A 60,948-nucleotide genomic window follows, 5' to 3' on the forward strand; every position below is an offset into this window, starting at 1 on the left:
CTTTGGATGCAGGTTGAAGCTTCACTCGTGGATTCTGCAGGACATTTACAGATTATTATGTTATTATTATATTATTATGTGACAGAAACCAGTGTTTTGGTCTGAACCGGCTGAACTCCATGTGGATGTTAGAAACGTGTTCGGACTGAACTTTGCCGTCTGGCAGTAAAAATGTTAATCTTTAACTTTTCTAAATTGCTCTCAATTTCAACAGATCAATCTGTGGCGCAGTTGGAGCAGCTGGTGAGTAAAACCTCCCTGATTAATTGCACGAACAAGTATTTTGTTAGAAGTTGTTTAAGAACCAATTAATGAAACGTTTTAAAGTCTGTTCTGTCATCAAAACGTCTTGGTTTAGTTTTGGAAAGCGTTTCCTCTTTCCTGGAAACACCAAAGTAACGAGAGAAACATTAGATGACAGAATAAGAAGGTTTGTGGGAATAATGTCATGATGATGATTCTGGGTGTGCAGACGTCTGGTACCAGTACCAGTACCAGTGCCGGTACCAGTACCAGTACCGGTACCAGTACCAGTACCAGTACCAGTACCAGTACCAGTACCAGTATGCGGTACCGACACCGTTTAATCTCCCTCATCAGGTACCGGGACCCGGCTCTCCCTGATAGTCTGAATCCTCCCCGACCTCTCCACACTCCACATCTCGTTTTGTTCAAATATAGTTCAGTAGTTCTGGTTCAATTATGATTTTGAGCTGTTTTTATTTCACATCTTTATTTTTTCTGTGATATTTTCCATCTTAACACCATAAATGTTCAAGTTAATAAACGTGGCTCCGTGACGCGTTCAAGCAGCCCTGGTTTAAAGATTAATCCATTTATGAGCGACACCATAAACTTCTGCAGGGACTTTATTAAACTTTGAACTTTTCCTCTGATTGATTTAGAAAATGTTTAACTTGAAATAAATCCTGCAGCAGGGAGGAGCTGCAGAAGTCGTTTAAAGAAATGTTCAGGTTGATTTTAAGGTTTATGTATTCCAGTTACATCACATGTCCATCCGTCTGGAAAACACAGATTTATCATAAACAGACCAATGAACTTAATGTGGAGACTTTTAGTCAGATGTAAATGAAAGAATTAAGAATGAGGTTTAAGAAATAAAACCAAACATATTTGAAATGTATAAACACAGATTAATGTTTATTCTGACTGAACTGAACTTGTTTAAGATACTTTTGACTCGTCGTTACCTCAGAGTTACCGTTAACTTTGACTCGGGCAGTTTTTGAGTTGGATCGTAGTAAAACAACTTTCATCAATCTGATATGGATCAGAATTGAATAATTTAGGACCTTTGTCGTATTCTTTAAAGGTAGTAATGAGTGATTCTTCAGTGAAGCCGGTCCTCCCATCCTGACTCCTCATCCACACACATCTGTACAGATGTTGATGGCTGCACACATGGATGATGTTTTCCTCAGGTTTCCTCTCATTACAGTTAGTTTCTGAAGTTTTCCACCTCAGCTGCTCCAACCCTTCAACTCACCACTAGTCTTGTTTTTAGCAGACGTTTCAATTCTAGTTTTAGTCTAGTCTTTGGATCCAGCTATTATTTTAGTTTTTATTAGTTTTAGTCACGTTCATTCTCCTTTTAGTCGTGTCCAGTTTCAGTCGACTAAAAGTCCGAGCATTTTAGTCTGATTTTAGTCAGAATTGTCCATTTTAATGTAGTTTTAGTCAAAGATTGTATTTAGCCAAAGGGAAACACGAATCTAAACGTTGTAATGTAAAACAAGTCAGGAAAACTGTTTTTGACACCATAATTTTATCAAGATTGAGCTCATGAGAATAAAATCTTTATTTTTCATGTTAATAAAGCTTTTTTTATATAAACTACTTTATATCTTGTGTTAATTTTCATGAATAATTTTTAACATGTTTTTAAACCTGAACCCTCCACACAGAGTTCACATATTTATCATTCCGTCTCCTAAAATGTCTCTTTCTGTGTCACATTACGGTTTTTCAGAACAAAAGTTACTTATATTCTACTTTTATTCTGGAGAATATACATTCACTGGTTCTTAATTCAAACAAATTATATTGATCAATGATAAATACATCAACATTAAAGCATGTTGGGTTTATTGTATTGTTACGTAAATCTTATTCTTGATTGTTTGTAAACCACAAATAATTTAAATCCACAAACGTGAAACTTTGGATTCAGGTTGAAGCTTCACTCGTGGATTCTGCAGGACATTTACAGATTATTATGTTATTATTATATTATTATGTGACAGAAACCAGTGTTTTGGTCTGAACCGGCTGAACTCCATGTGGATGTTAGAAACGTGTTTGGACTGAACTTTGCCGTCTGACAGTAAAACTGTTAAACTTTATCTTTTCTAAATTGCTCTCAATTTCAGCAGATCAATCTGTGGTTCAGTTGGAGCAGCTGGTGAGTAAAACCTCCCTGATTAATTGCACGAACAAGTATTTTGTTAGAAGTTGTTTAAGAACCAATTAATGAAACGTTTTAAAGTTTGTTCCGTCATCAAAACGTCTTGGTTTAGTTTTGGAAAGTATTTCCTCTTTCCTGGAAACACCAAAGTAACGAGGGAAACATTAGATGACAGAATAAGAAGGTTTGAGGGAATAATGTCATGATGATGATTCTGGGTGTGCAGACGTCTGGTACCAGTACCGGTACCAGTACCGGTACCAGTACCAGTACCAGTACCAGTGCTGGTACCAGTACCAGTACCGGTACCGGTACCAGTACCAGTACCAGTACCGGTACCGGTACCAGTACCGGTACCGGTACTGGTACCGGTACCGGTACCGGTACCAGTACCAGCACCAGTACCAGTACCAGTACCAGTACCAGTACCAGTACATGGTACCGACACCGTTTAATCCCCCTCATCAGGTACCGGGACCCGGCTCTCCCTGATAGTCTGAATCCTCCCCGACCTCTCCACACTCCACATCTCGTTTTGTTCAAATATAATTCAGTATTTCTGGTTCAATTATGATTTTGAGCTGTTTTTATTTCACATCTTTATTTTTTCTGTGATATTTTCCATCTTAACACCATAAATGTTCAAGTTAATAAACGTGGCTCAGTGATGCATTCAAGCAGCCCTGGTTTAAAGATTAATCCATTTATGAGCGACACCATAAACTTCTGCAGGGACTTTATTAAACTTTGAACTTTTCCTCTGATTGATTTAGAAAATGTTTAACTTGAAATAAATCCTGCAGCAGGGAGGAGCTGCAGAAGTCGTTTAAAGAAATATTCAGGCTGATTTTAAGGTTTATGTATTCCAGTTACATCACACGTCCATCCGTCTGGAAAACAGATTTATCATTAACAGACCAATGAACTTAATGTGGAGACTTTTAGTCAGATGTAAATGAAAGAATTAAGAATGAGGTTTAAGAAATAAAACCAAACATATTTTAAATGTATAAACACAGATTTATGTTTATTCTGACTGAACTGAATTTGTTTAAGATACTTTTGACTCGTCGTTACCTCAGAGTTGCCGTTAACTTTGACTCGGGCAGTTTTTGAGTTGGATCGTAGTAAAACAACTTTCATCAATCTGATATGGATCAGAATTGAATAATTTAGGACCTTTGTCGTATTCTTTAAAGGTAGTAATGAGTGATTCTTCAGTGAAGCCGGTCCTCCCATCCTGACTCCTCATCCACACACATCTGTACAGATGTTGATGGCTGCACACATGGATGATGTTTTCCTCAGGTTTCCTCTCATTACAGTTAGTTTCTGAAGTTTTCCACCTCAGCTGCTCCAACCCTTCAACTCACCACTAGTCTTGTTTTTAGCAGACGGTTTAGATTCTAGTTTTAGTCTAGTCTTTGGGTCCAGCTATCATTTTAGTTTTTATTAGTTTTTGTTACGTTCATTCTCCTTTTAGTCGTGTCAAGTTTCAGTCGACTAAAAGTCTGAGCATTTTAGTCTGATTTTAGTCAGAATTGTCCATTTTAATGTAGTTTTAGTCAAAGATTGTATTTAGCCAAAAGGAAACACGAATCTAAACGTTGTAATGTAAAACAAGTCAGGAAAACTGTTTTTGACACCATAATTTTATCAAGATTGAGCTCATGAGAATAAAATCTTTATTTTTCATGTTAATAAAGCTTTTTTTATATAAACTACTTTATATCTTGTGTTAATTTTCATGAATAATTTTTAACATGTTTTTAAACCTGAACCCTCCACACAGAGTTCACATATTTATCATTCCGTCTCCTAAAATGTCTCTTTCTGTGTCATATTAAAGTTTTTCAGAACAGAAGTTACTTATATTCTACTTTTATTCTGGAGAATATACATTCACTGGTTCTTAATTCAAACAAATTATATTGATCAATGATAAATACATCAACATTAAAGCATGTTGGGTTTATTGTATTGTTACGTAAATCTTATTCTTGATTGTTTGTAAACCACAAATAATTTAAATCCACAAACGTGAAACGTTGGATGCAGGTTGAAGCTTCACTCGTGGATTCTGCAGGACATTTACAGATTATTATGTTATTATTATATTATTATGTGACAGAAACCAGTGTTTTGGTCTGAACCGGCTGAACTCCATGTGGATGTTAGAAACATGTTCGGACTGAACTTTGCCGTCTGACAGTAAAAATGTTAAACTTTAACTTTTCTAAATTGCTCTCAATTTCAGCAGATCAATCTGTGGTTCAGTTGGAGCAGCTGGTGAGTAAAACCTCCCTGATTAATTGCACGAACAAGTATTTTGTTAGAAGTTGTTTAAGAACCAATTAATGAAACGTTTTAAAGTCTGTTCCGTCATCAAAACGTCTTAGTTTAGTTTTGGAAAGTATTTCCTCTTTCCTGGAAACACCAAAGTAACAAGAGAAACATTAGATGACAGAATAAGAAGGTTTGTGGGAATAATGTCATGATGATGATTCTGGGTGTGCAGACGTCTGGTACCAGCACCAGTACCAGTGCTGGTACCAGTACCAGTACCAGTACCGGTATCAGTACCAGTACCGGTACCGGTACCGGTACCGGTACCGGTACCAGTACCAGTACCGGTACCGGTACCAGTACCAGTACCAGTACCAGTACCGGTACCGGTACCAGTACCAGTACCAGTACCAGTACCAGTACCAGTACCAGTACCAGTACCAGTACCAGTACCAGTACCAGTACCAGTACCAGTACCTGTACCAGTACCAGTACCAGTACGCGGTACCGACACCGTTTAATCCCCCTCATCAGGTACCGGGACCCGGCTCTCCCTGATAGTCTGAATCCTCCCAGACCTCTCCACACTCCACATCTCCTTTTGTTCAAATATAGTTCAGTAGTTCTGGTTCAATTATGATTTTGAGCTGTTTTTATTTCACATCTTTATTTTTTCTGTGATATTTTCCATCTTAACACCATAAATGTTCAAGTTAATAAACGTGGCTCAGTGATGCGTTCAAGCAGCCCTGGTTTAAAGATTAATCCATTTATGAGCGACACCATAAACTTCTGCAGGGACTTTATTAAACTTTGAACTTTTCCTCTGATTGATTTAGAAAATGTTTAACTTGAAATAAATCCTGCAGCAGGGAGGAGCTGCAGAAGTCGTTTAAAGAAATGTTCAGGTTGATTTTAAGGTTTATGTATTCCAGTTACATCACATGTCCATCCGTCTGGAAAACACAGATTTATCATAAACAGAACAATGAACTTAATGTGGAGACTTTTAGTCAGATGTAAATGAAAGAATTAAGAATGAGGTTTAAGAAATAAAACCAAACATATTTTAAATGTATAAACACAGATTTATGTTTATTCTGACTGAACTGAATTTGTTTAAGACACTTTTGACTCGCCGTTACCTCAGAGTTACCGTTAACTTTGACTCGGGCAGTTTTTGAGTTGGATCGTAGTAAAACAACTTTGTGGTGCTTCATCAATCTGATTTGGGATCAGAATTGAATAATTTGGGAGCTTTGTCGTATTCTTTAAAGGTAGTAATGAGTGAAGCTTCAGTGAAGCCGGTCCTCCCATCCTGACTCCTCATCCACACACATCTGTACAGATGTTGATGGCTGCACACATGGATGATGTTTTCCTCAGGTTTCCTCTCATTACAGTTAGTTTCTGAAGTTTTCCACCTCAGCTGCTCCAACCCTTCAACTCACCACTAGTCTTGTTTTTAGCAGACGTTTCAATTCTATTTTAGTCTAGTCTTTGGGTCCAGCTATCATTTTAGTTTTTATTAGTTTTAGTCACGTTCATTCTCCTTTTAGTCGTGTCAAGTTTCAGTCGACTAAAAGTCTGAGCATTTTAGTCTGATTTTAGTCAGAATTGTCCATTTTAATGTAGTTTTAGTCAAAGATTGTATTTAGCCAAAGGGAAACACGAATCTAAACGTTGTAATGTAAAACAAGTCAGGAAAACTGTTTTTGACACCATAATTTTATCAAGATTGAGCTCATGAGAATAAAATCTTTATTTTTCATGTTAATAAAGCTTTTTTTATATAAACTACTTTATATCTTGTGTTAATTTTCATGAATAATTTTTAACATGTTTTTAAACCTGAACCCTCCACACAGAGTTCACATATTTATCATTCCGTCTCCTAAAATGTCTCTTTCTGTGTCACATTACGGTTTTTCAGAACAAAAGTTACTTATATTCTAGTTTTATTCTGGAGAATATACATTCACTGGTTCTTAATTCAAACACATTATATTGATCAATTATAAATACATCAACATTAAAGCATGTTGGGTTTATTGTATTGTTACGTAAATCTTATTCTTGATTGTTTGTAAACCACAAATAATTTAAAGCCACAAACGTGAAACTTTGGATGCAGGTTGAAGCTTCACTCGTGGATTCTGCAGGACATTTACAGATTATTATGTTATTATTATATTATTATGTGACAGAAACCAGTGTTTTGGTCTGAACCGGCTGAACTCCATGTGGATGTTAGAAACATGTTCGGACTGAACTTTGCCGTCTGACAGTAAAAATGTTAAACTTTAACTTTTCTAAATTGCTCTCAATTTCAGCAGATCAATCTGTGGCGCAGTTGGAGCAGCTGGTGAGTAAAACCTCCCTGATTAATTGCACGAACAAGTATTTTGTTAGAAGTTGTTTAAGAACCACTTAATGAAACGTTTTAAAGTTTGTTCCGTCATCAAAACGTCTTGGTTTAGTTTTGGAAAGTATTTCCTCTTTCCTGGAAACACCAAAGTAACGACAGAAACATTAGATGACAGAATAAGAAGGTTTGTGGGAATAATATCATGATGATGATTCTGGGTGTGCAGACGTCTGGTACCAGTACCAGTACCAGTACCAGTACCAGTACCAGTACCAGTACCAGTACCAGTACCAGTACCGGTACCGGTACCAGTACCAGTACCAGTACCAGTACCAGTATGCGGTACCGACACCGTTTAATCCCCCTCATCAGGTACCGGGACCCGGCTCTCCCTGATAGTCTGAATCCTCCCCGACCTCTCCACACTCCACATCTCCTTTTGTTCAAATATAATTCAGTATTTCTGGTTCAATTATGATTTTGAGCTGTTTTTATTTCACATCTTTATTTTTTCTGTGATATTTTCCATCTTAACACCATAAATGTTCAAGTTAATAAACGTGGCTCCGTGACGCGTTCAAGCAGCCCTGGTTTAAAGATTAATCCATTTATGAGCGACACCATAAACTTCTGCAGGGACTTTATTAAACTTTGAACTTTTCCTCTGATTGATTTAGAAAATGTTTAACTTGAAATAAATCCTGCAGCAGGGAGGAGCTGCAGAAGTCGTTTAAAGAAATGTTCAGGTTGATTTTAAGGTTTATGTATTCCAGTTACATCACACGTCCATCCGTCTGGAAAACAGATTTATCATAAACAGACCAATGAACTTAATGTGGAGACTTTTAGTCAGATGTAAATGAAAGAATTAAGAATGAGGTTTAAGAAATAAAACCAAACATATTTGAAATGTATAAACACAGATTAATGTTTATTCTGACTAAACTGAACTTGTTTAAGATACTTTTGACTCGTCGTTACCTCAGAGTTACCGTTAACTTTGACTCGGGCAGTTTTTGAGTTGGATCGTAGTAAAACAACTTTCATCAATCTGATATGGATCAGAATTGAATAATTTAGGACCTTTGTCGTATTCTTTAAAGGTAGTAATGAGTGAAGCTTCAGTGAAGCCGGTCCTCCCATCCTGACTCCTCATCCACACACATCTGTACAGATGTTGATGGCTGCACACATGGATGATGTTTTCCTCAGGTTTCCTCTCATTACAGTTAGTTTCTGAAGTTTTCCACCTCAGCTGCTCCAACCCTTCAACTCACCACTAGTCTTGTTTTTAGCAGACGTTTCAATTCTAGTTTTAGTCTAGTCTTTGGATCCAGCTATTATTTTAGTTTTTATTAGTTTTAGTCACGTTCATTCTCCTTTTAGTCGTGTCAAGTTTCAGTCGACTAAAAGTCCGAGCATTTTAGTCTGATTTTAGTCAGAATTGTCCATTTTAATGTAGTTTTAGTCAAAGATTGTATTTAGCCAAAGGGAAACACGAATCTAAACGTTGTAATGTAAAACAAGTCAGGAAAACTGTTTTTGACACTATAATTTTATCAAGATTGAGCTCATGAGAATAAAATCTTTATTTTTCATGTTAATAAAGCTTTTTTTATATAAACTACTTTATATCTTGTGTTAATTTTCATGAATAATTTTTAACATGTTTTTAAACCTGAACCCTCCACACAGAGTTCACATATGTATCACTCCGTCTCCTAAAATGTCTCTTTCTGTGTCACATTACGGTTTTTCAGAACAAAAGTTACTTATATTCTAGTTTTATTCTGGAGAATATACATTCACTGGTTCTTAATTCAAACAAATTATATTGATCAATTATAAATACATCAACATTAAAGCATGTTGGGTTTATTGTATTGTTACGTAAATCTTATTCTTGATTGTTTGTAAACCACAAATAATTTAAATCCACAAACGTGAAACTTTGGATTCAGGTTGAAGCTTCACTCGTGGATTCTGCAGGACATTTACAGATTATTATGTTATTATTATATTATTATGTGACAGAAACCAGTGTTTTGGTCTGAACCGGCTGAACTCCATGTGGATGTTAGAAACGTGTTCGGACTGAACTTTGCCGTCTGACAGTAAAACTGTTAAACTTTAACTTTTCTAAATTGCTCTCAATTTCAACAGATCAATCTGTGGTTCAGTTGGAGCAGCTGGTGAGTAAAACCTCCCTGATTAATTGCACGAACAACTATTTTGTTAGAAGTTGTTTAAGAACCAATTAATGAAACGTTTTAAAGTTTGTTCTGTCATCAAAACGTCTTAGTTTAGTTTTGGAAAGTATTTCCTCTTTCCTGGAAACACCAAAGTAACGAGAGAAACATTAGATGACACAATAAGAAGGTTTGTGGGAATAATGTTATGATGATGATTCTGGGTGTGCAGACGTCTGGTACCAGTACCAGTACCAGTACCAGTACCAGTACCAGTACCAGTACCGGTACCAGTACCAGTACCAGTACCGGTACCAGTACCAGTACCAGCACCAGTACCAGCACCAGTACCAGTACCAGTGCTGGTACCAGTACCAGTACCAGTACCAGTACCAGTACCAGTACCAGTACCAGTACCAGTATGCGGTACCAACACCGTTAATCCATCATCAGGTACCGGGACCCGGCTCTCCCTGATAGTCTGAATCATCCCAGACCTCTCCACACTCCACATCTCCTTTTGTTCAAATATAGTTCAGTAGTTCTGGTTCAATTATGATTTTGAGCTGTTTTTATTTCATATCTTTATTTTTCCTGTGGTATTTTCCATCTTAACACCATAAATGTTCAAGTTAATAAACGTGGCTCCGTGACGCGTTCAGGCAGCCCTGGTTTAAAGATTAATCCATTTATGAGCGACACCATAAACTTCTGCAGGGACTTTATTAAACTTTGAACTTTTCCTCTGATTGATTTAGAAAATGTTTAACTTGAAATAAATCCTGCAGCAGGGAGGAGCTGCAGAAGTCGTTTACAGAAATGTTCAGGCTGATTTTAAGGTTTATTTATTCCAGTTACATCACATGTCCATCCGTCTGGAAAACACAGATTTATCATAAACAGAACAATGAACTTAATGTGGAGACTTTTAGTCAGATGTAAATGAAAGAATTAAGAATGAGATTTAAGAAATAATAACAAACATATTTGAAATGTATAAACATAGATTTATGTTTATTCTGACTGAACTGAACTTGTTTAAGATACTTTTGACTCGTCGTTACCTCAGAGTTGCCGTTAACTTTGACTCGGGCAGTTTTTGAGTTGGATCGTAGTAAAACAACTTTGTGGTGCTTCATCAATCTGATTTGGATCAGAATTGAATAATTTGGGAGCTTTGACGTATTCTTTAAAGGTAGTAATGAGTGAAGCTTCAGTGAAGCCGGTCCTCCCATCCTGACTCCTCATCCACACACATCTGTACAGATTTTGATGGCTGCACATAGGGCTGGGCGATATATCGAGTATAGTCGATGTATCTCGGCTTCTACCTTGTGCGATGTACAAAATGACTCTATCGTGAATATTCGAATATACATTTGCTTTAGCCTCGGGCGTTAAATTACAGGCTTTTCTCACTCTCTCGTCTCGTCTCTCCTTCTCTGAGACATAAAACAAGCGCACCCTGTTAGATACGTCAGTCACGTGCTGTTGTTTGTGCATTATCATAGGCCCCCGACCAGCTGCTGGTGTCGGCGCTGCCGTCCGGGACCGCCGGTCACTTCCACCCCGCTTTAGCTTTCCCAAACTTGCCTGTTTGCACCGTGAGTTCATCTGCGCGGTTGCTACGCGCGACGGACTCTTTTCAAAGCAAACCGGTTTAGTAAAGACGGGAGGGGATGTGTTCTCCTCGCACGACGCGCACGGCTCTCCGGAGAGCCGAGGAGCCGCTCAGCGCGACACGAGCAGCCGAGCCTTTAGGCTGATTTATGGTTCCGCGTTACACCAACGCAGAGCCTACGGCGAAAGTGCGCGTCGCCGCGTACCCTACGCCGTAGCCTACAGCGTAGGTTCTGCGTCGATTTAACGCGGAACCATAATTCAGGCCTTTCTCTTCCAGAGCTGAGAAACGTCACCTAGTGTTGCTTAAATGTGGCCACATGAAATCATTCACTATCATCAAAACAAAGTCAAACAAGACTATATGACGTCATATTTCTAAAAGTAAGTGAAAGTGATGCAAAGTAAAGGAGGAGAGGATGAAACATTGCAGTCCCTACACCTACATTAGTCTGAATATAAAGGTACTGTAAAGGCCCTGCTGCTCAGAGCAGCTCATCCTGGTGAAACCAGGTAAAACCAGGACCAGAACATGTTCTTAGCAGATGTTCTTCAGACGGGGAGTCAGAGATGCAACGTGCACTTTCTGTTTTGAAATGACACTTTTTATGTTTGTGCCACTCACTGCTTAGTAACTGTTTAATAAATACAGTTTTGGTAAATTTGACTTATTTGAAAGTTTAAAATGAGCATATATTAATGCAGTATGAACAAGAATGTTTTAATGTAGACATATAGAATCATCATACTGGTGTGAATGTAGGCATGAAAGTGTTAATTCAAGGCTATGGCAAAATATCGAGATATATATCGTGTATCGTGACATGGCCTAAAAATATGGAGATATTGATAAAAGGCCATATCGCCCAGCCCTAGCTGCACACATGGATAATGTTTTCCTCAGGTTTCCTCTCATTACAGTTAGTTTCTGAAGTTTTCCACCTCAGCTGCTCCAACCCTTCAACTCACCACTAGTCTTGTTTTTAGCAGACGTTTCAATTCTAGTTTTAGTCTACTTTGGGTCCAGCTATCATTTTAACTTTATTAGTTTTAGTCACGTTCATTCTCCTTTTAGTCGTGTCAAGTTTCAGTCGACTAAAAGTCTGAGCATTTTAGTCTTATTTTAGTCAGAATTGTCCATTTTAGTCTAATTTTAGTCAAAGATTGTATTTAGCCAAAAGGAAACACGAATCTAAACGTTGTAATGTAAAACAAGTCAGGAAAACTGTTTTTGACACTATAATTTTATCAAGATTGAGCTCATGAGAATAAAATCTTTATTTGTCATGTTAATAAAGTTTTTTTTTTATATAAACTACTTTATATCTTGTGTGAATTTTCAGGAAATAATTTTTAACATGTTTTTAAACCCGAACCCTCCACACAGAGTTCACATATTTATCATTCCGTCTCCTAAAATGTCTCTTTCTGTGTCACATTACGGTTTTTCAGAACAAAAGTTACTTATATTCTAGTTTTATTCTGGAGAATATACATTCACTGGTTCTTAATTCAAACAAATTTTATTGATCAATGATAAATACATCAACATTAAAGCATGTTGGGTTTATTGTATTGTTACGTAAATCTTATTCTTAATTGTTTGTAAGCCACAAATAATTTAAAGCCACAAACGTGAAACTTTGGATTCAGGTTGAAGCTTCACTCGTGGATTCTGCAGGACATTTACAGATTATTATGTTATTATTATATTATTATGTGACAGAAACCAGTGTTTTGGTCTGAACCGGCTGAACTCCATGTGGATGTTAGAAACATGTTCGGACTGAACTTTGCCGTCTGACAGTAAAACTGTTAAACTTTAACTTTTCTAAATTGCTCTCAATTTCAGCAGATCAATCTGTGGTTCAGTTGGAGCAGCTGGTGAGTAAAACCTCCCTGATTAATTGCACGAACAAGTATTTTGTTAGAAGTTGTTTAAAGGTATTGTGACATGAAAAACACATTTTTCTTGATTTTTTGTGTTTTGTTGGGTGTCTTGACATCAATTACACCCAAAAAACAACAAACTTTTAACATTCAGTGTATTGTGTGCTTTCTGGGATTTTCCGCATAACTATGCAAAAACGGCTCATCTGGTTTGGTGGCGTAACGCTAAATCACCGCCCCCTCCACCCAGCTCCCTGCCTCCTCTCCTCTCCAGCACACCATAAAGGCTGATTTATGGTTCCGCGTTACACCGACGCAGAGCCTACGGCGTAGGGTTACGCGGCGACGCGCACCGTACGCTGAACCCTACGGCGTAGGCTCTGCGTCGATTTAACGCGGAACCATAAATCAGGCTTAACACGGAGCTGTTTAGAGCCTCTTCTGTTCTCATCACCGGAGGAAAACTGCTAAAAAGACCCGCGGCCACTGACTGGACTTAAGACAAGGGGACACTGCTGCTTCGCATGCCTTTATTTTTGTGATTGTTTGCGGTGGACTGCTTCTCCCTGCTGCTTTTCCGTGCATGCTTCGCCTGTCGCTCCTGGCTTAACTCTCCGACGCCGCTGTTAGAAGTCCGTGTGACCAGAGGACTCGACTTCCATTCGAGTCCTCTGGTCCCACGGACTTCATCCCCGGGCTGTAGTCGCCCTGTCTGGGCTGTGTTTGTGGTTCGGTGTGCGTGCGTGTGTGTGGAGACCGTTTTATAATAGATCCATGGTGGAGACGCCGGCAGAAGCGTGTAGCAGGAGGAGGAGGAGGAGGTTTGGAGGAGGAGCGGCGCAATGATTGACAGGAAAGGGGGGAAAGGAAGCATTTTTCACGGCGCAAAAAAACACTGTAATAAAAAGCCAGGAATGGAGTACTAGAGTGAATTTTTTCTTGTTACACTCTTTTAGACACATTTGAGGGATGTTGGCCAAGACTTTTAATAGTGTTAAAAGCATTTTAAAAATGATGTCACAATACCTTTAAGAACCACTTAATGAAACGTTTTGAAGTTTGTTCTGTCATCAAAACGTCTTAGTTTAATTTTGGAAAGTATTTCCTCTTTCCTGGAAACACCAAAGTAACAAGAGAAACATTAGATAACAGAATAAGAAGGTTTGCGGGAATAATGTCATGATGATGAGTCTGGGTGTGCAGACGTCTGCAGCAGCGCTGTAAGTAGACCGGTACCAGTACCAGTACCAGTACCAGTACCAGTACCAGTGCCGGTACCAGTACCAGTGCTGGTACCAGTACCAGTACCAGTACCAGTACCAGTACCAGTACCAGTATGCGGTACCGACACCGTTTAATCCCCCTCATCAGGTACCGGGACCCGGCTCTCCCTGATAGTCTGAATCCTCCCCGACCTCTCCACACTCCACATCTCCTTTTGTTCAAATATAGTTCAGTAGTTCCAGTTTGATTATGATTTTGAGGTGTTTTTATTTCACATCTATATTTTTTCTGTGATATTTTCCATCTTAACACCATGAATATTCAAGTTAATAAACGTGGCTCCGTGACGCGTTCAAGCAGCCCTGGTTTAAAGATAAATCCATTTATGAGCGACACCATAAACAAAGAGTATGGTTTTATGTGTTTATGTAGTTGTTGTGTATTTTTTATGTTGTATGTCTTGATATTGGGTCTAGAGTCCGTAATAAAGTTTATTATGAGCCACACTATAAACTTCTGCAGGGACTTTATTAAACTTTGAACTTTTCCTCTGATTGATTTAGAAAATGTTTAACTTGAAATAAATCCTGCAGCAGGGAGGAGCTGCAGAAGTCGTTTAAAGAAATATTCAGGCTGATTTTAAGGTTTATTTATTCCAGTTACATCACATGTCCATCCGTCTGGAAAACACAGATTTATCATAAACAGACCAATGAACTTAATGTGGAGACTTTTTCTCAGTCAGATGTAAATGAAAGAATTAAGAATGAGATCTAAGGAATAATACCAAACATATTTTAAATGTATAAACACAGATTTAAACACAGATTTATGTTTATTCTGACTGAACTGAATTTGTTTAAGACACTTTTGACTCGTCGTTACCTCAGAGTTACCGTTAACTTTGACTCGGGCAGTTTTTGAGTTGGATCGTAGTAAAACAACTTTGTGGTGCTTCTTCAATCTGATCTGGGATCAGAATTGAATAATTTGGGAGCTTTGACGTATTCTTTAAAGGTAGTAATGAGTGAAGCTTCAGTGAAGCCGGTCCTCCCGTCCTGACTCCTCATCCACACACATCTGTACAGATGTTGATGGCTGCACACATGGATGATGTTTTCCTCAGGTTTCCTCTCATTACAGTTAGTTTCTGAAGTTTTCCACCTCAGCTGCTCCAACCCTTCAACTCACCACTAGTGTTGTTTTTAGCAGACGGTTTAGATTCTAGTTTTAGTCTAGTCTTTGGGTCCAGCTATCATTTTAGTTTTTATTAGTTTTTGTTACGTTCATTCTCTTTTTAGTCGTGTCAAGTTTCAGTCGACTAAAAGTCTGAGCATTTTAGTCTGATTTTAGTCAGAATTGTCCATTTTAATGTAGTTTTAGTCAAAGATTGTATTTAGCCAAAAGGAAACACGAATCTAAACGTTGTAATGTAAAACAAGTCAGGAAAACTGTTTTTGACACCATAATTTTATCAAGATTGAGCTCATGAGAATAAAATCTTTATTTTTCATGTTAATAAAGCTTTTTTTATATAAACTACTTTATATCTTGTGTTAAATTTCATGAATAATTTTTAACATGTTTTTAAACCTGAACCCTCCACACAGAGTTCACATATTTATCACTCCGTCTCCTAAAATGTCTCTTTCTGTGTCACATTACGGTTTTTCAGAACAAAAGTTACTTATATTCTAGTTTTATTCTGGAGAATATACATTCACTGGTTCTTAATTCAAACAAATTATATTGATCAATTATAAATACATCAACATTAAAACATGTTGGGTTTATTGTATTGTTACGTAAATCTTATTCTTAATTGTTTGTAAACCACAAATAATTTAAATCCACAAACGTGAAACTTTGGATGCAGGTTGAAGCTTCACTCGTGGATTCTGCAGGATATTTACAGATTATTATGTTATTATTATATTATTATGTGACAGAAACCAGTGTTTTGGTCTGAACCGGCTGAACTCCATGTGGATGTTAGAAACGTGTTCGGACTGAACTTTGCCGTCTGACAGTAAAACTGTTAATCTTTAACTTTTCTAAATTGCTCTCAATTTCAGCAGATCAATCTGTGGCGCAGTTGGAGCAGCTGGTGAGTAAAACCTCCCTGATTAATTGCACGAACAAGTATTTTGTTAGAAGTTGTTTAAGAACCAATTAATGAAACATTTTAAAGTTTGTTCTGTCATCAAAACGTCTTGGTTTAGTTTTGGAAAGTATTTCCTCTTTCCTGGAAACACCAAAGTAACGAGGGAAACATTAGATGACAGAATAAGAAGGTTTGTGGGAATAATATCATGATGATGATTCTGGGTGTGCAGACGTCTGGTACCAGTACCGGTACCAGTACCAGTACCAGTACCGGTACCAGTACCAGTACCAGTACCAGTATGCGGTACCGACACCGTTTAATCCCCCTCATCAGGTACCGGGACCCGGCTCTCCCTGATAGTCTGAATCCTCCCCGACCTCTCCACACTCCACATCTCGTTTTGTTCAAATATAGTTCAGTATTTCTGGTTCAATTATGATTTTGAGCTGTTTTTATTTCATATCTTTATTTTTTCTGTGATATTTTCCATCTTAACACCATGAATATTCAAGTTAATAAACGTGGCTCCGTGACGCGTTCAAGCAGCCCTGGTTTAAAGATAAATCCATTTATGAGCGACACCATACACTTCTGCAGGGACTTTATTAAACTTTCAACTTTTCCTCTGATTGATTTAGAAAAGTTTTAACTTGAAATAAATCCTGCAGCAGGGAGGAGCTGCAGAAGTCGTTTAAAGAAATATTCAGGCTGATTTTAAGGTTTATTTATTCCAGTTACATCACATGTCCATCCGTCTGGAAAACACAGATTTATCATAAACAGACCAATGAACTTAATGTGGAGACTTTTTCTCAGTCAAATGTAAATGAAAGAATTAAGAATGAGATTTAAGAAATAATAACAAACATATTTGAAATGTATAAACACAGATTTATGTTTGTCACAAACTTATGTTTTTAGCTTTTTAGGGCCCGAGCACTGACAGTGCGAAGGCCCTATTGTATCTGTAGGAATTTTTCCTTATTCTTTCTTTCTTCTGACGAAAGGAGGGCCTTTTTGCCCCCTAAACGTGCCCAAAAGTCACCAAATTTTGCACTCAAGCCAAGCCTGGTGAAAAATTTGTTGAAAACACAGATTTATCATAAACAGACCAATTAACTTAATGTGGAGCTTTTTTGTCAGATGTGAATGAAAGAATAGGGAATGAGATTTAAGGAATAATACCAAACACATTTTAAATGTATAAACACAGATTTATGTTTATTCTGACTGAACTGAATTTGTTTAAGATACTTTTGACTTGCCGTTACCTCAGAGTTGCTGTTAACTCTGACTCGGGCAGTTTATGAGTTGGATCGTAGTAAAACAACTTTGTGGTGTTTCATCAATCTGATTTGGATCAGAATTGAATAATTTGGGAGCTTTGTCGTATTCTTTAAAGGTAGTAATGAGTGAAGCTTCAGTGAAGCCGGTCCTCCCATCCTGACTCCTCATCCACACACATCTGTACAGATTTTGATGGCTGCACATAGGGCTGGGCGATATATCGAGTATAGGCGATGTATCTCGGCTTCTACCTTGTGCGATGTACAAAATGACTCTATCGTGAATATTCAAATATACATTTGCTTTAGCCTCGGGCGTTAAATTACAGGCTTTTCTCACTCTCTCGTCTCGTCTTTATTATTATTTTAGTTTTTATTAGTTTTAGTCACGTTCATTCTCCTTTTAGTCGTGTCAAGTTTCAGTCGACTAAAAGTCTGAGCATTTTAGTCTTTCAGGCAAAATTGTACAGCTGTTTTTACTCCGACCATGCTCAGACATTGATTCCATGACGGTCTCTGACGGGTCTGACTGTTTCCATAAACGAACAGTTTCATCAGCTCGATTTCCATTGGGGACGGAGGTGACACGTCCCCCCACTGGGGACGGAGGGGACACGTCCCCCCAACTTTACAGTTTGTTTCCACTTTCGTTACTTAAGTCATGGTTGCCAGCGCGATAGAGAGCCGACTGTTCCAAACACAGGTTATCACTCCTGGTTTCCTTCAACCTTGATGCTTTTAATTTCAATTCAATTCAATTCAATTCAATTCAATTCAATTCAATTCAATTCAATTCAATTCAATTCAATTCAATTTTATTTGTATAGCGTCTAATACAACAGATGTTGTCTCTAGACGCTTTCCAGAGATCCAGAACATGAACATAAACATAAACATAAACATAAACCCCCAAGCAATATATATATTTTTTTTTCCCCTTGTCTGCACACATATTAATGATTGATACCATGACGGTAGAAACCAAAAGTATATATATGTGCATTATTACTATTTTTAATATATATACATATATATATATATATATACGCATACATATGCGTACACATACATAAATATACACATACAAACCCAGGGATTTTTATTTTTTTTTCTTTTTGGGGGGGGGGGGGTGACGACATCCACTGCCAATCCAGGAAGCAGGAACACACGGAAACACACGTCAAGCGCTGGAAATCTGCAACAAAAAACCACAAACAAAGCACGAAACCGGCACGGAGCCAACCAAAACAATAACAGCAATCGACCTAAATCTTGAGATCTGATCGCAGTCTGAGCTAAGCTATCGCTACCGCTACCTAAACCCAAAAACTAGAGAGCCAGCATGCAGGTGAACAAGCCAGTGTGTATGTCTATGTGTGTGTGTGTGAGTATGTATATGATCATGTGTGTGTGTGTGTGTGTGTGTGTGTGTATATGCATGTGACTAAGTGACTATATGTGTGTGTGTGTGTGTGTGTGTGTGTGTGTGTGTGTGTGTGTGTGTGTGTGTGTGTGTGTGTGTGTGTGTGTGTGTGTGTGTGTAATAAACCAAACAAAGCTCCACCTGAAGTGTATCTATAGTGGGGGAGGGGGGGGAGCAACCCCGCCACCCGCGAGACCAGAGGCCGACACGGAAGAGCCCGGAACCCAGGCCACCGGCAACCCCACAGAGGGGAGAAGTAGGAGGGAGGCAACCCACCGCCTGCGAGGCCCCCCCCCCCCCCGGCGGCGGCCGAGGGGGCCCGCGGGCGGGGCCCCCACGGCGCGGGAAGAAGCAGCCAGGGATCCCGCGGCGGCGGACCGCGACCCAGGCAATCTCCGGCCACCCGGTCCGGGCCGGACACGCGGCCAGGAGGCCCTCACCCTTCAGGCCAACGACCCCCACCCGGCAGGGGGCCAGCCTGGAGAGAGGAAACCCCCCAACAAGGCGACACCCGTGCAGGCCCGACAACGGAGGGCCCCAGACCCAGGCATCCCATTCATTCATCCATTCACCTATCCGATATCTATACTAATAATAATATGATATACTATACATAATAATAATAATAATAATAATAATAATAATAGTCAGCAGCACACAACAGTCATGTGGAAGCAGCAGCGGGATGACCAGAGGGGGGGGGGGGGGTACAGGCAGTCGGAAGCAGCAACAGCAGACATCCACGTGGAAGCAGCAACGGGATGACCGGGTATGAGAAAAAAAAGAGAAAAAGGGGGGGCCGGCACAAGAAACTACAGGAACGATGGACAAAAATGATAGCTATGAGATATTTATAATAAATAAAAATGGTAATGGAGAAGAGAGGCAGGGAAAAGGAGAGGAGAAGAAGGGTGAGAGGCACCGCCCAGCGGATCATGTCGGTGCCCCCCTGCAGCATAACCCTATAGCAGCATATCTACCGCGAAGCTATATTTGAGACTAATTATTATAGTTTTGTTCTATAGCTACAACTATGACTGCTTTTGTGTTTTCTTTAACGTAAAAAAGACGGATGAGAAGCAACTGGATGAAAACACAGTTTGAGACAAGAAGAATCTCAAAGTTACATGAACCCTTTCATAGACAACGTTATTAAAATAAATGGAAATCAGTGTAGCTGATTACAGTAACTCACATTACTGCAACACTGATCACACACAACATCCAAACCAGGTTGTCCAGCAGCTAAAACCACATGGAGCTCAACATCATGACCACATTTAAAGGGGCCACGATCCCTGAACGGTCATAGTTGCATGAAGGACAACATGCTGCATTTAATAATGAACAGTGTGTAGAACCACACTTAATAAACAAGGTGAATTATGTCCATAACATTCACTACAAGCCAGTAAGTAAGTGACCATAAAGTTAAAGTGCTAGGTGTTTAAGTGCTAGAGTTTGTAAAGTGCTGATGTTATTGCACATTGCCGTATTGCACTTTTCTGGCACACACTGACATGTGTTACTGATGTTATTGCACAAGTTGGCATTATAGCGTACATATTTGTAATTATGTATGCACCATTGCACATTTGCATACATACTACCGGTAAATGTATGTAATCATACAGTAACGGGTCACAACAGGATTTGTTTATCACCAGCAACACCCCCCCCCCCCCAAAAAAAAAAAAAAAAAAACAACCCTTACATTAGAAATACAGTTATCAATTACAGTTTCAATATCAAATGTATTCTAATAGGCCAATTAATGTTCACACCTCTGGTTTTCCATCAGCCAGATTTTAAGTTCTGCTTTAAAAGAGGGTAAAGAGGGTTCTGTATATAAATGGTGATCATTTCTAATTTCATCAAATGATTCCCTCAAGTCGGTCAATCGTCTCAGTGTTTTTGGCGGAATATATTAGGTCCAGTTGAATTATTTGGTTGATTTTGTGTCACTATCATCCTGATGTTTGTAGAAATGCCCCCCCATAAACACTTCTCAAACCAAAGTTACAACCATATAAACTAAATACATGAAAGAAAATAAAATGGCCAACAAGTTTGTTTTTTTTGTCTGTTTTTTTGTTTTAGCTTCATCCACGTGCTGCGACAAGGACCTGCAGGATGGAAAGAGGTTCTCAGAAGATTTTAGGAATCTGCTGTTGAACTCCAACTGATCTCCAGTTGATCTCCTGCTGAAGTTCTCCAGGTGCTTAAGCATCAACGTCAGCCGCGGCTGAACCAGGTGAGCACATGAACCAGGTGAGCACATGAACCAGGTGAGCACATGGACCAGGTGAGCACATGAACCAGGTGAGCACATGAACCAGGTGAACACATGAACCAGGTGAGCACATGAACCAGGTGAGCACAGGAACCAGGTGAGCACATAGACCAGGTGAGCACATGAACCAGGTAAACACATGGACCAGGTGAGCACATGAACCAGGTGAGCACATGAACAGCAGTTGTTGGAAGTCCACGTGTTCTAGTCTGCACAGACAGAACCGGACCAACCCTTGGAAGACGACGCCCTCAGGGCTCTGACTCCGTCCAACTCTGGTTAATCCAAAGATAGGAAGAATGAAGGAACCCGTGTTTCGTGTTTGGTTTTTGATGCAGATTTCCAGTGCTCAACGTGTGCGTTCTTGCTTCCTGGTTTAGCAGTGGATGTCACCCCCCCCCCCCCCAAAAAAAAACAAACAAAAAAAAACAAAAAAACACTGGGTTTGTATGTGTATGCATGTTCTCGTTGAGAAAATGTCACCAATTGTGTTGACAGACCAGCCAATAAAATCCATTGAAAATGACACCTACTCTATAGTCTGTGTGTGTGTGTGTGTGTGTGTGTGTGTGTGTGTGTGTGTGTGTGTGTGTGTGTGTGTGTGTGTGTGTGTGTGTGTGTGTGTGTGTGTGTGTGTGTGTGTGTGTGTGTGTGTGTGTGTGTGTGTGTGTGTGTGTGTGTAAGGGGTTCTATGTGTGTAATAAATTTAACAACTGTCTGTAAAGTTTTTATCTAATCTATCATCTCTACAAACATTTATAGATTTACCCACACAGGTAACTGATCTTGTGGATTAATTGTTTTATCTTTGTGTCTCTTCAGGAGGACTTCCTCGGAAACGCTGCAGCAGCTTCGAGTTCTTGCCTCCTAACAGTAAGTTTCTCTGAACTGAGACTGAACAGTTCTGATGTTGAAACTAAATCACGTTGGCATTATAATTTGTCATAAAGAACTAGACTCTAGTTAGATGTTGTTTAATATAAAGATAATGATCACTGATTATTATATTCGGTGATTGTGTTTGATCTCTGGTTATCTTTGGATGTAAAAAGTTAACACACCTTTTTATCAGGGCCTCACGTGGAACACCTTTGGGCCAAAAAAAAAAAAGGCCCAGCCAAGACTGTTCTTCCTGAGAGTCCTCAGGAAGAACAATATCAAGGAAAAACTGCTGGTCACTTTCTACAATTGCTCCATAGAGAGCATACTGACGTCCTGCATCAGTGTGTGGTTTACCAGCAGCACGGTGGCTCAAAGGACGGCTCTACAAAGAGTTGTGATTACAGCCCAAAAAATCATGGGTTCATCTTTCATTTTTTGACACATTCTCCTTCGTGGTTTTGAAGTGACTGAATGCATTTCTCATTCAGACGAGTTTGCATATTCTTTTTTGTAATAATAAGCTTCATCCTGGCCCCCGACCCCACAGTCCAGACTGGTGCAGAATACAGGAGATGAGGGTCACATGTGAAGGGAGACCAGAACCTTCCAGAAATTCCTGGAGCTCCTTCAGTGTTGCTGAGGTCTATTTGTAGTCCCCTTGATAAGTTTTCCTCTCATCCTCTCAGCTATGGACGTTCGTCCTGATCTTCAATTCAATTCAATTCAATTTTATTTATATAGCGTCTAATACAACAGAGTTGTCTCTAGACGCTTTACAGAGACCCATACCCAGAACATGACCCCCGAGCAGTTATTACATAAACAATGGCAGGTAAAAACTCCCCTAGTGGGAGAAAAACCTTAAGCCAAACAGTGGCAAGGAAAAACTCCCCTTTAGGAGGGAAGAAACCTTGAGCAGGACCAGGCTCATCAGGGGGGACCCTCCTGCCGAGGGCCAGACTGGTGGGTCAGGGACGGCAACAGCACAGCAGGCAGGTGGAAGCAGCAACGGGATGACCGGGGGTGGGGACCGCAGGCCAGCACACAGCTCCCGAAGCTCCGGCCCAATCAGCAAGTCCCAGGTTGGGGTGCAGGGTCAGGAAAAGACTTGTGCTCCGTAATGCAAGCTACAAGCCACCCACGGCCACCTGCAGGACAAAAGAGAGAAAAGGGAGGAGAAGGGGGGGCCAGCAACGGGATGACCAGGGGTGGGGACCGCAGGCCAGCACGCAGCTCCCGAAGCTCCGGCCCAATTATCAAGTCCCAGGTTGGGGTGCAGGGTCGGGGAAAGGTTGAGAAAGGGGCAGGGCCAGGGAGAGGAGTCTTGAGGGACGAACATTCTCCCCCGCCCAAAAGGGGCCGTTACCCTGCCCCCCTCACTCCCACACTGCAGGTTCCGGTGTCCGGCAAAGGATGCTGCAACATGGACAAAAGAGAGAAAAGGGAGGAGAAGGGGGGGCCAGCACAAGAAACCACAGGAGCGACTCTGACACACTAAAGTTTACACTACCTAGAGATTTACCAACACCAGCTAGAGGTGTACTAAACACTAACTATAGGCTTTACTAAACAGAAATGTTTTAAGTTTGGTTTTAAAGGTGGAGGTGGTGTCAGCCCCCTTAACCCAGATTGGAAGTTGGTTCCATAGTTGTGGCGCCTGATAGCAGAACGCCCGCCCTCCAAATCTACATTTAGATACTCTAGGAACTACGAGTAAACCTGCACTCTGAGAACGGAGAGCTCTGACAGGAACATAAGGCACTATCAGGTCTTGCAAATAATGCGGAGCTAAGCCGTTTTGGGCTTTATACGCAAGTAATAAAATTTTAAATTGGATTCTGAATTTTACGGGTAACCAATGGAGCGACGCTAACACTGGAGAGACGTGGTCTCTCCTGCTAATTCCTGTCAGTACTCGTGCTGCTGCATTTTGGATCAGCTGGAGCCTATTCAGCAAATTACTTGGACATCCTGCTAACAACACATTACAGTAATCTAGTCTAGAAGATACAAACGCATGAACTAGTTTTTCTGCATCACTCTGTGAGAGGATTTTCCTAATCTTTGCAATATTACGGAGATGGAAAAAGGCTATTTTACAAACCTGATTGACATATGGTTTAAACGACAAATCCTGATCGAAAATAACACCAAGATTTCTCACAGTTGCACTGGAAGCCATCGCAACACCATCTAATCCCTTCCTAAGATGCTCTGGACCAAGAATGATAACCTCTGTTTTATCTGAATTTAGAAGCAGGAAATTTCTGGACATCCAGTCCTTGATGTCCCTAAGACATGCCTGAAGTTTAACTAACGGTTCTGTTTCATCCGGCTTCATAGACAAATAGAGCTGCGTATCATCAGCATAACAATGAAATTGTATGCCGTGATTCTGGATTATACTTCCCAACGGCTGCATGTATAAACTGAACAAGATTGGCCCTAGCACTGAACCCTGCGGAACACCATAACAGACCCTTGACTGTTCTGAAGAAACCTCATGTACATGAACAAACTGGAACCTGTCAGATAGGTATGATTTAAACCAACATAGAGCTGTCCCTTTAATCCCAACAACATGCTCTAACCTGTGCAGTAAAATGCCATGATCTATAGTGTCAAAAGCAGCACTGAGGTCCAGTAGAACCAGTATGGACACTAATCCCTTATCTGAGGCCATAAGGAGGTCATTCGTGACTCGAACAAGTGCTGTCTCTGTGCTATGATGCATTCTGAACCCTGACTGAAAGACTCCAAACAGATCATTTCTATACAAATAGTCACATAACTGGCTTGAAACTGCCTTTTCCAGAATTTTAGACACAAATGGAAGGTTGGAAATTGGTCTATAATTAGCTAAGGTGTCTGGGTCAAGAGAAGGTTTTTTAAGTAAAGGTTTAATTACTGCGACTTTGAAAACCTGTGGTACATATCCTAAACTTAGGGATAAGTTAATTTGGTCCAGTATTGTCGTACCAATAAGAGAAAAAATATGTTTGAATAGTCGAGTCGGGATGGGGTCTAACATACATGTGGTTGACTTAGCTCTATTAACGAGTGAAGTCAGCTCAGGGAGGTCTATAGGATCAAAACAGTCTAGAGACAAGTCAGAGCCTAGGGAAGTCGCTAAAGCTGAAGAAACACCTACAACCGGCTGGTTGATTTCTTCTCTAATTCTCGCGATTTTACTGTTGAAGAAGCCCATAAAGTCCTCACTACTGAGAGCTGCAGGAATGCACGGCTCAACAGAGTTGTGACTCTTTGTCAGCCTGGCTACAGTGCTGAACAGAAAACGTGGGTTACTTTTGTTATCCTCTATCAACGTTGAATAATAAGCTGTTCTGGCTTTGCGAATGGCTTTTTTATATACTATTAGAATATCTTTCCATTCATGATGAGAGTCTACAGACCTACAAGAGTACCACTTCCTTTCCATTTTACGCACGTTTTGTTTCAACATGCGGATATCTGAATTATACCAGGGAGTTAAGCTCCTGTGGCTAGAAACCCTCCTTTTCAAAGGAGCAACTTCATCTAAAGCTGAATGCAACAAATCAGCAGTGTTACTAGCAAGGAAATCAACATCTGCAGAGGTAGAACCCAGGTCACTGGCCTCGACTACATCACTATTTCGCACTGTCGTAAGATAAGCAATGGCCTCCCTAAATTTAACAATAACTTCATCAGACAAACATCTGCTAAAATAATACCTCCTATTTTGCACTTCAACATCAACAAAATTAAATTCAAACGTTATTAAGTAATGGTCGGATAAAAGGGAGTTTACAGGTGACACCAACAGACCATCAGTTTCAACACCGTAGGTGAGAACGAGATCGAGAGTATGATTAAAACAGTGCGTCGGTTTATCCACTTTTTGTGAGATACCCATTGATTCTAGAAGAGAATCGAAGGCTAATTTAAGATTATCGCTTTCAACATCCATATGAATGTTAAAATCACCCACTATGATGAATTTATCTGTGCTGATCAATAATCCAGAAAGGAAATCTGAAAATTCAGACAAAAACTCCAGATACGCACCAGCAGGGGGCCGGTACACTACCACTAACACAACTGGCTTCTCTGATTTCCGGCTCGGAAATTTCAGACCAAGCATGAGGCTTTCAAATGTATTATAGTTGCACTTAGGTTCAATTTTTGTTTCGAGACCGGAGTTATAAATTGCTGCGACTCCTCCGCCTCGGCCCGTGCTTCTAGGAATGTGATGATTAAAGTAGCCGGGCGGAGTTGATTCATTCAAACTAACATACTCTTCCTCCTGTAACCATGTTTCTGTTAAGCAGAAAATATCACTCCTGCTCTCTGTAATTATATAATTTACTAACAGAGACTTAGAGCTTAATGATCGTATATTTAGTAGTCCGCATCTAATTTTTAGGTCTGTAATTGGTACCAAATGTACATTGGTTTTAATTTTTACAAGGTTATCTTGGTTAACGCCTCTATAACGCTGCACCTGGTGAACTTTTGGAGGGCGGGGAACTGCAACCACTTCTATTTTGCTAGGCACCTCTAACTGACTAAGCCTCGCCTCCAGCCCTGTTAAACTACAGCTCTGCATCCTGGCCTGGACCCTGCATTGTCAGGGGGAGTGTCTAATAACATTGGCCAGATTTCTAGACATAAGAGCTGCACCATCCCGGGTGGGATGAATGCCGTCCCTTCTAATCAGACCGGGCTTTCCCCAGAATGTCTCCCAGTTGTCAATAAAGTCCACGTCGTTTTCTGAACACCACTGAGACAACCAGCGGCGGAGCGAGAGCATGCGACTAAACATGTCATCGCTGGTCAGATTGGGGAGGGGGCCAGAAAAACCTACAGAGTCCGACATGGTCTTGGCGAAGTTACACACCGAGACAATATTCATTCTGGTTACTTCCGACTGGCGAAGACGGGAGTCATTAGCTCCGACATTGATGATAACTTTACCATATTTACGATTACCCTTTGCCAGTAGCTTCAAATTTGCTTCTATGTCGCCCGCTCTGGCCCCCGGGATACACCTAACTAAGGTCTCTGGAGTCGGCTTCACATGTCTCACAATAGAGTCTCCAATCACCAGGGTCTGTTTCTCAACAGATGTGTCGCTGAGTGGGGAAAAACGGTTAGACACATGAAGCGGGTGGTGTTCCGTGAGCCCTTTAAGACTACCCTTCCTCCGAACCGTCACCCAGCTGCCCTGCCTGGCCGGCTGCTCGGGAGCTGCAGGGGAGCGGTTACGCTCAGCTGCTACGGGCCGGTCCGCCGCTAGCTTAGCCTGGTTAGCTGAGGAGGCTCTCGGACTATGGTTTAGTTGGCCAAACCGGACCTCTAACTGACTGAGCCTCGCCTCCAGCCCTGCAAATAAGCTACACTTTAAGCACTTACCGTCTTCACTAAAGGAGGCAGAGGAATAACTAAACATTTCACACACTGAGCAGGAAAGAGGTGAAGCGGTGGGAGCCGGAGCGGCCATGCTAAGATGCTAACGGAGGCTAACGGACAGAAAATGTATCGGTGATTGGTGACAGTGAAAGTTACGGAAGAGAAAATGAGCGAGTGTTGAAATAAAGACAGTAATGTACCAGATATAGTGCTATTTTACCAGAAAACAGTCTAAGTTTTAGATAAAAAGTCGGGAGAGATCTGAGCCTGCAAACGCCGTGAGACGGCAGCAGCACAGACCGCAACACCAGGAAGTGACGCGATGCGTGACGCAATACGTTACCCAATCAGCAAGCCCAGATTCAAGATTCAGCCCAGATCTTTGCTGCCACTTCTTCTCCACTTATTGATGGTGGTTTTGACAGCGTTTCCTGGTTTGTTCATATTTCTGAAGATGAACTCCTAGGACATCTAGAGTCTCATTTCCCCTGTTGCCAGTGTCAGTGCCTGAATGTAAGAGCCTCTTTCACAAAAAGGGTAAAATTTGATCACTTCTTTTTTAGCCTCCCGACGTAGACAAAAAGGAGTAAAAAAGGATTGTGTCACCCCATTAACCAAATGTAAAAAAAATTTCTGATCACGTTGTACGTGTGCGGCACTGTGGCCAAGCTAGCCGAGCGTTGATAAACTGGAGGCAGTGGTAGGGTTTTTTTTTCATATGGCAAGATTGATTTATTAATTTGTAGTTCTTAGCCGCAAGAATTGCCAGCCAGGAGAAAAATGAAAAGAAAGCACAAGAACAAAAACTACTCAATCAATCACTAATTAAACTTAAACTGCAACTTAACTTCAATAATTAAACTGAATTCATAACCCTCAATTCTGGCGTTCCATGGTTTCTCTGGCCTATTGACACGTGTTGCCTCACGCTCACCTCAGACCAGAGTCCTGCACGGGTCAAATTTTCAAGATCCGCCCCGCCCCGCCCCGACCCGGGGACGAACAAAACCGCACCCGAACCGCAAACCCGCACATCAGCCCAACTAGTACCCCAACCCGATCCGACCTGTTGAAACACAACCCGCAGCCAGACCCGTAACCCGGATTTAAAGTCATCATTCATCAGTCATCATTCATCACACAAAAAAAAAATGTATATATATATATATATATATATATATATATATATATATATATATATATATATATATATATATATATATAAAAAAAAATTAAAATACTTAAAATGAGAAAGGGAGAGGAGCTTTCCTTTCACTGCCGTCCTACTTGCCTCCTGCTGGGGCTCCCGGTCGGGCAACTGGAGTCTGGTGGGGGCCTCCTGCTGGTGGGGGGGCCTCCTGCTGGTGGGGGCCTCCTGCTGGTGGGGGGGGCCTCCTGCTGGTGGGGGGGCCTCCTGCTGGTGGGGGCCTCCTGCTGGTGGGGGGGCCTCCTGCTGGTGGGGGCCTCCTGCTGGTGGGGGCCTCCTGCTGGTGGGGGGGCCTCCTGCTGGTGGGGGCCTCCTGCTCGCTTCCCTGACGCCCCGGTCTGACCTCACCCCTCATTGCAATATATAAATGACCAATTTTAATTCTAATAATTATTCTTGGCACTAACCTAATAATTTCTAGTTCATATGTAATATGGATTTCTAGGATAAATCTTTATTGAACTTGTGTTTTTTTATTACCTCCTTTAAGTTGCAGTTTGTGAATTATTTTATTTTGTTCTATAATTTCAGTGTCTGAGCTGAGGGTTGTTCTGCTGGGGAGCAGCCGGAGTCAGAGGAACTCAGTGGAGAACTTCATACTGGAACACAGCGTCTTCAACACAAAATCTCTCAGCTGGACCAGAAACACCAGCCGGTTTAGAAACCAACGTGTAACAGTCATCAACACTCCAGACCTGTTGAGTCCTACAGAGGACAAACTGACTGAGTTTCTGACAGACTGTGCGAGAGTCTCTGATCCTGGACCTCATGTGTTCCTGTTGGTCCTACATCCTGAAGACTTCAATAAGGAACACAAAGAGACGCTCTGCAGAATCCTTGAAACTTACAACGATCAATCATTTCATCAATGCCTGATACTGGTTACGCGCAGAGAGGAGAGCTCAGGCATGAGGGAAAGCCACATGGAAAATAAAACATTGAAAGAGATGATCAGAAAATGCAGATACGGACACCTGAAGATGAGTGGCATCAGCCGTTCAGAGCTGCTAACACGCTTGGGTCAGGTTGCAAAAGAGAACAACGGAAAACATCTGACCTATGGAGTATTTGAAGAAACAACTTCACCAGGTGATCACTCAGGACAAAAAAGTTGGACAACTCGATTCAAAGGTGTTGGTAAGTCCAGAAAGACTTTTAAGAAGTACATGAGTTCAAATTTTGTTCAATTAGATCCTTAGTTCAACAACAAGTAAAACAGTCTGACATTTTTCACAGGTAGAAGAATGTTGAATCCAGTGTCACTATTTTGGAAAAACTCTCCATCTGAACGTAAGTTAATTCAATCTCAAGTTAATCAAGAAGAAGGAACATATTTAGTAAAAATCCAGACTTCATTCTTTAATTGTTAATGTGGTTTTTTTTTTTTGCTTAAATGTGGAACAAAATACACACAACAATCTTAATCCATGACTGCATCTCTTTATGTCACAGCGTCTGAACTCAGGATTGTGCTGTTGGGGAGAAGTGAGAACAAAAAGAAGAAACTTGTTGATTTTATCGTCCAGTCTCAAGATTTCCAATCAAAACAAGTCACAGATGTTGGGACTCAAAAATCATCAAAGTGTTTAGCGTCTGGAGAGTGGAGAGGGAAACCAGTAACAGTAGTGAACACACCAGACATGTTCAGCTTATCTGAGGATCAAATAAAAAGAGAGGTGGATTGCTGTATGAAGCTCTGTTCTCCAGGACCAAATGTTCTGTTGCTGTTTGTGAACACGTCTAATTTCTCTGAAGAGAACAGACAAAAGATGAAGTTCATCATTAACCTATTTGGGCAGGATTCCCTCAAACATTCAATGGTCATCATGACACATAGAAATGACATGAGCATCAGTGAACTCCTGGAAGATTGTGAGGGAAGACACCACTACCTGTTTGCAGATAACAAGGAATCCCTGATGGAGAAGATTGAAAAAACAGCAAAGAAACACATACAAACCTCCATGACTGAAGAGCAACAAATTAAACCAGTCTTAAACCTGGTTCTGTTTGGGAGACAAGGAGCAGGGAAAACCTCAGCAGCCAAGGCCATTTTAGGTCGGAGAGACATTCGTTCAGTCTCCAAATCACCAGAGTGTGTCCAGAATCAAGGAGAGGTGTTTGGACGTCGGGTTTCCCTGGTGGAGCTGCCTGCCTTGGGTGGAAAACCTCCAGAGGAAGTGATGGAGGAATCACTCAACTGTGTCTCCCTCTGTGAACCTGAGGGCGTCCACGCCTTCGTCCTGGTCCTACCTGTGGCTCCACTCACGGATGACGACAAGAAGGAGCTGCAAACCATCCAGAACACGTTCAGCTCTCGAGTCAATGACTTCACCATGATTCTGTTCACCGTGCAGTCCGATCTCACCCAGCCAGGTGTTGTTAACTTTGTAGAAAAGAGCAAAGACATCCAGGAGCTCCGTCAGAGCTGTGGAGAGAGATCTCTCATCTTCAACGTTAAGAGTAATGAGCAGGTCCCAGAGCTGCTGGATGCTGTTGAAAATATAAACCAACTCAAAAACAGTTACTCAGCAGACACATTCATGAAGGTCCAAATAGAAAGAGTCGTACAAGAAGAGAGAGACATCACTGCACTGAGAGCTGAAGTAAAGAAGCTGAAAGCAAAGATGTGTAAGTAACGCTCACGGTAAACTCTCATCTCTCACTGCTCAGAAACACGTGGAACCATAAGATAGAAACTGTTGACATTTCAAGCTAACGTGTACTTTTTTATGACGTTGCAGATGATGAAGAGCAGCAGAGCTCAGACTCTCTCAGGATTGTTCTGATTGGGAAGACAGGCTGTGGAAAAAGCTCCTCAGGAAACACCATTTTAGGAAGTAAAGCATTTAAAGCTGAATTAAAGCAAACTTCAGTCACCAAACGCTGTCAGAAAGAAGTGGGTGAAGTGGACGGTCGTGCTGTTGCTGTGGTCGACACTCCCGGTCTGTTTGACTCGACTCTGTCACATGACGAGGTCAACGAGGAAATGCTGAAGTGCATCAGTCTTCTGTCTCCAGGACCCCACGTCTTCCTGGTGGTGGTGCCGATCGGCAGATTCACCCGCGACGACAAGGACACACTCAAACTCATCAGGGAAGCTTTTGGGAAGAATTCAGAACAGTTCACCATCATCCTTTTTACAAATGGTGACGCATTAGAACGTGAAGAAAAATCTGTTGAAGATTTCATCAGAGAGGGCGATGACTCGTTTCAGAAGCTGATCAATGACTGTGGAGGAAGGCACCACGTGTTCAATAACAACGATAAACAGAATCGTGAACAGGTCAGAGATCTGATAAGAAAGGCTGATGACATGTTGAAGAGAAACAAAGGAAACTGCTACACCAATGAGATGCTGCAAGAAGCTGAAGCAGCGATAAAGAAGGAGGTGGAGAGAATCCTGCAGGAGAAAGAAGAAGAAATACAGAGAGAAAAGGAAGAACTTAAACAAAAACATGAAGAAGAAATGCAAGAAATGAAAAGAAAAATGGAAGAAGAGAGAGAAAAAATACAACAACAAACTGAGCTGAAACTCAAGGAAATGAAGGAAAATATAAATAAAGAGCAAGAAGAGAAAAAGAGGGAACAGAAAAAGAGGGAAGAGGAGAGGAGGAATAGGGAACGTAGAGACGAAGAACATCGCCAGAGTTTGAACAAACAGCTTGAAACATTGGACAAACAAATTCAGTCAGAAAAAGAGGAAAAGAAAAGAGAGTTGGAACAGGCCCGAGAAAAGAAGAAAAAACAAAAGGAGGATTTTGATAAAGAACGTAAAGAATTGGTGGAAAATCAAAAGAAAGAAGATGAAGAGAGAAAACAGAAGGAGCAGAAACGACTGGAAGAACTCAAGGAACAATATAAGAAGGAAAAAGAAATGAGTGAAAAGAAAATGAAGGACGAGGAAAACATCAGAAGAGAAAAGGAGGAAGAAGAAAAAAAACTGTTAAAAGAAAAACTAGAAGATCTGCAGAATAAGACTGAAGAGGAGGTCAGGAGATTAGCTGAAGAGAATAATGATTTCCAGAAAAAATATCAGAAGAACCTGGCAGGTCTGGAGGAAGCACACGAGAGGGATCTAAGAGAAATCAGTGAGCTGGCAGAGGCTGTTTCAAATAACAGCCAATATCTGATCAAAATCAAAGATTTACAGACGGAACATGAGAGCCAAATGAAAAAAGTAAAGGAGCAGGAAAAGGAGAAGCTGCAGAAAACCCATGAAAGTAAAAAGAGTAAAATGATACAAGAGTTTCTTGATGAGATAAAGAAAAGTCAGAAGGAATCCCGGTGCAGCATTTCATGAGAGTTGGGAGAAAGATCTCTGCAGTGCTCACAAATATTCAAGAATCGTACTTTGTGACAACTTCAAATATGTCTAAAGTGAGAAAATCAACCTATGCTCCTCAGAATGAAAAACAGATTGATGAAGGGGATTTTTAATTTACCTAGATATATATGTATATACAGATATACCTATGTATACATACCGCAAAGATTAAGAAATCTAGAATTAGGGAAGAATGATATAAGATAAATAGAAAATATATGCATATATAAATAAATGATAAACTGAAAAAAAAGAAATACAGTTAAATAAGCGAAAAACCTTTCTACGTGTTGTGGGTGAAATAATCAATCATCAATAAATTGCAGACAGATTCTATTGAACTTTCTTCCCTGGTAAAGTAAAAATCTGATTTTCTTTAGCTCTAATGGCGCTTTTACACTAGTACCTACTAAGCGCGCTTCTACACGCCCCCGTTTTGCGCTTTTACACTACAGGCCGAGGCGGGTGGAGCCGTGCCAAGTAGATACTTTTCTGTATCTACTCTGCCGAGGTTCTGAGCGGCTGAGTCGGCCCTGGATCTGACGACATCACAATACAGGCCACCGATTGGACGGGGGACCGTCAGACGTTTGAATCAGGAAGCGGGGAGTTAGCGAAAGAACGGCTCGCGGCGATTTTATCCGACAGGCAATGGCAGCGCAAACGTCTGTTTGGTGGTCCAACTCTGAGGTGCAGATGTTCGTAAACCTGGTGGCTGACGAGAGAATTAAAAAGGGATCTAGACGGGCGATAAGGAATGACCAGATCCACTAGGAGCTCTGTCACTTTATAGCTGCTTTTCAGCAGGGCCGAGACAAACAAAAAAAAAGTGTTGCTGCTTGAAGCTTCTCTCACTCTCATTTTTAACTTGATATTGAACACAATCCACAGACCCAGTAGCACATCTATCATCTCCTCCAGGTTCTACATCTTTAGTGTTGTTGTCCTCTTCCTTTAGATACACAATCAAATACGTCACAGCAGGTTCGCTCCAACCTCCTACTTCTGATCTGGGTGTCTAGAAACAAACGAGGACAAGGCGAATGGAGGCGAGGCGTGACGAGGCGAGAAGGCGAGTACGTACTAGTATAAAAGCGCCATAAATGTCTCATAACATAAACCACTCTGTGACTCTGTAATCACACTTGATCGTTCTGCCAGACTGTTCTCAGATGGTCCATAGTAACTTTACCAGTTAGGTTTTACAGATTGTCATATATCTTGGATACCACCCCCTTTTTTTTAAAGGATCTTGCATAAGTATCATTTCCATTGAAGCTTGGTTGGGAGCATTTGAGCTGGGATAGTGACCCTGCGAAGGATACAGCGGGTATAGAAAAAGGATGCATGGATGGATTGTTCTAGATAACAAAACTCCTTATCTGTAAATATTTTTGAAACTGTGAGCTTGGAATGTTGTATTTTTCCTGTACCTGTTCAAAGGATGGGAAAATCTGACCTATGAATATATCCAGGAAATTATGAATCCCTTTTTCGAACCAATCCTTAAACACTGTAATGGCAAATGGTGGTGCAAAGGTGTGGTTTTAGATAAGAGGGCTTTGAAGTGAACAAGACTGCAAAACATAACAGAGTGGGATAAGATTGGATTAGACAATGAGTCAGGATCTACAGAAGGCAGGGCTGATAGGAACATGCCTGGAAGAGAAGAGTGGTGACAACTGGGGTTTTCTAGACTTAATCATATTGTTGGTTTATTTTGTAGCCACTAAGTCATCAATGTAAAGTAAAGACTTCTGTGGTTTTCTTATTGGGCATTATATTACTTTTCCTGGCTTTAACTTCTGATAGGTGTGTCAAACTTGCAGCGCGTTAATTTTTTCTTTTCTGTATGCTTTTGCCATTTTCTTTGTTTGGATGAGCGTCTTTTCATAAATACTTACATTGTTATCATTTTCAAATTGATCTACTTGAAGGGGTGGAGGAGCGTCATGCTCATGCATGTGTGTTTTGTTTCACGTTGATTCAAAGAAAATTTATGTTGGTGTGTTTTTGATGTTGACAAGATTACAGAGACAACTCCATGAACTTTAGGTTTCTGCAGGAAATTACAACTTACTGTAAAAAACCTGCAAGCGGAAAGTGTGCTAAGACATTTTAGTTAGACTGTCCATGGACATATGTTCTCCTCCATTAACCTTGTTGAATGGAGGATCACTTACCCCTGGCTAGGCAGCAGTCATCAGTTGTTGAGGCAAAGTTTACGCTGATAAAAGAACATGGCCATATGTGGCCCTGACCACCTCCAGCTGTGATTGGAGCAATCACTTCCCAGTTAATCTTCAAATGCGTACTGGGTTATTAACACCTGTCCTCAAGGCCGTCCCCGTGTGACCAGATCACTTAGTATAGATGTTAATATCATAAGAAAAGGGGCTTAAGTTGTTGTCAAGGCAACAGAGTGAAAAAACAACCCCCAATCCCACAGATATTATGAAACACAAATCCCCCATTAAGCAAGAAAGCTGGCCACCTAAGTTTATAATGGAAATGTAAAATGTTTGTACATATTCAAATTTGTTGTTTTCTTTTCCTTTTGACTTATTTACGATGATTACAAATAATCCAACACTGGAGATCATTAGCATAAACAACACCGTCTGTGTCTTCGCCGTGGCGGAATCTTGTGGTCAGAAGTCTCTTCTAAGGTAGATTGGCTTTTAATCGGTGGCATAGTCATTAGTTACCAAAATCTGTTATTTTGGTAAACCTAGGACTTTTACTGCCCCGAGTCCAGAATGACGACTTCAAGTACTTGCAGTTAAAGTAAGAGGTTTCCCTTTAAGACTGAGTTCATTTCTATAAATGTATATTTGTTTTTGTTTTTTTAAAGAGGTGAATTACATTGTCTGTTCTATGCAGAACATTTAAATGATTGTTTATGGTATTTCATTATAAAGCAGTAATCAAGTTTTGTGATTTCAGAGGTAAAGATGTGTATAAGTGTTTAAGAGATTAAAAATGAGAATAATAATCTTGGTCTCAGTGTTCCTTTTTTCTATATTCTTTTAAGAAGGAGCAACATCAGATTTTATGACAGTCTGAGTAAGAAGCTCAGATTAGGACGGGCGTATGGACTTTTTTGGAAAATGTTCTAATGGTATATAAAGAAGCCCTTCACAACACTCGAACAGCTTATTATTCATCATTGATAGAGGATAACAAACGTAACCCAAATCTCTGTTCAGCGCTGTAGCCAGGAGGAGTCACAACCAAGAGTCACAACTCTGTTGAGCCGTGCATTCCCGCAGCTGTCAGTAGTGACGACTTTATGAGCTTCTTTAACATTAAAATCATCAGAATTACAGAAGAAATCAACCAGGCCCACCAGGTAGTGGCTGTGTTGTTTCTTCAACTTTAACAAATTCCTCCATTATCAATAGATAGCTAAATAGCTAAATAAACCATTTATCTTTCATATATATACATTTTATATATATATATATATATATATATATATATATATATATATATATATATATATATATATATATATATATATGTATATATATATATATATATATATATATATATATATATATATATATACGTATATATATATATATATATATATATATATATATATATATATATATATATATATATATATATATATATATATATATATATATATATATATATATATTTGGTGGATTTTGATGGATCCAAAGGAATTTTACCTTTAGTGTAATTTACCTTCTCTTCTCTACTCAGCCTATCACAGTCCACTAGTCCCACAGACAGACTCTTCCACTAATATTTATACCTTATATAAAAGAAATAAAAATAGAACAAAACAAAAACAAAACTTATAAGGATAAAAAATACTTTATCCAAACACATCCTACCTACTACAACTGGTACTACAACTGGTACTACTGGTACTATAACTGGTACTATAACTGGTACTACTGGTACTATAACTAGTAATACTGCTACTATAACTGGTACTTCAACTTGTACTACAACTGGTACTAATGGTACTATAACTGGTACTATAACTGGTACTTCAACTTGTACTACAACTGGTACTAATGGTACTATAACTGGTACTACAACTTGTACAAAACAAAAACAAAACTTATAAGGATAAAAAAGACTTTATCCAAACTTTATCCAAACACATCCTACCTACTACTACTGGTACTACTGGTACTACAACTGGTACTACTGGTACTATAACTGGTACTACTGGCATTACAACTGGTACTATAACTGGTATAACTGGTACTAGAACTAGTTTTACTGGTACTACAACTGGTACTACTGGTACTAAAACTGGTACTACAACTGGTACTACTGATACTATAACTGGTACTATAACTGGTACTACTGGTACTATAACTGGTACTACAACTGGTACTACTGGTACTATAACTGGTAATACTGGTACTATAACTGGTACTACAACTGGTACTACTGGTACTATAACTGGTACTATAACTGATACTACTGGTACTATAACTGGTACTACAACTGGTACTATAACTGGTACTACTGGTACTATAACTGGTACTTCAACTTGTACTACAACTGGTACTAATGGTACTATAACTGGTACTAAAACTTGTACTACTGATACTACAACTAGTAGTACTGGTACTTCAACTGGTACTACTGGTACTATAACTGGTACTATAACTGGTCCTATAACCGGTATTACTGGTACTATAACTGGTACTATAACTGGTACTTCAACTTGTACAACTGGTACTACTGGTACTATAACTGGTACTTGTATCTTTTATGGGCTGGTCTGATGGAGCAGCAGCAGAGAGGAATAGACTGGACAATGTGGTGAGGAAAGCTGGCTCTGTACTGTACTGTAGTACTAGTACTAGCTCTGTCCTGTAGTGTAGTAGTAGTACTATCTCTGTCCTGTACTGTAGTAGTAGTACTAGCTCTGTCCTGTACTGTAGTAGTAGTACTAGCTCTGTCCTGTACTGTACTGTAGTAGTACTAGCTCTGTCCTGTAGTGTAGTATTAGTACTAGCTCTGTCCTGTACTGTAGTAGTAGTACTAGCTCTGTTCTGTATTATAGTAGTAGTACTAGCTCTGTCCTGTACTGTAGTAGTAGTACTAGCTCTGTTCTGTATTATAGTAGTAGTACTAGCTCTGTCCTGTACTGTAGTAGTAGTACTAGCTCTGTTCTGTATTATAGTAGTAGTACTAGCTCTGTCCTGTACTGTACTGTAGTAGTACTAGCTCTGTCCTGTACTGTAGTAGTAGTACTAGCTCTGTTCTGTATTATAGTAGTAGTACTAGCTCTGTCCTGTACTGTAGTAGTAGTACTAGCTCTGTCCTGTAGTGTAGTAGTAGTACTAGCTCTGTCCTGTACTGTAGTAGTAGTACTAGCTCTGTTCTGTACTGTAGTAGTAGTACTAGCTCTGTCCTGTACTGTAGTATTAGTACTAGCTCTGTCCTGTACTGTAGTATTAGTACTAGCTCTGTTCTGTACTGTAGTAGTAGTACTAGCTCTGTTCTGTACTGTAGTAGTAGTACTAGCTCTGTCCTGTACTGTAGTATTAGTACTAGCTCTGTCCTGTACTGTAGTAGTAGTACTAGCTCTGTCCTGTACTGTAGTATTAGTACTAGCTCTGTCCTGTACTGTAGTATTAGTACTAGCTCTGTTCTGTATTATAGTAGTAGTACTAGCTCTGTCCTGTACTGTAGTATTAGTACTAGCTCTGTTCTGTATTATAGTAGTAGTACTAGCTCTGTCCTGTATGGTAGTATTAGTACTAGCTCCTTCCTGTACTGTAGTATTAGTACTAGCTCTGTCCTGTACTGTAGTAGTAGTACTAGCTCTGTCCTGTACTGTTTATTTTTACTAACTTTATTTTGCAGGTTTTATGTGAAAAGTCGTGTGAGCGATGGCAGAGCTCAGTTGTATCTAGTTAAGTTATAAATGGGTATATTTATATCAGTGTATATAGGTGTGAGGATGTATTATTATTGATATTTATATATTGATCTTTTGTATTTTATATAGAAATTAAATTAATTTTGATCATAATGAAATATATTTTAGGGGGTAGGATTTAATACGTTTTTACTTCGTCCTACTCCTTTTTGAACACGTTAATTATGGTGGATGCATGTTTTCTTTATTTATATTTTTGTTTTGTTTTCTTTTTTGCATTTATTTATTATTGATTATTATTGTTTAGTTTAGTATTCACTTTTGTTTCATGTTCGAAATAAAATTTCAATTCAAGTGTATGTCTGCCTTTTTTTTAAGCTATTGGAATGAATTAATACACTTGCAGCCTTTATCCACCAGATGGAGCCAGAGGAAGTTTACCTCCTCTCCACATGGGGAGTTGGTCGTCAGCGCACTTTAGTGTAATTTACCTTCTGTCCACCAGATGGAGCCAGAGGAAGTTTACCTTTAGTGTAATTTACCTTCTCTTCTCTACTCAGCCTATCACAGTCCACTAGTCCCACAGACAGACTCTTCCACTAATATTTATACCTTATATAAAATAAATAAAAATAGAACAAAACAAAAACAAAACTTATAAGGATAAAAAATACTTTATCCAAACACATCCTACCTACTACAACTGGTACTACTGGTACTACAGCTGGTACTACTGGTACTACTGGTACTACAACTGGTACTACTGGTACTATAACTGGTACTACTGGTACTATAACTGGTACTACAACTGGTACTACTGGTACTATAACTGGTACTATAACTGGTATAACTGGTACTAGAACTAGTTTTACTGGTACTACAACTGGTACTACTGGTACTATAACTGGTAATACTGGTACTATAACTGGTACTACAACTGGTACTACTGGTACTATAACTGGTACTATAACTGGTACTACTGGTACTATAACTGGTACTACAACTGGTACTACTGGTACTATAACTGGTAATACTGGTACTATAACTGGTACTACAACTGGTACTACTGGTACTATAACTGGTACTTCAACTTGTACTACAACTGGTACTAATGGTACTATAACTGGTACTAAAACTTGTACTACTGATACTACAACTAGTAGTACTGGTACTTCAACTGGTACTACTGGTACTATAACTGGTACTATAACTGGTCCTATAACCGGTATTACTGGTACTATAACTGGTACTATAACTGGTACTTCAACTTGTACAACTGGTACTACTGGTACTATAACTGGTACTTTTATCGGCTGGTCTGATGGAGCAGCAGCAGAGAGGAATAGACTGGACAATGTGGTGAGGAAAGCTGGCTCTGTCCTGTACTGTAGTACTAGTACTAGCTCTATCCTGTAGTGTAGTAGTAGTACTAGCTCTGTCCTGTACTGTAGTAGTAGTACTAGCTCTGTCCTGTACTGTAGTAGTAGTACTAGTTCTGTCCTGTACTGTAGTAGTAGTACTAGCTCTATCCTGTACCATAGTATTAGTACTAGCTCTGTCCTGTACTGTAGTAGTAGTACTAGCTCTGTCCTGTACTGTAGTAGTAGTACTAGCTCTGTCCTGTACTGTAGTATTAGTACTAGCTCTGTCCTGTACTGTAGTATTAGTACTAGCTCTGTTCTGTATTATAGTAGTAGTACTAGCTCTGTCCTGTACGGTAGTATTAGTACTAGCTCCTTCCTGTACTGTAGTATTAGTACTAGCTCTGTTCTGGGCTGTAGTATTAGTACTAGCTCTGTCCTGGGCTGTAGTAGTAGTACTAGCTCTGTCCTGTACTGTAGTAGTAGTACTAGCTCTGTCCTGTACTGTAGTAGTAGTACTAGCTCTGTCCTGTACTGTTTATTTTTACTAACTTTATTTTGCAGGTTTTATGTGAAAAGTCGTGTGAGCGATTGCAGAGCTCAGTTGTATCTAGTTAAGTTATAAATGGGTATATTTATATCAGTGTATATAGGTGTGAGGATGTATTATTATTGATATTTATATATTGATCTTTTGTATTTTATATATAAATTAAATTAATTTTGATCATAATGAAATATATTTTAGGGGGTAGGATTTAATACGTTTTTACTTCGTCCTACTCCTTTTCGAGCACGTTAATTATGGTGGATGCATGTTTTTTTATTTATATTTTTGTTTTGTTTTCTTTTTTGCATTTATTTATTATTGATTATTATTGTTTAGTTTAGTATTCACTTTTGTTTCATGTTCGAAATAAAATTTCAATTCAAGTGTATGTCTGCCTTTTTTTTTAAGCTATTGGAATGAATTAATACACTAGCAGCCTTTATCCACCAGATGGAGCCAGAGGAAGTTTACCTCCTCTCCACATGGGGAGTTGGTCGTCAGCGCACTTAAGTGTAATTTACCTTCTGTCCACCAGATGGAGCCAAAGGAATTTTACCTTTAGTGTAATTTACCATCTGTTCACTACTCAGCTTATCACAGTCCACTAGTCCCACAGACAGACTCTTCCACTAATATTTGTACCTTATATAAAAGAAATAAAAATAGAACAAAACAAAAACAAAACTTATAAGAATAAAAAAGACTTTATCCAAACTTTATCCAAACACATCCTACCTACTACAACTGGTACTACTGGTACTACAACTGGTACTACTGGTACTATAACTGGTACTACTGGTACTATAACTGGTACTATAACTGGTACTTCAACTTGTACTACAACTGGTACTAATGGTACTATAACTGGTACTACAACTTGTACTACTGATACTACAACTGGTAGTACTGGTACTACAACTGGTACTAATTCTAGTATAACCGGTACTACAACTGGTACTACTGGTGCTATAACTGGTACTATAACTGGTACTACAACTGGTATTACTGGTACTATAACTGGTACTACTGGTACTATAACTGGTACTTATATCTTTTATGGGCTGGTCTGATGGAGCAGCAGCAGAGAGGAATAGACTGGACAATGTGGTGAGGAAAGCTGGCTCTGTCCTGTAGTGTAGTATTAGTACCAGCTCTATCCTGGGCTGTAGTAGTAGTACCAGCTCTGTCCTGTAGTGTAGTAGTAGTAGTAGTACTAGCTCTGTTCGGTATTGTAGTATTAGTACTAGCTCTTTCCTGTACTGTAGTATTAGTACTAGCTCTGTCCTGTACTGTAGTAGTAGTACTAGCTCTGTCCTGTACTGTAGTAGTAGTACTAGCTCTGCCCTGTACTGTACTAGTAGTACTAGCTGCAGTAGTAGTACTAGCTCTCTCCTGTAGTAGTATTAGTACTAGCTCTGTCCTGTACTGTAGTAGTAGTACTAGCTCTGTCCTGTACTGTAGTAGTAGTACTAGCTCCTTCCTGTACTGTAGTAGTAGTACTAGCTCTGTCCTGTACTGTAGTCGTAGTACTAGCTCTGTTCTGTACTGTAGTACTAGTACTAGCTGTAGTTGTAGTACTATCTCTGTCCTGTACTGTAGTAGTAGTACTAGCTCTGTTCTGTATTGTAGTAGTAGTACTAGCTGTAGTTGTAGTACTATCTCTGTCCTGTACTGTAGTAGTAGTACTACCTCTGTCCTGGGCTGTAGTAATAGTACTAGCTCTGTCCTGTACTGTAGTAGTAGTAGTACTACCTCTTTCCTGGGCTGTAGTAGTAGTACTAGCTCTGTCCTGTACTGTAGTAGTAGTAGTACTACCTCTGTCCTGGGCTGTAGTAGTAGTACTAGCTCTGTCCTGTACTGTAGTAGTAGTACTAGCTCTGTCCTGGGCTGTAGTAGTAGTACTAGCTCCTTCCTGTACTGTAGTAGTACTACTAGCTCCATCAGCACCATGGAGAGCTCCATCAGCACCACGGAGAGCTCCATCAGGACCATGGAGAGCTACATCAGCACCATGGAGAGTTCCATCAGGACCATGGAGAGCTCCATCAGGACCATGGAGAGCTCCATCAGCACCATGGAGAGCTCCATAAGGTCCTTCCTCCCCGCTGCCATCAGACTGAACAACCAGGCTGATCACCGTAGCAACGGACAATAATAACAACAACAATAGCATGTGCAATAACAACATGTGCAATACCTGTCTGTACCTCACACACATCCTACCTACTACTACTGGTACTACTGGTACTATAACTGGTACTACAACTGGTACTACTGATACTACTGGTACTACAACTGGTACTACTGATACTACAATTGCTACTACAACGGGTACTACTGGTACTATAACTGACACTACTGGTACTATAACTGGTACTAGAACTGGTGCTACTGGTACTAGAACTGGTACTATAACTAGTACTACTGGTAATACAGCTGGTACTATAACTGGTACTATAACTGGTACTACAACGGGTACTATAACTGGTACTACAACTAGTACTACTGGTACTACAACTGGTAATACTGGTACTAAAACTGGTAGTACTGGTACTACAACTGGTACTACTGCTACTATAACTGGTACTACAACTGGTACTACTACTACTATAACTGGTACCACAACTAGGTACTACTGGTACTACAGCTGGTACTATAACTGGTACTACAACTGGGACTACTGGTACTATAACTGGTACTACTGGTACTATAACTGGTACTACAACTGGTACTACTGGTACTACAACTGGTAGTACTGGTACTACAACTGGTACTACTGCTACTATAACTGGTACCACAACTGGTACTACTGGTACTACAACTGGTACTATAACTGGTACTACAACTGGGACTACTGGTACTATAACTGGTAATACTGGTACTACAACTGGTAGTACTGGTACTATAACTGGTAATACTGGTACTAGAACTGGTACTAGAACTGGTACTAGAAGTGGTGCTACTGGTACTAGAACTGGTACTACAACTGGTACTATAACTGGTACTACAACTGGTTCTACAACTAGTACTAATGGCACTATAACTGGTACTATAACTGGTAATACTGGTACTATAACTGGTACTACAACGGGTACTATAACTGGTACTACTGGTACTATAACTGGTACTAAAACGGGTACTATAACTGGTACTACTGGTACTATAACTGGTACTATAACTGGTACTACAACTGGTACTATAACTGGTACTACAACTGGTACTACAACTAGTACTAATGACACTATAACTGGTACTATAACTGGTACTACAACTGGTACTACTGGTACTATAACTGGTACTACTGGTACTACAACTGGTGCTAATGCTACTATAACTGGTACTACTGGTACTATAACTGGTACTACAACTGGTACTACTGGTACTACAACTGGTAGTACTGGTACTACAACTGGTACTACTGCTATTATAGCTGGTACTATAACTGGTACTTTAACTGGTACCACAACTGGTACTACTGGTACTACAACTGGTACTATAACTGGTTCTACAACTGGTACTACTGGTACTATAATAGGTACTATAACTGGTACTACTGGTACTAGAACTGGTACTAGAACTGGTACTAGAACTGGTACTAGAACTGGTGCTACTGGTACTAGAACTGGTACTAGAACTGGTACATAACTGGTACTACAACTGGTACTATAACTGGTTCTACAACTGGTACTACTGGTACCATAACTGGTACTACAATAGGTACTATAACTGGTACTACTGGTACTAGAACTGGTACTAGATCTGGTTCTACAACTGGTAATATAACTGGTGCTACTAGTAGTACAACTGGTACTACTGATACTATAAGTGGTACTATAACTGGTACTACTGGTAATACAGCTGGTACTATAACTGGTGCTACTGGTACTACAACTGGTAGTAATGGTACTATAACTGGTACTACAACTGGTACTTCTGTTGCTACAACTGCTACTGCTGGTACTACAACTGGTACTATAACTTGTACTACAACTGGTACTACTGGTACTATAACTGGCACTACTGGTACTACAACTGGTACTATAACTGGTACTACAACTGGGACTACTGATACTATAAGTGGTACTATAACTGGTACTACTGGTAATACAGCTGGTACTACCATTGGTGCTATAACTGGTACTACAACTGGTTCTACTGGTACTATAACTGCTAATACTTGTACTATAACTGGTACTAGAACTGGTACTAGAACTGGTGCTACTGGTACTAGAACTGGTACTAGAACTGGTGCTACTGGTACTAGAACTGATACTATTGGTACTATAACTGGTACTATAACTGGTACTACGGGTACTACAGCTGGTACTACAACTGGTACCATAACTGGTACTACAACGGGTACTATAACTGGTACAACTGGTACTATAACTGGTATTATAACTGGTACTTCAACTGGTACTACAACTAGTACTAATGACACTATAAATGGTACTATAACTGGTACTACAACTGGTACTACTGGTACTATAACTGGTACTACTGATACTACTGATACTACTGGTACTACAGCTGGTACTACAACTGGTGCTACTGATACTACTGTTACTACAACTGGTACTACTGATACTACTGGTACTACAGCTGGTACTACAACTGGTACTACTGGTACTATAACTGGTACTATAACTGGTACTACTGATACTACAACTGCTACTACAACGGGTACTACTGGTATTATAACTGACACTACTGGTACTATACGTGGTACTAGAACTGGTACTATAACTGGTACTATAACTGGTACTACAACGGGTACTATAACTGGTACTACAACGGGTACTACTGGTACTATAACTGGTACTATAACTGGTACTATAACTGGTACTTCAACTAGTACTACAACTAGTACTAATGACACTATAATTTGAACTATAACTGGTACTACTGGTACTATAACTGGTACTAATGCTACTATAACTGGTACTACTGGTACTATAACTGGTACTACAACTGGTAGTACTGGTACTACAACTGGTAGTACTGGTACTATAACTGGTACTACAACTGGTAGTACTGGTACTACAACTGGTACTACTGGTACTATAACTGGTACTACAACTGGTACTACTGGTACTATAACTGGTACTACAACTGGCACTACTGGTACTACAACTGGTACTACTGGTACTACAACTGGTAGTACTGGTACTACAACTGGTGCTACTGGTACTACAACTGGTACTCCTGGTACTACAACTGGTAGTTCTGGTACTACAACTAGTACATAACTGGTACTACAACTGGTACTACTGGTACTATAACTGGTAATACTGGTACTAGAACTGGTACTAGAAGTGGTGCTACTGGTACTAGAACTGGTACTATAACTGGTATTACAACGGGTACTATAACTGGTACTACTGGTACTATAACTGGTACTATAACTGGCACTTCAACTGGTACTACAACTGGTACTATAACTGGTACTACAACTGGTACTACTGGTACTATAACTGGTACTACTGGTACTACAACTGGTACTAATGGTACTATAACTGGTACTACTGGTACTATAACTGGTACTACAACTGGTACTACTGGTACTACAACTGATAGTACTGGTACTACAACTTGTACTACTGATATTATAGCTGGTACTATAACTGGTACTTTAACTGGTACCACAACTGGTACTACTGGTACTACAACTGGTACTATAACTGGTTCTACAACTGGTACTACAACTGGTACTACTGGTACTATAAGTTGTACTATAACTGGTACTACAACTGGTACTACTGGTACTACAACTGGTACTAATGCTACTATAACTGGTACTACAACTGGTACTACTGGTACTACAACTGGTAGTACTGTTACTACAACTGGTACTACTGCTATTATAGCTGGTACTATAACTGGTACTATAACTGGTACTACAACTGGTACATAACTGGTACTACAACTGGTACTATAACTGGTTCTACAACTGGTACTACAACTGGTAGTACTGGTACTATAAGTTGTACTATAACTTCTACTACAATGGGTACTACTGGTACTATACCTGGTACTACTGGTACTAGAACTGGTACTAGAACTGGTACTAGAACTGGTGCTACTGGTACTAGAACTGGTACTATAACTGGTACTACTGGTACTACAGCTGGTAATACAACTGGTACTATTTATTTATTTATTTATTGGCTTTGTCTCGAACACAACAAAACCCACTCAAATTAAAAGCATCAAAATATATATATAAAAAAAAGTAAAACAATTTAACAGTCTCATTCAAAAATAAAAATCTCAGCAAAACAATGTGTTCGAGAGGGAACAGGAAGAAGCAGAACGCTTAATTAGTCCTGTCCCTTCTTCACAATATCACTTAATATATAACCTATAAAAATTAAATAAAATTAAATAATTATAACTGGTAATACAACGGGTACTATAACTGGTACTACTGGTACTATAACTGGTACTACAACTGGTACTACTGGTACTATAACTGGTACTACTGGTACTACAACTGGTACTACTGGTACTACAACTGGTACTAATGGTACTATAACTGGTACTACAACTGGTACTACTGTTATTATAGCTGGTACTATAACTGGTACTATAACTGGTACCACAACTGGTACTACTGGTACTACAACTGGTACTATAACTTGTACTACAACTGGTACTACTGGTACTATAACTGGCACTACTGGTACTACAACTGGTACTACAACAAATGGTACTATAACTGGTTCTACAACTGGTACTACAACTGCTACTATAACTGGTGCTACTAGTAGTACAACTGGTACTACTGGTACTATAAGTGGTACTATAACTGGTACTACTGGTAATACAACTGGTACTACTGGTAATACAGCTGGTACTACAACTGGTGCTATAACTGGTACTACAACTGGTCCTACTGATACTATAACTTGTACTATAACTGCTACTACAACGGGTACTACTGGTACTATAACTGGAAATACTTGTACTGTAACTGGTACTAGAACTGGTACTAGAACTGGTGCTACTGGTACTAGAACTGGTACTAGAACTGGTGCTACTGGTACTATAACTGCTACTACTGGTACTACAGCTGGTACTACAACTGGTACCATAACTGGTACTACAACCGGTACTATACCTGGTACTACTGGTACTACAACTGGTACTACTGGTACTACAACTGGTACTAATGCTACTATAACTGGTACTACTGGTACTATAACTGGTACTACAACTGGTACTACTGGTACTACAACTGGTAGTACTGGTACTACAACTGGTACTACTGCTATTATAGCTGGTACTATAACTGGTACTATAACTGGTACCACAACTGGTACATAACTGGTACTAGAACTGGTACTAGAACTGGTGCTACTGGTACTAGAACTGGTACTAGAACTGGTACTACTGGTACTATAACTGGTACTACTGGTACTAGAACTGGTACTAGAACTGGTACTAGAACTGGTACTAGAACTGGTGCTACTGGTACTAGAACTGGTACTATTGGTACTACAGCTGGTACTACAACTGGTACTACAACGGGTACTATAACTGGTACTACTGGTACTATAACTGGTACTACTGGTACTATAACTGGTGCTACTGGTACTATAACTGGTACTACAACTGGTACTACTGGTACTACAACTGGTAGTACTGGTACTACAACTGGTACTATAACTGGTTCTACAACTGGTACTACAACTGGTACTATAACTGGTACTACTGGTACTACAACTGGTACTATAACTGGTACTACAACTGGTACTACTGGTACTATAACTGGCACTACTGGTACTACAACTGGTACTATAACTGGTTCTACAACTGGTACTATAACTGGTACTACTGCTACTATAACTGGTGCTACTAGTAGTACAACTGGTACTACTGGTACTATAAGTGGTACTATAACTGGTACTACAACTGGTACTACTGGTACTATAACTGGCACTACTGGTACTACAACTGGTACTACTGGTACTATAACTGATACTGCAACTGGTAGTACTGGTACTACAACTGGTACTACTGCTACAACTGGTACTACAACTGGTAGAACTAGTAATACATCTCGTACTTCTGCTACAATAACTTGTCGTACTGTTACTACATCTGGTACTACAGCTACTATAACCGGTACTACAAGTGGTACTACTGGTGCTATAACTGGTACTATAACTGGTACAACTTGTACTATAACTGGTACTTTTATTTTTTATGGGCTGGTCTGATGGAGCAGCAGCAGAGAGGAATAGACTGAAGGTGGTGACGAAAGCCGGCTCTGTCCTGTACTGTAGTAGTAGTAGTACTAGCTCTGTTCTGTACTGTAGTAGTAGTACTACTAGCTCCATCAGCACCATGGAGAGCTCCATCAGGACCATGGAGAGCTCCATCAGCACCATGGATAGCTCAATCAGGACCATGGAGAGCTCCATCAGGACCATGGAGAGCTCCATCAGGACCATGGAGAGCTCCATCAGGTCCATGGAGAGTTCCATCAGGACCATGGATAGCTCAATCAGGACCATGGAGAGCTCCATCAGGTCCTTCCTCCCCGCTGCCATCAGACTGTACAACCAGGCTGATCACCGTAGCAACGGACAATAATAATAACAACAATAACATGTGCAATAACAACATGTGCAATACCTGTCTGTACCTCACACACATCCTATCTACTATAACTGGTACTACTGGTACTATAACTGGTACTACAACTGGTACTACTGGTACTACAGCTGGTACTATAACTGGTACTACTGATACTACAACTGCTACTACAACGGGTACTACTGGTACTAGAACTGGTACTACAACTGGTACTATTGGTACTATAACTGGTACTACAACTGGTACTACTGGTACTACAACTGGCACTACTGGTACTACAACTGATACTACAACTGGTTCTACAACTGGTACTACTAGTACTACAACTGGTACTACAACTACTATAACTGGTGCTACTAGTAGTACAACTGGTACTACTGGTAATATAACTGGTACTATAACTGGTAACTGGTACTATTGGTACTACAGCTGGTACTACAACTGGTACTACAACGGGTACTATAACTGGTACTACAACTGGTACTACTTGTACTATAACTGGTACTACTGGTACTACAACTGGTACTAATGGTACTATAACTGGTACTACTGGTACTATAACTGGTACTACAACTGGTACTACTGGTACTACAACTGATAGTACTGGTACTACAACTTGTACTACTGATATTATAGCTGGTACTATAACTGGTACTTTAACTGGTACCACAACTGGTACTACTGGTACTACAACTGGTACTATAACTGGTTCTACAACTGGTACTACAACTGGTACTACTGGTACTATAAGTTGTACTATAACTGGTACTACAACTGGTACTACTGGTACTACAACTGGTACTAATGCTACTATAACTGGTACTACAACTGGTACTACTGGTACTACAACTGGTAGTACTGGTACTACAACTGGTACTACTGCTATTATAGCTGGTACTATAACTGGTACTATAACTGGTACTACAACTGGTACATAACTGGTACTACAACTGGTACTATAACTGGTTCTACAACTGGTACTACAACTGGTAGTACTGGTACTATAAGTTGTACTATAACTTCTACTACAATGGGTACTACTGGTACTATACCTGGTACTACTGGTACTAGAACTGGTACTAGAACTGGTACTAGAACTGGTGCTACTGGTACTAGAACTGGTACTATAACTGGTACTACTGGTACTACAGCTGGTAATACAACTGGTACTATTTATTTATTTATTTATTGGCTTTGTCTCGAACACAACAAAACCCACTCAAATTAAAAGCATCAAAATATATATATAAAAAAAAGTAAAACAATTTAACAGTCTCATTCAAAAATAAAAATCTCAGCAGAACAATGTGTTCGAGAGGGAACAGGAAGAAGCAGAACGCTTAATTAGTCCTGTCCCTTCTTCACAATATCACATAATATATAACCTATAAAAATTAAATAAAATTAAATAATTATAACTGGTAATACAACGGGTACTATAACTGGTACTACTGGTACTATAACTGGTACTACAACTGGTACTACTGGTACTATAACTGGTACTACTGGTACTACAACTGGTACTACTGGTACTACAACTGGTACTAATGGTACTATAACTGGTACTACAACTGGTACTACTGTTATTATAGCTGGTACTATAACTGGTACTATAACTGGTACCACAACTGGTACTACTGGTACTACAACTGGTACTATAACTTGTACTACAACTGGTACTACTGGTACTATAACTGGCACTACTGGTACTACAACTGGTACTACAACAAATGGTACTATAACTGGTTCTACAACTGGTACTACAACTGCTACTATAACTGGTGCTACTAGTAGTACAACTGGTACTACTGGTACTATAAGTGGTACTATAACTGGTACTACTGGTAATACAACTGGTACTACTGGTAATACAGCTGGTACTACAACTGGTGCTATAACTGGTACTACAACTGGTCCTACTGATACTATAACTTGTACTATAACTGCTACTACAACGGGTACTACTGGTACTATAACTGGAAATACTTGTACTGTAACTGGTACTAGAACTGGTACTAGAACTGGTGCTACTGGTACTATAACTGCTACTACTGGTACTACAGCTGGTACTACAACTGGTACCATAACTGGTACTACAACCGGTACTATACCTGGTACTACTGGTACTATAACTGGTACTATTACTGGTACTTCAACTGGTACTACAACTAGTACTAATGACACTATAACTGGTACTATAACTCGTACTACAACTGGTACTACTGGTACTACAACTGGTACTAATGCTACTATAACTGGTACTACTGGTACTATAACTGGTACTACAACTGGTACTACTGGTACTACAACTGGTAGTACTGGTACTACAACTGGTACTACTGCTATTATAGCTGGTACTATAACTGGTACTATAACTGGTACCACAACTGGTACATAACTGGTACTAGAACTGCTCCATCAGACCAGCCCATAAAAAATAAAAGTACCAGTTATAGTACAAGTTGTACCAGTTATAGTACCAGTTATAGCACCAGTAGTACCACTTGTAGTACCGGTTATAGTAGCTGTAGTACCAGATGTAGTAACAGTACGACAAGTTATTGTAGCAGAAGTACGAGATGTATTACTAGTTCTACCAGTTGTAGTACCAGTTGTAGCAGTAGTACCAGTTGTAGTACCAGTACTACCAGTTGCAGTATCAGTTATAGTACCTGGTCAGGGGGTCGGTCTGGGATTGCGGCAGGCTGGTCAGGGGGTCGGTCTGGGATTGCGGCAGGCTGGTCAGGGGGTCGGTCTGGGACTGCGGCAGGCTGGTCCGGGGGTCGGTCTGGGACTGCGGCAGGCTGGTCAGGGGGTCGGTCTGGGATTGCGGCAGGCTGGTCAGGGGGTCGGTCTGGGATTGCGGCAGGCTGGTCAGGGGGTCGGTCTGGGATTGCGGCAGGCTGGTCAGGGGCAGACAGGATGCGGGGGGCCGGAACCGGGGCCGACAGGATGCGGGGAGCCGGAACCGGGGCCGACAGGATGCGGGGAGCCGGAACAGGAGCCGGAGCAGGAGCTGGAGCTGGAGCTGGAACAGGAGCAGGAGCTGGAGCCGGAGCTGGAACAGGAGCCGGAGCAGGAGCCGGAGCAGGAGCCGGAGCAGGAGCTGGAGCAGGAGCTGGAGCTGGAGCCGGAGCAGGAGCTGGAGCTGGAACAGGAGCCGGAGCAGGAGCTGGAGCTGGAACAGGAGCCGGAGCAGCAGCTGGAGCTGGAGCTGGAACAGGAGCCGGAGCAGGAGCTGGAGCTGGAACAGGAGCCGGAGCAGGAGCTAGAGCTGGAGCTGGAACAGGAGCCGGAGCAGGAGCAAGAGCTGGAGCTGGAGCAAGCTGGGGCTGGGGCTGACGCCTTCGTCGTTGCCTCCCCTGAGCCTGCAGGCTCCTGGGCCCACCCAGAGCCAGGCGTGTTCCCCAGAAAGGGGGAAGGGACTGGGGTGGGTCTGGGACCACCTCGGGAACAGCAACAGGCCGGAACTGGGGGCATGTCCCCGTCCCCTTCACCGTACGGTGGTAGAACGCCACTTGGTCCCCATAAAAAAAATCCCACAAATCCTCTTCCTTACGTGGTAGGTCCATGTTGGCTGGGTTCAGTCTTGGCCAGATTGTACTGTCACGGCTCAGACAGGACAGAGAACCCAAAAGCACAACACCAGGCAGAATCAGAGTCCGTGAGGCTTTAATACTGGTCAAAGACAGGCAGGGGTCAAACCGGGCAGACAGGCAGATCAGGCAAACAAGTCCAAGGGGGCAGGCAAAAATCCAAAACCGGGAGTCATACCGGGAGTCATGCAGGGTTACAGGCAGGCAGGCAGGAACAGGACAGAAATCAGGAAGGCTGGAAAGCGGAGCAAAAGCACACGACAATCTGGCAATAGGTATGAGGGACTGGGCCGGTTTATGAAGGGGAAACTGATGAGGGAAACCAGGTGTGGAGCTGGGCCAGGGAAGCACAGGTGAAGGGAATGAGGCTGATGAGGGTGGCAGGATCCAGATGACAGGAGAGTCAGTAACACAGCAAAAAAAAACCATGAACTGTGATCATGACACTATAACTGTTACTATAACTGGTACTACTGGTACTACAACTGGTACTACCGGTACTGCAACTGATACTACTGGTACTATAACTGGTACTATAACTGGTACCACTGGTACTATAACTGGCACTACTGTTACTACTGGTACTACAACTGGTACTATAACTGGTTCTACAACTGGTGCTACTAGTACTACAACTGGTACTACTGCTACTATATCTGGTGATACTAGTAGTACAACTGGTACTACTGCTACTATAACTGGTACTATAACTGGTACTACTGGTAATACAGCTGGTACTACAACTGGTACTATAACTGGTACTACAACTGGTACTACTGGTACTATAACTGGTACTATAACTGGTTCTACAACTGGTGCTACTAGTACTACAACTGGTACTACTGCTACTATATCTGGTGATACTAGTAGTACAACTGGTACTACTGCTACTATAACTGGTACTATAACTGGTACTACTGGTAATACAGCTGGTACTACAACTGGTACTATAACTGGTACTACAACTGGTACTACTGGTACTATAACTGGTACTACTGGTACTGCAACTGATACTACTCAAACTTGTTGTCAGCTCTGTTACCACTCCAATATGTCACATTTTTAATCAATGCCTAAGCCATGGGATTCATCCAACCATGTGGAAAGAGGCCAAAATCATTCCTCTTCCAAAAGATAAAAACAAAATGTTTAACGGTCCTAACAGTCGCCCAATAAGTATACTACCATTACTAAGTAAAGTTATTGAGAAAATTGTATTTGAGCAACTGATGGACTACTTTTCTGAAAATAATCTACTTTCTGGCTGCCAACACGCATACAGGAAAAACCATTCAACTTGCACTGCACTTACACATATGACTGATGACTGGCTAGCAGGCATGGATGATAAGAAATTAGTGGGAGCAGTAATGTTGGACTTCAGTGCGGCCTTTGACGTAATCGATCATAGCTTACTAATTGGCAAGCTACAATGTTATGGCCTCTCTCCCACTGCAACCTCATGGTTTAGGCATTATCTCTCAGGGAGGAAACAGAGTGTTTTCCTTAATGGCAGCTACTCAAACTGGAAAGCAATGGACTGTGGGGTCCCACAAGGAAGCTGCCTTGGGCCTTTGTTATACTCAATTTTCACCAATGACTTGCCTTTGTATATACAAAATGTCAACACAGTTATGTACGCAGATGACACTACCCTGTATTACGCTGCTTTGTCTGAGCAAGCAGTAACTTGTTCCCTAAATAATGCACTAAAACAAGTGAATGAGTGGGTTGAATGCAATAAGCTAGTTTTAAATACCTCCAAGACAAAGTCCATTGTGTTTGGAACTCGACATTTGTTGGCAAAAAACCCTAAATTAAATTTGGATATAAAGACCATAAATATTGAACAAGTCAGTACATTAAAACTGCTGGGTGTAACCCTTGATAGCTCACTATCATGGTCAAATCATATAAATAACATTGTCACTAAAATGGGAAAAGGAATTGGCATGACTAGAAGTGTGCTACCTTCATCACTCCTTCAATAAGGAAATCAGTTCTGCATTCTCTAGTTCTGTCTCATCTGGAATACTGTCCTGTGATTTGGTCTTCAGCTTCAAAATCTGATCTGAAGAAGTTACAGGTTGCTCAGAATAAGGCGGCTCGGCTTGCTCTTGGTAGCTCATTTAGAACCAACATAAACTACATGCATGCACAGTTGATGTGGCTGACTGTTGAGCAGAAAATATCATTACATCTTCTAACGTTATTGCGATGCATTATTAGCACCAAATTTCCATTGAGCTTGGCTCGTCGGTTACAAATGACATCAGAGCATGGTTATAGCACTAGAGGCGCTGCCTCTGGTAAAATATATCGCTCCCAGCTCCAAAAACAAATTCTCGCAAGCTTACTGTCATATACAGATCAATAGCTCTCTGGAATTCTCTGCCTAAACATATCAAACAAACTGTAAATAACAAAATCACTTTCAAAAAACTTACCAAGAAATATCTCACCAACTAAGAGAAGTATGTCCTCACATATGGCTCTGCCTGTCTGTTTGTGTTGGTTTATTTGTTGGTACTCTGTGGATTATACTGTTTGTCTGTTGAGCATGTTCTGTGTCTGGTATAGTCTGTTATACTTTTATATTATATTATACCACTATAATCTCTAGTTAGTCTGTTATACAATCAGCATGTCTGATTGTCTTTGTTCTCTCTTGATTATTTTTAATTTGGCTCTACTTACTTTACTGTTTATCAGTATTACTCTTAAATTTATGTTTTTATCATTTTTAGTCCGTGCAGCCTGCTTAATTGTTTTTTTTATGTTTTTGTTGTCGTTTTTTTATTGTATGACTGCACTGTACTGTATTTTTATGTTCAGGACCCCAGGAAGACTAGAGCCACATTTGTGTGCTTCTAATGGGGATCCTTAAATAAACTAAACTAAACTAAACTACTGGTACTATAACTGATACTACAACTGGTAGTACTGCTACTACAACTGGTACTACTGTGTGACGACCCTCTTTACCTTCCTGCCTTGTGGCTGGTCTTCTCCCTTGCAGGTAGCAGTGGGCGGGGCTGAGGGTCATCAAAGAAGTGGCAGCTCAATGAGCCTTTAAAAAGCTCTGGCTGCTCACTTCTCCCTTCTCTCTCATCCCTGATGCAGCATTTTGTTTGTGGTTTGGGTTTGCTTTAGTTTTACACCTTACACACATACACCCACATTGTTTCCCGCATGCACTCACTTTTACCCTTGATCTACTGACTACACACGCCATACTTAATTAGGGTTCTTCTTTTAGGTTTATTATTTGGCATTATTTAATAAAAAACATTTTTGATTGGCTTTCCTTGTGTTGCGTCTCCCTCTTTGTCATGGCCGTGCGGCCCGGTTCGTGACAAGTGGGGGCTCGTCCAAGGTTTGATTTGTTTCAGGCTGTTTGGTGCCCTAATTGATTTGGGGTTTGATTTGGGGTTTGTTTGTGAGTGCATGGCATCAGCTATGGTGATGTCCAGTGTACCCTGTGGTTGGGAGATGCAGTTTTTGGAATAGGAAAGTTAATTTTGTTTTTTAGTTTGGCTGTTGTTCAGTTGGGGGAGGTTTGTCCTGCGTTCAGAGTGCTGATTGAAAGGGCAGGTGTGGGCTATCAGCAGTGAGGCAGGGTCCTCTGGTGTGTTGAGTGTGGAGTTTCCCTTGATAAGGATAGCAACGTGGTCCTTTTGGGCTCGTTGGTTTGTTTGTTTTGTTACTTTGGGCTCAGTAGGGGAGAGCTCTAGTTCTAGGACCAGTCATTGTTTATGCTCGTAAAAGGTGTCCAGACGGCAGGTGTTTCTTGTGTGCATCCTCGTAACATGGGAAGAGTTTTCTTGTTTTAGTTTGAGTTGGAGATTGCCGGTAGTCCTGTTATTGGTTTTGTTTGGGTATAGGTTTACCTTGGTTTTTCTTATTTAGTGGGGAAAGTGCGTGGTCCGACGGCCCATTGCGTGGCTGGCCCTGTGCTGACCCCTCTTTTGTTCTTTTTGGCTGGGATCTCCATCTCCTTTTGTTTCATTACGTTTGGGTTAAACTTTTCCCTTTGGTTTTGAAAAAATAGCGGGAAGCTCCAAACCCAGTTGGGGGATGTGGTTGATCGGCGCGCAGAGATAATTTCACTGCCTTGCTGCACCTGTTGCATGTAAAGTTGTTTGGTGGACTGGTCATAGTTGTGTGAATTCAGGGTTGTGATCAATGTGCTCGTTATATGTTCCTCTCCGGCTCCAGACTGTTGGACTGTCACTGCTGCTCCTCACAGAACTTTCTAGAAGTTCCTCTCCATCGCCTTCCACCCACACCTTCAACGTCTTCATCTGAACACTGCATACGCTCAGAAAGAGTTTGCAGAAGACGTCAAACTGTCGCCGGGAATGAAACCAACACAGATGCCATACAGGGAATGAGTGTTGAAGCTTCGTCCCCTCGTGATTGCTCGGTTTGTGTTCATCAAGGTCGACACTGTGAAGTCTGTTGGTCTCCACCAGTCACCTGCCGGCGGGGTCTCGGCTGCAGGTGGCCCGGACAGACCTGGAACCGCGCAACTGCCATCGTGGTCCAGTTTGCAACAGGACCGTGTCTGGACTTGTTTGTCCGGACTTGTTTGTCCCGGGCTTGTTTGTCCCGGACTTGTTTGTCCCGGACTTGTTTGTCCCGGACTTGTTTGTCCCGGACTTGTTTGTCCCGGACTTGTTTGTCCGGACTTGTTTGCCCCGGACTTGTGTGTCCCGGACTTGTTTGTTCAGGACGAAGTTTGTTTGGTCCTCTGAGTGTCAGCAGGCTTTTGACAATGTAAAATGTCTCCTGTGCTCTTCTCCTGTTTTAGCAGCGCCATGCTTCGATCGCGAGTTTATGCTCCAGGTAAATGCCAGCCAGGTGCAGGTGCTGTTTTGTTGCAGGGAGATGAACAAGGGGTGGTGAGGCCAGTCAGCTTCTTTTCAAAGAAGTTTAACAGCTAAAAGTGTAATTACTCTGTAATAGAGAAGGAATCATTGGCACTAGTATGGGCTCCACAGCATTTTGAGGTGTATGTAGGGGCAGGAAGAGCACCTCTTGTTGGTTTTACGGACCACGACCCACTTACCTTTCTCCACACCCTGCGATGCCCAAACTCAAGGCTAATTAGGTGGTCATTGTTCCTCCAGTCTTACGACCTGGACATCCGACACATTAAAGGCCGTGATAATGTGGTAGCAGATGCATTGTCGCGGGCTCCAGTTTAATGTTGCCTGCATGTGGTTTATGGTGGGTTTTTTTTTCTTTTCTTATAGGCAGGTGTTATTGTTTGGGGACAGAGGTCCTGGGACCCTCGTCTTATGGGGGGGGGGGGGGGGGTGACAACCCTCTTTACCTTCCTGCCTTGTGGCTGGTCTTCTCCCTTGCAGGTAGCAGTTGGAGGGGCTGAGGGCCATCAGAGAAGTGGCAGCACCTGTGCTCAATGAGCCTTTAAAAAGCTCTGGCTGCTCACATCTCCCCTCTCTCTCATCCCTGATGCAGCATTTTGTTTGTGGTTTGGGTTTGCTTTAGTTTTACACCTTACACACATACACCCACATTGTTTCCCGCATGCACTCACTTTTACCCTTGATCTACTGACTACACACGCCATACTTAATTAGGGTTCTTCTTTTAGGTTTATTATTTGGCATTATTTAATAAAAAACATTTTTGATTGGCTTTCCTTGTGTTGCGTCTCCCTCTTTGTCATGGCCGTGCGGCCCGGTTCGTGACAAGTGGGGGCTCGTCCAAGGTTTGATTTGTTTCAGGCTGTTTGGTGCCCTAATTGATTTGGGGTTTGATTTGGGGTTTGTTTGTGAGTGCATGGCATCAGCTATGGTGATGTCCAGTGTACCCTGTGGTTGGGAGATGCAGTTTTTGGAATAGGAAAGTTAATTTTGTTTTTTAGTTTGGCTGTTGTTCAGTTGGGGGAGGTTTGTCCTGCGTTCAGAGTGCTGATTGAAAGGGCAGGTGTGGGCTATCAGCAGTGAGGCAGGGTCCTCTGGTGTGTTGAGTGTGGAGTTTCCCTTGATAAGGATAGCAACGTGGTCCTTTTGGGCTCGTTGGTTTGTTTGTTTTGTTACTTTGGGCTCAGTAGGGGAGAGCTCTAGTTCTAGGACCAGTCATTGTTTATGCTCGTAAAAGGTGTCCAGACGGCAGGTGTTTCTTGTGCGCATCCTCGTAACATGGGAAGAGTTTTCTTGTTTTAGTTTGAGTTGGAGATTGCCGGTAGTCCTGTTATTGGTTTTGTTTGGGTATAGGTTTACCTTGGTTTTTCTTATTTAGTGGGGAAAGTGCGTGGTCCGACGGCCCATTGCGTGGCTGGCCCTATGCTGACCCCTCTTTTGTTCTTTTTGGCTGGGATCTCCATCTCCTTTTGTTTCATTACGTTTGGGTTAAACTTTTCCCTTTGGTTTTGAAAAAATAGCGGGAAGCTCCAAACCCAGTTGGGGGATGTGGTTGATCGGCGCGCAGAGATAATTTCACTGCCTTGCTGCACCTGTTGCGTGTAAAGTTGTTTGGTGGACTGGTCATAGTTGTGTGAATTCAGGGTTGTGATCAATGTGCTCGTTATATGTTCCTCTCCGGCTCCAGACTGTTGGACTGTCACTGCTGCTCCTCACAGAACTTTCTAGAAGTTCCTCTCCATCGCCTTCCACCCACACCTTCAACGTCTTCATCTGAACACTGCATACGCTCAGAAAGAGTTTGCAGAAGACATCAAACTGTCGCCGGGAATGAAACCAACACAGATGCCATACAGGGAATGAGTGTTGAAGCTTCGTCCCCTCGTGATTGCTCGGTTTGTGTTCATCAAGGTCGACACTGTGAAGTCTGTTGGTCTCCACCAGTCACCTGCCGGCGGGGTCTCGGCTGCAGGTGGCCCGGACAGACCTGGAACCGCGCAACTGCCATCGTGGTCCAGTTTGCAACAGGACCGTGTCTGGACTTGTTTGTCCGGACTTGTTTGTCCCGGGCTTGTTTGTCCCGGACTTGTTTGTCCCGGACTTGTTTGTCCCGGACTTGTTTGTCCCGGACTTGTTTGTCCCGGACTTGTTTGTCCGGACTTGTTTGTCCCGGACTTGTGTGTCCCGGACTTGTTTGTTCAGGACGAAGTTTGTTTGGTCCTCTGAGTGTCAGCAGGCTTTTGACAATGTAAAGTGTCTCCTGTGCTCTTCTCCTGTTTTAGCAGCGCCATGCTTCGATCGCGAGTTTATGCTCCAGGTAGATGCCAGCCAGGTGCAGGTGCTGTTTTGTTGCAGGGAGATGAACAAGGGGTGGTGAGGCCAGTCAGCTTCTTTTCAAAGAAGTTTAACAGCTAAAAGTGTAATTACTCTGTAATAGAGAAGGAATCATTGGCACTAGTATGGGCTCCACAGCATTTTGAGGTGTATGTAGGGGCAGGAAGAGCACCTCTTGTTGGTTTTACGGACCACGACCCACTTACCTTTCTCCACACCCTGCGATGCCCAAACTCAAGGCTAATTAGGTGGTCATTGTTCCTCCAGTCTTACGACCTGGACATCCGACACATTAAAGGCCGTGATAATGTGGTAGCAGATGCATTGTCGCGGGCTCCAGTTTAATGTTGCCTGCATGTGGTTTATGGTGGGTTTTTTTTTCTTTTCTTATAGGCAGGTGTTATTGTTTGGGGACAGGGGTCCTGGGACCCTCGTCTTATGGGGGGGGGGGGGGGGGGGGGGGGTGACAACCCTCTTTACCTTCCTGCCTTGTGGCTGGTCTTCTCCCTTGCAGGTAGCAGTTGGAGGGGCTGAGGGCCATCAGAGAAGTGGCAGCACCTGTGCTCAATGAGCCTTTTAAAAGCTCTGGCTGCTCACTTCTCCCCTCTCTCTCATCCCTGATGCAGCATTTTGTTTGTGGTTTGGGTTTGCTTTAGTTTTACACCTTACACACATACACCCACATTGTTTCCCGCATGCACTCACTTTTACCCTTGATCTACTGACTACACACGCCATACTTAATTAAGGTTCTTCTTTTAGGTTTATTATTTGGTATTATTTAATAAAAACCATTTTTGAGTGGCTTTCCT

The 60,948-nt window shown here is 41.0% G+C and overlaps 1 protein-coding gene across 1 annotated transcript; it reads left to right on the forward strand.

Annotated features, from left to right (window-relative positions):
• The first annotated feature begins 30,015 nt into the window (after positions 1-30,015).
• LOC133450846 (GTPase IMAP family member 8-like) lies at positions 30,016-59,579 on the forward strand. The gene is made up of 5 exons (XM_061729750.1): positions 30,016-31,222; positions 31,336-32,878; positions 57,386-57,603; positions 57,724-57,779; positions 59,490-59,579. The coding sequence occupies exons 1-5, from the start codon at positions 30,019-30,021 to the stop codon at positions 59,577-59,579; spliced, it is 3,111 nt and encodes a 1,036-aa protein (XP_061585734.1). The 5' UTR covers positions 30,016-30,018.
• Positions 59,580-60,948: the final 1,369 nt, after the last annotated feature.

This window comes from Cololabis saira, chromosome 9 (genome assembly GCF_033807715.1).
Source record: "Cololabis saira isolate AMF1-May2022 chromosome 9, fColSai1.1, whole genome shotgun sequence".
In the NCBI taxonomy this organism is placed as follows: domain Eukaryota; kingdom Metazoa; phylum Chordata; class Actinopteri; order Beloniformes; family Belonidae; genus Cololabis; species Cololabis saira.

Excerpts from the sequence above, each read along its gene's own strand:
- LOC133450846 (XM_061729750.1), top strand. The coding sequence starts at position 30,019 with ATGACTGCATCTCTTTATGTCACAGCGTCTGAACTCAGGATTGTGCTG. Across the intron at positions 57,604-57,723 it reads GGACTTGTTTGTCCGGACTT|CAGCGCCATGCTTCGATCGC; the intron begins GTTTGCCCCGGA and ends CTCCTGTTTTAG. Across the intron at positions 57,780-59,489 it reads TAAATGCCAGCCAGGTGCAG|ACTGTTGGACTGTCACTGCT; the intron begins GTGCTGTTTTGT and ends CTCCGGCTCCAG.